General features: G+C 47.5%; 3 long non-coding RNA genes and 2 pseudogenes across 3 annotated transcripts in view; 4 read left to right on the top strand and 1 right to left on the bottom strand.

Moving 5' to 3' along the window:
• The first annotated feature begins 2,842 nt into the window (after nt 1–2,842).
• LOC120692662 lies at nt 2,843–4,207 on the top strand. The gene is made up of 3 exons (XR_005682697.1): nt 2,843–3,040; nt 3,801–3,992; nt 4,080–4,207. It is a non-coding gene; the product is annotated as an uncharacterized LOC120692662 (long non-coding RNA).
• A 4,998-nt stretch (nt 4,208–9,205) lies between these two features.
• LOC120692661 lies at nt 9,206–15,762 on the bottom strand (annotated as a pseudogene).
• Nucleotides 15,763–31,094: 15,332 nt separating this feature from the next.
• LOC120692659 lies at nt 31,095–42,596 on the top strand (annotated as a pseudogene).
• Nucleotides 42,597–68,137: 25,541 nt separating this feature from the next.
• Nucleotides 68,138–68,940, top strand: LOC120692629. Its single transcript, XR_005682685.1, has 2 exons — nt 68,138–68,366; nt 68,438–68,940. It is a non-coding gene; the product is annotated as an uncharacterized LOC120692629 (long non-coding RNA).
• Nucleotides 68,941–69,612: 672 nt separating this feature from the next.
• LOC120693017 overlaps nt 69,613–69,671 on the top strand; it is an 842-nt gene continuing 783 nt past the window's right edge. The window contains exon 1 of the long non-coding RNA XR_005682820.1: nt 69,613–69,671. This exon is cut by the window's right edge and continues 317 nt beyond it. This is a non-coding gene — a long non-coding RNA (uncharacterized LOC120693017).

Raw genomic sequence — 69,671 nt, 5'->3', positions numbered from 1 at the left:
TTGTTGCGAATGGGTGGCTGGAGGAGGCGTAACGAAGGACCGGTATGGGATGACCATAGTCGATTTTAAAAAGATTGGATATAAAGATGAACCATTCGTTCTAGCCAAGGATGTGACACAAGTGTTCTATGTGAAGGACATGTCGAGCAAACCGAAGAGAAGAAGTCGGATAAGACACCTGAAGCAGACAAGGCTGGAAATGAGCCGAAATGGCACATAGTTCTTCCAGGAAAAAGAAATGTTGTTGGAGTTGAGGATATTTCGGACAATTCGGAAGATTATGACCAAATTGATGACCTTCCTCCATTCTCAGTTGACATTGACCCTAGCATCCTCTTATCCAAAGAGGACACACCTTACTTACGCCGTGATCACGCTCAAGGCACTTTCGTCAAAAGGAAGATTATCAATGTTCCAGTAGATAATGATAATGAGTAGTAGTTTTATATAAGTTATATATTAATTGAATTCTCTGAATCAGTGATGTAATGTAACGCAGCGCATCGTATTTATCTCAATTCTCGATACTATTTGTCCAATTATGACACAATATCATGTTCAGATAATATTATATTTTTGCATGGTATAAATATTTTTTACGCTCCCTGATTTTGCATTACTAGAAAAATTGAAACATAAAATTACAAACAAATAATCAAGTTTTTTGAATATTTTTGCATGGATCAAAATGAAACGTTTTCGATTTATTACGAATTAAAGAAACATATACACATATAAACCCTATAAGCTACACATAATTGATAATGGTTGCATATTCGTTAAATTACTTCGATTACTATTATTAGTGTGTAGATATAATTAACAATATGCTAAAAAAATTTAAGATATCAATTTTTGTTATAATATTCTAATTATTAAGCCTATTATGAATAAATTTTTGTTATATTATTGTAAATATAAAAAAATTAGGGTAAAATGGAATCGGCGCGGGCAATTTTGGTTTCGCGCCAGATGGGAACATGTTAGTGCCGGCTGGTAAATCTAGCCGGCACTAACTGTAGAACGTTAGTGCCGGCTGATTTTCCCAGCCGGCACTAACCTGCACCATCTAACGTCACGGGGTCAGGTTAGTGCCGGCTGGAAAGGTCAGCCGGCACTAACGTGCTGCTCTGCCCCCAAAATAGAGCCCGGGCACCAACACTTGGTTATTTCTTCAGATCGACGTGCCTAGCTAGCGCCGCCGGCACCCTCGGCTCGTCCTCGCCGCCGCCCCGGCCGCCACCCCGACCTCGCCTGCCGTTGTCCTCGTCCCTGCGCCGCCCGCCGCCGCCCCCGGTCGTCCGCCGCTTCCGGCGGCCTCGTCCCCGGCGGCCTCCCCGACATGACGCCTGCCCGCGCCGCCCCTGCTCCTCGAGCTAGGTCGTGCTCGCGTCCCCCTCCGCGCCGGCAGCCCCAACCTCGTTCGCCACCGTGCCGTCCGGCCTGCTGCCCCCGTGCCACCTCGACCTCCCGCGACGCCGCGCACCTTGTCGTCGTCCAGGCCCTGCGGCCGGCGCGCCTCCTCGCCTCGTCCAGTCCTGCGCTGCACCCCTCCGCGTCCCCATCGACGCCCAGGCCAAGGTTCATGTTCTTCCTGTCTTGGAATTTTCATATAATTGCTATGACCTTCCACCAACTGACAAGCAACAAGTCAAGTGATGTATGTTTCTTCTGACAGTTATGCAAGCAGTAGGCAGCCTTGATTTTGCTTTGGTTAAAAGGGTGATTGTTCTGAAATTCTTATCGTGCAATGCGGAAAAGGAGCATCCTGAAACTTTAGTACCTTTTTGAAATGGTTGCTCAGCCCCCAAAATAGAGCCCCGGCACCAACACTTGGTTATTCTTCAGATCGACGTGCCTAGCTCGTCCTCGCCGCCGCCCCGGCCACACCCGACCTCGCCGCCGTTGTCCTCGTCCTCGCGCGCCCGCGCCGCCCCGGTCGTCCGCCGTTCCGGCGCCTCGTCCCCGCGGCCTCCCGACATGACGCTGCCCGCGCCGCCCGGCTCCTCGAGCTAGGTCGTGCTCGCGTCCCCCTCCGCGCCGGCGCCCCAACTCGTCGCCACGTGCCGTCCGGCCTGCTGCCCCCGTGCCACCTCGACCTCCCGCGACGCCGCGCACCTTGTGCTAGGGATCATAATCAAGTTTGTTCACAAATACAAACTATTTTCCGTTGACATATTTGCTACTTTATGGCAGAACAATCATCAATTCTGATCGTGCTTGGCTGTTTATAGCTCTGACCTTCCACCAACTGACAAGCAACAAGTCAAGTGATGTATGTTTCTTCCTGACAGTTATGCAAGCAGTAGCAGCCTGATTTTGCTTTTGGTTAAAAGGGTGATGTTCTGAAATTCTGATCGTGCAATGCGGAAAAGGAGCATCCTGAAACTTTAGTACCTTTTTGAAATGGTTTGCTCATGAAACAACTTTAAACAAGGTTATTTGATGTGTTATGTTCCCTGGTTTTGCAGGTTTCTATTTCAATTTATCAACTGTCCAGAAGCTGAAATTTAAGTATTTGGAAAAACCTCAATATGGAGTTTTTAAATAGAACTAAGTAAATACTTTTACATCTTACCATAGTATTTCGTTGAAGTATAAGATAACTGAATAAGGCTACCAAAGTCCAGGAATACACAAATAATTTATTCTTGTGACTTGATATTTTATGGGAAAACTATATTTGGGCAATCATGTGCATAGTGCCATGTAGCAACTCAAGAATGACCAAGCCTTAGTTTACCAGGTTTAGCATTTGCTGGACTTATTCTCTTATCATCTACTACAGCTTCATGACGAAACAGGGGTATTTCAAATTTTCAGTCTATGTCAGAAAAAAAGGACTAAACCCTCAAGATATTCCATTTCTTTCCATGCAGCTGTTCCTGGTTTACCAATTGTTGGCAATCTTCTTCAGTTGAAAGAAAAGAAACCCCACCAAACCTTTACAAAATGGGCTGAAATTTATGGGCCAATTTACACTATAAAGACAGGTGCTTCTTCTGTAGTTGTGCTCAATTCAACTGAAGTAGCCAAGGAGGTTAGTTGGAAGTTGTGTGTTTTCATCTTTTTAGTTCTGTTACACACATCTTTGTGAGTTATTGCGATACATTATTTTCCTGAGATTCAGGGAATTCGTGGCAAATGGACCTTTTGTGGTGTTACCATGATCGTTGCATCAGAAACTCTACGTTTTCAATTCTTGCCCTTCTAGTGTTTTTCTTTTCAATTTGACTTTCTAATGGTGATCTTAAAGCAAATATTTATAAGAGTTCTGTTTGCATCCTAAGATCATAGTTTAAAATCTGAACTGATGTTATTCTTGCTACAATGTTTCTCATGATCCTGATTGCATCAATTACCCTACAACATGAACCAAGACATACATAATAATAGTCTGATCCCAATCAAGTGTTCAATGGCTCGATGTGTCACCTCCCTTTAAATTCAAAAGTGACATCTATAGCTTTCTGGAAACCAAATTCTGATCCTTTCCCAAAGCATAAGCATAGCTATGCACCGTTGCTACAAGCCAAATTTAAGGAAGTTTGGTCATAAAGAATCCAAGGCCACCGTAATTTTAATTTTTTTAAATAGTTAAATTTAGAAACTTTATAGTTTTTGCCCTGGTACTGAACAATTAACGCTAACACAAGTTAAGGCTATCATTGGAGTCTTTAGCAGAAGAAGGGAAAATACATTTTCTGCATATTATCAAATCATTCAAAAAAATCACTTCCATACGCCTAGAGTCAAAATAGAATCAGGGGATGCATCAAATATTTATTTTATTGTTTCAGGTAGTGGAAATGGATCGTACGGACTTCCAGGACGACTTAATGCACGAGCTCATTCGTGGTAATACCGAGTACATTGCTCCAGAGTTTGATGGGGCCGAGAATGATGGCACCCAATTTTTAAACTTGCATTATCATGGCGACGAGGGTGAAGATACTAATGGGGAGGAAGAAGAAAATCTCGACGAAGCCGAGGTATAAAAGTTTTGTCAATATATATGTGATTAGAATTTAAATATATACGCGTGGACAACTTGTATTAATTTTTAGATATTCTTTCAGGCATCAGGATCGACGAAGTCTAAACGGAAACATGGCTCCAAGAGGAAGATGGTAGGATGTACGACCATCACGGAGATCGACGAAGCAACCGGCGAGCCACTAGCCCCTGGTCAAATTAAGACGACATTTGTAAATCAATTGGGATATCTTGTTAGGGAAAGCGTCCCCATAAAGTACAAGCTTTGGAAGAGAAATAAAGTCTCTGATTGACTTGAAGATATCGTGCCAGATTCAGAGAAAGATTTGTTATGGAAAGAGGTGTCGTTGCACTTCAACTTTCCCCCAGGCAAAGCTGACAAAGTAAAGGGATGGGCATTTAAGAAGATGGCAATTCAGTTCGGCTCGTTCAAGAAAAAATTAGTGGCAAACTTTGTCAACAAGGGCCTCACACCAGATTTTGATAAAGTCTGGAAGAAGCAACGAGAGTGGTGGAATGAATTCGTGAATTACAAGCACAGTGCTGACAGCATGGCAGCCTCGATTCAAGGCAAAATGAATGCTAGCAAAAAGACAAACTTCCATAGACTTGGGCCTGGAGGTTATAAGGTTGCTGTTCCGAAATGGGAAAAGATGGAAAATAATTTAATTGTAAAAGGAATCGTACCGCAGACATTGAGTTGGCCCAAATGAGCAAGGTATTACTTCTATGCTCATGGAGGCACACTAGACCCCGACACTGGAATGTTTGTGACTAGCGACGTACTAAGAGAGGCTGCCCAAAGACTCGACGACGCAATGAGGCGTACGGAAGAAGGAACCTTCCAGCCCAACAGAGAGAATGACGAGCTGACTTACGCTCTTGGGAATGCGGAACACACTGGAAGGACCCGAGGCGTGGGCGTAGTTCCATGGAAATATGGTTTTTCCGGAGATCTCGAAACCTACCGAAGCCGATGCAGAAGCAAGGCAGTAGTGACAGAGAAGATCCGTAGCCTAGAAAATCGGATAATGTCACTTGAGGCAACGGTTGGGCAATGCTCGGACCAACCAGCTACCAATGTGGAGATCAGCCCCCCTTCTCAGAGTCGTAGCAGTGTTGCTTCTACAGAGCACCCTAATTTGGGTGCCGACAGGCTGAGGGGCCCCATTGACGACATCACCATTAGGACCCAATGTGAGCTTCTGGTTCTTTATGGGAAAAAGCTCAAAGTTTGTGCTGAGGGTTATGTGGAAGTCCAAGAAGAAGGCGGGACAATACATTGCCAGCCGATTCCTGAAGGATTCGCCAGAGTCTTTGTTGACCGAATTACTGAAGAACGCTGGGAAGACATGGACCTCCAGATCCCTATAGGTCCTGAAGAAACAGAACTACAACATGCCGTACACACATGGATCGAGTGGCCAAAGCGCGACATAAGATTGGTGCAAGCAGCCACAGATTCCGCTCGGTGCTCAAGGCAAAGATCACCAACGCCAGCTGACAGGAATCCTAGTGTTGGCCCACCTTCTCCACCGCCTGCACGGGACCCTAGCATGGATCCGCCATCACCAGCTGCACAGGATCCGCCATCACCAGCCGCACAAAGCGAGCCAATTCCGGCATCATCACCAGCCGCACAACAGAATCAGAGTCAGCGACAGAAGGCATACACGGTACCTTCGGTCCAGCCATCTCATAAGCAGCAAAGAAAGAAGAAAGCGAAGGCTCCAGAAGAGGAAGATGCAGAAGAATCGTTTCAAACCTTCTTGCTGAAGCGCAAGCTATTGAGGGAGGCTGCGAACAAGAAGCCAGAAATAGATCCGGTTGCAAAGGCACACTTCATTGAGTCCTTCATTAAAGAGCCCACCAAGGAGAAAGAAAAGGAGTCGGATTATGATCGGCAGATCAGAAAGTGCTACAGCAACCCCAAGAATCGACGGATTAATGCAAAGACCGTTCCCCAGCTCGGAGAGCAGTCCAAACAATCGATCCCTCCGTTGATAGTGCCGCGTGAAGAATGTCCCGATGAATCAAGAGATCCGTTGACCATGGCTGGGATGATATTGCAAACTGATCTAACAAGGGCTCAATTGCTTGGAGAGGCCCTACAGAATGCACGCGGCAAGAAAAAGTTTGTGCTTGGTGAACCTTTGATATGGCCAGAGTTGCTACCATTCCTACCAATGAGAATGGCCGAGTTACACAAATGGTATGCCGTGCAATCTAAAGCTAATGAATTAGAGATGTTCCCAGCTTGGATTAAAGATGAGCATTTCTTGCGGGGGGGGCAGATGATGTATATATCGAGTTTGCAGCACTTTACGATTTATACCATCAAGATGCCCTTCACAAGTCCCTCATGAGTGTATGGTGCATATAAGTATTGTCTCTCGTTTCATTATTTTAGCCTTGTGTGTTGACTAATCTCCGTTTTTCTTGTGTCCCGTAGGTCAAAAATTCAAATTTGCCGAAAGAAGAACTTCCATAACGTCGGGTTCTTCGACCCCGATATTATACACGAGAAATTGGTAGCGCAAAAGTCTGAAGAAATAGTCATAGTTATATACAGGGGGTTGCGTAAGAATAGTATGTGTCCCTTCATTCTCTTGCCATACAACCATCAGTGAGTCGTTCTTTGTTAGCCTCTTTTTTTCAATCCCTTCGTATTAATAATATTATTTAATAACTATTATAATAAACATTAATTGGTTATGCATATGTATATGCACAGCTTTCATTGGATATTGCTTTGTATTCGGATTGAGGAGCACAAGGTCTTGGTGTACGACTCGTTAAGGCAAGATAAATCAGAGAACCACGATCTCATCGAGGTGGTAAATACTGCATGGAGTCGCTACCTCCGCAAACACATAGGCTTGCCCATAAGTGAAATCGAACCTCTTAGTTGGGTGACTGATTTTCCGGTATGAATATACTCTCGCTATTAATGTCATTCGCAATAAACATCAGAAAAATTCTATATCGTACCCCACATTTGTCCATAGTGTTGGAGACAAGAACAAGGAAACAACTTATGTGGATACTACGTATGCGAGTGGATCAACTCTTTTGCAAGTGAAAAAGGGCAAATGACAGTGGAGGCATTCAATGTACGTGAGCACAATCACATCTGCTCATTATTTTAATTCATTATTTTTTATTGTCATGTTTTTATCGAAAAATGTGACAGCGTTGGTGGATGAAAGAAGAACTCATTGAAATGGCTCGGATCAGGGCAATTCAAGAAGCTATATGCGGATTCCTGCTCGATGAAGTCATAAATCCTAAGGGCGAATTTTATGGCGATCTCCGTACAAGCGTCGCCCAAGAAGATCCGACGACGGGGAAGCTGATAAATTACTATAGTTGATGTGCTTAATAATTTGTAATATCTCAAGAACTTTTGAACTCTTAAGTGTTCCATACATGACGAATATATATATATACATATATATACATATATATATACACATATATATACACATATATATATACACATATATATACATATATATACATATATATATATATAATATTAGTGTAATATGATGTCCTAATATTACTGTGCAATGCAAAGAGTACGACTATGTAGTCACATACGGTAGAAATACGCATAGCCATACGTATAAAAATGAAAAAGAAAAGAAACATAAAGAAGAAAAAACATATAGTGCCGGCTAGTTATACCAGTAGGCACTAACCTTGCTGCGGTGGGGGGGCGGGCGGGGTCGGGCACGTTAGTGCCGGCTGGAAATTTCGGACCGGCACTAACATGCACACGTTAGTACCGGTCAGAGTAGCTGGCACTAACGACTGTCACGTTAGTGCCGGCCATAGGGACCGGCACTAAGCCGTCCTGTGACCGGCACTGATGTGCCTTTCTCCAGCAGTAAGAGCACCAGGAGAACAACAAAAAGCAAAATTAGTCGTGATTATCCTCTTTGTTGGAATTTGGAAATGTCGCAATCGCACTCCACGACACACCTCAGCAATGTCCCTGTCGCGAGGGGAAACGAGGACAGCACTCGATTTATTGTCTCGTTTACCATGTGCATTGCTGTTTAGCTTTCAGATCTATGTTGTCAGTGTTGTCACTCGTAGTAGTGGAGCATCTTTGTTTAGCTTTCAGAGTAGACAAGTCAGAACTAATTTGGAGTGGAAGTAGCTGTCAGGCTGGTCATCAACTCATCATTAGGCTACCACAGTGGTCGTGCAGGAACTTGAATTTGCGTCTTTCAGGAAGATGGAGCTTCTCTTTCAAGAAATGGTTGCACTCAATTATTTTTTGTCCAATTTATAGTTTGCCACTATAAAACATATAAGTCACCGGTTGGTTATGTCTCCATTGTTCTTCCAAACCATGCACAAGTATTAAAGAGCCTAAACTCAGGCCAGCTAAAATGATGACAAAATTAAACTGAAAGTTCTGGTTGTTCTGAACACTAAAATAATATTCTAACCGACACATTCTACCTCCATCTCGGCAAATATGTTTTTTGTTTCACTGGACAAAGCAGTCCTTGCATTACCTAGAGAACAAAAAAAAAAGTTTCTAAATTGTGTATCATAGGAGACTGCCTTGTTATGTCCAAAACCACAAGTATGTCTGGATTAACAGATTAGATTGATTAGGATCATATCACTGTAACAATGTAATGCATCTTGTTAATAAGTGTAGTGTCTTGTCTTACCAGAACGAATCCCTTGACGCCATCCCTTGACCGCTGCAGATGGGCGCGGCGAGGCCCCGCGCAGATCCGGCCAAAGCTCGAGCCGGAGCTCAGCCTGCTGGTCGCGAGGAAGGAGGAGCGAGCTCCCTGGGAAGAGGAGCAAAGGCGGCGAGAGAGGGAGAGAGAATGGGAGGAGCGGTGTCGGTGAGGGAGGGGGAGGGAGTTCCACGAGGTGTTCGCCGGGAGAGAAAGGGGGCGGGGAAAGAAAGAAGAGAGAGAGGAGGTGGCGGAGGGAGAAAGTGGTTTTTGTTGGATAAAAAAAATCTGATTTGTGGGTCCTATGGGTGGGTAGTTGGTATAGAGGATATGATATAGAGGATGATGGGTGCAGCGAAACTAAGTGTATAGTATAGAATTTTGATGATCAGGACAGGATATTCCTTTTAGAGGATGGAAATAGAGTATGACGAGTGCGGATAGCCTAAAATATAGGGTAGAGAAATTTGAGTTGAAAAGTAAACCTACACACAATCAAGGACAAAACATCTTCTTTATTAAGGTAACACGCACATGTATGTCGCATACGCAGATGGAGGCAGCAACAAGACAGACTTGCCAGTTTTCTTTTTCCACCATACATCACGGCACGGGCTCACGGCCCAATAGTGTAGAGGTGCGCCGGGAGCCTAGGCTCAGCGACGGCCTCGAGAGGGACCTTGCGCGGCACGGCCAGCCCAAACTTCTCCTCCATGCTCAGCTCCTCGGCCGCCACGCCGTCGGGGAGCCTCCACGCAAAGGCGTGCAGCAGGTTCGCCAGGGTCACCTGCACCATCCTGAGCCCGAGGGTGCAGCCCGGGCACATCCGGCGGCCCGACCCGAACGGCCGCAGCTCCAGGTCCTGCCCCTTCACGTCCTCCCGACGAAGCGCTCCGGCCGGAACTCCGCTGCCGTGGGCCCCCACAAGGCGGGGTCGCGGCCGATGGCCCAGGCGTTGACGAACACGAGCGTGCCCGCGGGGACGTCGTAGGTGCCCGTGGACGCGTCCTCGCGGGCCAGCCGCGGTGCCAGCAGGGGCGAAACCGGGTGCAGGCAGAAGGTCTCGTTCACGACGGCCTCCAGGTAGGGGAGCTTCGGGACGTCCTGCTCCGTGACGAGACGGCCGTGGCCGACGACGGCGTCCAACTCGCCGGTGGCCTTGGCCAGGACGCCGGGGTTCCTCAGGAGCTCCGACATCGCCCACTCGACGGTCACCGCCGAGGTATCCGTGCCGCCGGCGATGAGGTCCTGTATTCGTGTGTCCATTGTTATTATTATCGTCCGTGCCAAGAGCACCAGGAGAACAGCAAAAAGCAAAATTCGTCGTGATTATCCTCTTTGTTGCAATTTGGAAATGTCGCAATCGCACTCCACGACACACCTCAGCAATGTCCCTGTCGCGAGGGGAAACGAGGACAGCACTCGATTTATTGTCTCGTTTACCATGTGCATTGTTGTTTGGCTTTCAGAACTATGTTGTCAGTGTTGTCACTCGTAGTAGTGGAGCATCTTTGTTTAGCTTTCAGAGTAGACAAGTCAGAACTAATTTGGAGTGGAAGTAGCTGTCAGGCTGGTCATCAACTCATCATTAGGCTACCACAGTGGTCGTGCACGAACTTGAATTTTCGTCTTTCAGGAAGATGGAGCTTCTCTTTCAAGAAATAGTTGCACTCAATTATTTTTTGTCCAATTTATAGTTTGCCACTATAAAACATATAAGTCACCGGTTGGTTATGTCTCCATTGTTCTTCCAAACCATGCACAAGTATTAAAGAACCTAAACTCAGGCCAGCTAAAATGATGACAAAATTAAACTGAAAGTTCTGGTTGTTCTGAACACTAAAATAATATTCTAACCGACACATTCTACCTGCATCTCGGCAAATATGTTTTTTGTTTCACTGGACAAAGCAGTCCTTGCATTACCTAGAGAACAAAAAAAAAGTTTCTAAATTGTGTATCATAGGAGACTGCCTTGTTATGTCCAAAACCACAAGTATGTCTGGATTAACAGATTAGATTGATTAGGATCACATCACTGTAACAATGTAATGCATCTTGTTAATAAGTGTAGTGTCTTGTCTTACCAGAACGAATCCCTTGACGCCATGCCGCTCGATCGGGACCTCGAGGGTGGGGTCGTCAGCGAGCTCCAGCAGCAGGTCCACCATGTCCGTGGCGACGAACTCCTCGCCCGCCTACCGCCGCTCGTAGTGCTCGTCCACCACGTGCTCTAGGAACCGGTCGAACATCTTGGCCAGCCTCTTCATCCTCCCGACGTACCCCTGCGGATCCAGCCCGCTGAGCCACGGGATGAAGTCCCCGATGCTGAGCACGCTGTTGAGGACGAACAGCTCGTCGACCATCCACCTGAACTCGCCCGGCGACACCGGCGAGCCGGTGGCGCCCTCCCCGTCCCCGACGTACTTCCTGCCCAGCGCCATGCGCTGTAGACTTCAACTCGCCGGCGCCCGTCGCCGGAGACGATGAACACACCCACTCAGAGAGCGCACGCACACACGCGAGATGGCAGTAGAAACATACGGTAGTTTTGGTGCCCAATTGACAGGCGTTTTTCATGTATTGATAACAGATTTATACTCCAAATTACAACTGAAAGCAAGTGGCTAAACTGTGCCACGACGCTGCGATTCCCACACCTCCGTTTTGATTGCGCCATCCCACGACCTGAAGACTAGCTCCTCGCCTCCACTACCCCTAGGACTCAACGGAAAGAAAGGAACATCACTGCATGTGTTCATGCAGATGCTCTGTACAACGACGCTCTCATCGTGGCCAATGATGAGCTCCTTTATTCTAGCTAGGCCATGCACACGACCGAGTCTAGATTATCCAACAATCTCCCCCTAATCCATACTCGGCTCACTTCAGCTTGACGACGCCAATCTTGTCGCGAAGTTCACAAAACCTCGCCCACCCTAATGACTTCGTCAGGACATCAGCAAGCTGCTCTTGAGTGCTCACATAGTCCAGGCATATCCTCCCTTCCTCCACAGACTTACGAATATAATGGAATTTTGTATCAATGTGCTTACTTCTGTCATGTAGGACGGGATTCTTGCTTAGGGCGATTGTGTTGGTGATATGCCCAAGAGCCCATCATCACAATACGGTTTAAAGGCCCAAGAGGATATTGATCCAAGAGGGATTAGGGTTATTAATGGACCTATGAGATAGAAGCTCATTAGTACGCCCTATATATACGAGGGAGGGGCTAGGGGGCGACAACCCTGTGAGCCGCGCCACCTCCTAGCCGCCGCCCCTCCCTCTCTCTCTCGCCCGCCGCCCATGCCGTGCGTGCGGTGCTAGCACACCGACGCCCGGCATTTCATCCCCGTACGTGTGGACTCCGTGGAGGCGCTGCTACGACTGCTGTGCTGATCGGCTGCTGGGATCAAGTACGAGGAGCTCGGTTCGTGGGACGTGATCGACTACTTCCTCTACATCGACGCGCGACTTCTTCCGTTGCGCTGCGCGTCTAGTGGTAACGATCTATGATCTTCTACTCGCAAGCATCTTGTGTATATGCGGTAGTGATGCTAGCGTAGCTTACCCGTTTACCTACAGATTGCTGATTGATTATCCATCTTCAGGACAGGCGGCTGAACCTTGACACCTACAATGTCACTCAGCAGCCTGGCAAGCCACACAGCCTGACATGCACCCACTGCACCAGCCATGTATTCAGCTTCACATGATGAAAGAGCCACCGCCTTCTGCTTGTGGGACTGCCAGGAGATCGGCATCTCACCCATGAAGAAGATCACCCCAGTAGTGCTCTTTCTATCATCAACATCTCCCCCCAAATCATTGTCACTGTAGCCCACTAACCTGTTGCAGCTATCTGAACATTTGGGGTAGACAATCCCATAATCTACTGTCCCTGCAATATATCTCAGCAAATGCTTAACTGCTGCAAAATGCTCCAGCCTAGGCTTCTCCATGAATCTGCTGACATACCCAACAGCAAAAGAGATATCTGGCCGAGTGTGAACCAAGTACCGCAGACTGCCCACCAAGCTGCGATACATTGTTGCATCAACTTTTGCTGTTGTGCCCCTATTGGACAGTTGGAGCCAAGCCTCCATTGGCGTATGACAGAGGTTGCAGCTTTGCATTCCAGCCTTCTCAAGCAGCTTCCTTGCATATGCTGCTTGCCCAAGAGTGATAGTCCTTCTACCCTGCTTCACCTCAATCCCAAGATAGAAAGAGAGGAGTCCCAGATCACTCATACGGAACACATTCCGCATCTCCTCCTTGAACCCTTCAACAATTACTGAGTCTGCACCCGTGATGATAAGGTCATCTACATAGACTCCAACTACCACATGTGAAGCCTCCATCCCCTTTGTGTACATGCCATGCTCACTGTCACATCGGGTGAATCCGAGATCACGGAGACTCTTGTCAAGCTTCACATTCCAGGCGCGAGGGCTTGACGCAGCCCGTACAGTGCCTTGTTCAGCTTCAGCACTTTCTCCTCATGTCCGGCAGTAATGAACCCCGACGGCTGCTGGACATACACCTCCTCCTCGAGCTCGCCATTGAGGAATGCTGACTTGACATCCATGTGATGCACAAGCCAACCCTCCTGCGCAGCAACAGCAAGCAGCATCCGAACTGATTCCATCCTTGCGATAGGGGCGAACACCTCACCGAAATCCATGCCTTGCTGCTGCACGTACCCCTTGGCGACGAGCCGAGCTTTGTGCTTGACAATGGTGCCCTGCTCATCGCGCTTGACCTTGAAAACCCACTTCAAGCCAATTGCCTTGTGACCCCGGGGCAGCTTCACTAGCTTCCATGTACTGTTCTGCTCAATGGACGCCATCTCCTCCTTCATGGCCTTGAGCCAGCACTGTTCCCCTTTAGCTTCCTCAAACATGGCCGGCTCCCCATCTCCAGCGGCCAACAGCAGCTCCCCTTCAGCTGTTCCTCCCCTGCATCCTCCAGAGGTTCTGCCCCTCTGGCATAAATGTCATCGAGCAGCATGAAACGTAGGGATCACCAACATCATTGTCGGCGTCGAGATCGAGCCCTTGGCTTGGTGGAGACACGAACTCCACCCCTCCTGGCTGCTGCGGTGGCGAGGCATCCCCACCAGACATGTTGGCTCCACCCGGCGTGCTCGGCGTCGCGCTTCGGATTGAGCCGACCGGCGCGCTCGGTGTCATGCCGCGGCCAGCATCTCCCGGCGCGCTCGATGTCGTACTTCGGCCCGTGCTCTGTGCAGCCGATGTCGAGCATGGCGTTGACTCGATGCTCGGTGGTGCCTCGCCCGCACCTGCAGCGCCCGGCACGTAGATGTACTCGACGATGAACGGGACGCCGCCGACGCTGTCGATGTTCGTCTTGGCGCCGCCCTGATTCCAGTTCCACGTGCGCCCTTCCTCGAACACCATGTCCCGAGACACGTGCACCCGATCAGTGACTGGGTTGTAGAGCCGGTAGGCTTTTGTGCCCGGCTCATACCCAATGAACACCATCGGCGTGCTCCTGTCGTCCAGCTTCCGCAGATGGCCTCCCGTGTTCTTGACATGTGCAACATAGCCAAAGGTACGAAGAAAGTGTACGGCAGGCTTGGAACCATACCAGGCTTCATACGGAGTCTTATCCTCCAAACTTCTTGTCGGCGCGCGGTTGAGGACGAAGACGGCCGTCATCACAGCTTTACCCCAGAAGCGGCCAGGGAAGCCCATCGCCTTGAGCATGCACAGTGACATCTCAGCACGGTTTGGTTGCGGCGTTCCACCACGCCATTTTGTTGCAGCGTGTACGACGCGGTGAGGTGTCGCTGGATCCCCTGACCGGTGCAGTACTCCCCGAACGCCCGCGCTGTGAACTCCCCGCCGCGGTCAGTATGCAGCGTTCCTAGCTTGTGGCCGACCTCCGCCTCAGCCCTCGCCGGCAGGCAGATGATTGCCGTTGCCGCCTTGTCCTTGGTGGCCAGCAGCACCAGCCATATGTACCTGCTCATGTCATCGACGGCGAGCAGGAACATCTTTTTGCCACCGGGCGTCTCCCACATGATCGGCCCACACAGATCGGCGTGGACCAGCTCCAGTTGCCGCCTCGCCCTGAACTTGCTTGCATACGTAGGGAACCAAAAAAAAAACTTTAACAGATTTTTTATTGATTAGGATCATAACAATGCATCTTGTTAATAAGTGTAGTCTCTTGTCTTACCAGAACGAATCCCTTGACGCCATGCCACTCGATCGGGACCTCGAGGGTGGGGTCGTCAGCGAGCTCCAGCAGCAGGTCCACCATGTCCGTGGCGACGAACTCCTCGCCCGTTGAGGACAAACAGCTCGTGGACCATCCACCTGAACTCGCCCGGCCACACCGGCGAGCCGACGGCGTTCTCCCCGTCCCCGACGTACTTCCTGCCCAGCGCCATGCGCGAGATCACGTTGAGGCTCAGCATGAGCAAGTGCTCCTTGATGAGCACGACAGCACCGCCGCGCCCCGACGATGTGAGCCCGTGCAGGTGGAGCAGCAGGCCGCGCAGCTCCTCGGCGCGGACGTGCTCCTGCGACCGGAGCTGCCTGGCGCTGAAGAGCTTGGTCTGCCACAGCTTGCGCACCTGGCGCCAGTAGGGGCCGTAGGGCGACCAGACGATGTCGGAGAAGTCGTAGGCGGTGTACCTCCCGGACGCCATCTTGGGGCGGTCGATGAACTCGGTGTCGTGGGTGCGGAGGACGAATCTGGCCGCGTCCACGGACGAGGCGACGACGACGGGGACGGAGCCGAATCGCAGCGACATGAGCGGGCCGTGCCGCGCGGCGAGCCCGTGGAGGGAGCGGTGCGGGAGGGAGCCGATCAGGTGGAGGTTCCCGATCACCGGCCAAGGCCGAGGACCCGGCGGGAGGTTGTACTTGCGGGTGGCGCCGCGCCTGCGGCGGAGGACGGTGACGAGGAGGAGCGCGGTGGCAAGCACGGCGCCGAGGGAAGAGGCCCATGGCGGCAGCAGCTCCATCTGAATGGTGTTTTCCGACAATGCTGTGCCAAATTTAGTAGGGTGCCATGCTACGATGGTCTGGTCACTGTTTGAATTGAGCCCTCTGTTCTCTCTCTCACAACGGACGGAGGTAGGAGAAGCTAAGAAGAACAGTAGAAGTTAAGATGAACAGTAGATGCAGCTTTGCATTGGCGACGAACGCCCCAGCCGCGCACACAGCCTATATGTTGGCTGTTCTATTGATCAAATGGACTCGACTCAACTCTGCACACAAGGATTACAAGACCACTTATAGGCCTTGGCGACACACAACGCCCACGCCACCACACTCAGCGAACTCGGCGCCCATGCACGTACGTCCTGGCAACCCGGCTTCTTCTCCTTCGTGAGCACCTAACTTCACGCAAGAACCGGTCACCGTCTTCATCCGCGAGCCCAAGTGGCGTCCCTTCCGCTGCTTCCGCAAGCCTCCGACTTGGTCATCCGAGCCGCACGCCCCGCACGTCGTGCTCACCATTCTGCTGGACCCGAACACGAGCACCTACTCGTGCACCAACAGACCCGGTACAGACTCGATCAAAAATCTAAACAAGCTAACTAACTCAAACGAGGAGAACGCACGCACACATGTGACCAGATCCTAACAACCTAAACAGAACGTAGCCATACCAACATTCTGGACTCGACATACTCGTCGCACACACGACGGACTTGACGCAACCTCTCAACCTAGACGAGGGACACAAACGCGAGCTGGAACACGCGCGCCATCGACAACTCGACCTGACACACGCCATGCATGGACATGACGTGGTTTATTCCTAACAAGCTCCCCCTAAACCACGACACCGCCGTGCATCCCGTCCTACAGGAGCACCGGCTCGTCGGCGGCGTTGGCGAGCAACGCCTCCTCCTTCCTTGGCTTGGGGCACTCCCTCGAGAAGTGGCCACGGACGCCACAGTTGAAGCACTTGCCCTTGTCGGACTTCGACTTGTGCCGCGCCTTCCACTCCTGCTCGGTGAGCAGGAGCCTGTCGCCGCCGCCTTGACCACCGATTGGCGCCTGCACGTCAGTGATCTGCACGCGTCGCCGCGAGCGCTCGTCGAACACCTTCAAACGCCCGAGCGCCTCCTCGAACGCCATCTTCTCGACGTCGCAGAACTGCTCGATGCCAGCCACGGCCGGGTACAGACGATCAGGGACCGTGTCCAGTAGCTTCTTCACCATGGCGACGTCGTCGAGCGTGGACCCGAGACAGGCGTACTTCGCGACCATGCCGCTGATCTTGCCGGCGTAGTCGTCCAGCGACTCCCCATCTGCCATGCATAGCTTGTCGAAGTCCCCCTTGAGCGTGGCGAGGCGCGCCGTCTTGACACGATCGGCGCCGACGAACCTCGTCTTGAGGCTCTCCCAAACCTCCTTCGCCATCTTCTTCGTGGACACCTGCATGAGGATGTCCTCGGGCAGCGCCTGCAGTAGCTGCGCCCGCGCCGTCTTGTTCTTGTGCGCGTCCACCACGCCATTGCCCGATGGTGACACAGCCTCCCAGAGGCCTTGCGCATCGAGGATCGCCTCCACCTTGATCGCCCACGCCGTATACCCTGCCGGCGACAGCACCGGGTACGCCATGGACACCGAGCTCCCTCCGGCGCCCTGCGGAACCAACGCCATGTCTTCTTGCTCGAGGTAGTAGCGCAGGATCTTGGGCATACAAGACTCTGATACCAATTGTTGGAATTGAGCCCTCTGTTCTCTCTCTCACACACACAACGGACGAAGGTAGGAGATAGTTACAGGCCGTGTGCGTGGCTGGGGCGTTCGTCTCCAATGCAAAGCTGCATTCTACTGTTCATCTTAGCTTCTACTGTTCTTCTTAGCTTCTCCTACCTCCGTCCGTTGTGAGAGAGAGAACAGAGGGCTCAATTCTAACAATTGGTATCAGGGCTGGGTCCGCAATCTCCTGTGCCCATTCACACTTGGGTGGTGTAGGCCCGAAGCCCAGTGAACCGCGGGTGTGAGGCCCGTGTGTGCTCGTGTGTCGAGCCGGTCAGTGGTGGACCGCGGGTGTGAGGCCCATATGTGCTCGTGTGTGGAGCCGGTCACTGGTGGACTATGGTGTGGGTCCGGTCAGTGCTAAGGGGCATCAATGTGTGATGGGGGAGATTGTTGGGATTAGTCCCACATTGGTTGTGGGGGGAGAGTTGAACCAACATAAAAGTGGGGGGAGTCTCTCACCTCTTGGGCTAGCTTTTGGAGTGTAGCAGGACTTTCTCCGGGTGTGCGCCCGGTTGGGTCAACTCTCCTGGTTCTGGACCCCCTATTGGGCTAGTTTTTTTGGGGGAGTGTCGGCCCAACAGACCTAAAACCCGCTGCCGTGTGTTCGGGCTCGTGTGTGGCGGCCCGACGGCCTGGGGTGTGTGGCGGGCACGCTGTGCGTCGGCGGCCCGGTTCCAACATTTGGTATCAGAGCTCAGGTCGGCCCAGTGCATTCTCAGACAAGTCTCGGCCCAATGTGTGAGGGGGAGATTGTTGGGAATAGTCCCACATTGTGAGTTGTGGGTGGGCAAGTATGGTTTATAAGGTTGAGGGTGCAACCTCCTAACGGGCTAGCTTTTTGGGGGGAGTGTCGGCCTAATAGACCTAAAACCCGCTGCTATGTGTTCGGGCTCGTGTGTGGCGGCCCGACGGCCTGGGGTGTGTGGCGGGCACGCTGTGCGTCGGCGGCCCGGTTCCAACAATTGGTATCAAGAGCCTTGTATGACCAAGATCCTGCGCTACTACCTCGAGCAAGAAGACATGGCGCTGGTTCCGCAGGGCGTCGGAGGGAGCTCGGTGTCCATGGCGTACAAGGTGCTGTCGCCGGCAGGGTACACAGCGTGGGCGATCAAGGTGGAGGCGATCCTCGACGCGCAAGGCCTCTGGGAGGCTGTGTCACCATCGGGCAATGGCGTGGTGGACGCGCACAAGAACAAGACGGCGCGGGCGCAGCTACTGCAGGCGCTGCCCGAGGACATCCTCATGCAGGTGTCCACGAAGAAGACGGCGAAGGAGGTTTGGGAGAGCCTCAAGAAGAACAGTAGAAGCTAAGATGAACAGTAGATGCAGCTTTGCATTGGCGACGAACGCCCCAACCGCGCACACGGCCTGTATGTTGGCTATTCTATTGATCAAATGGACTCAACTCAACTCTGCACACAATGATTACAAGACCACTTATAGGCCTTGGCGACACACAGCGCCCACGCCACCACACTCGAGCGAACTCGGCGCCCATGCACTCACGTCCTGGCGACCCGGCTTCTTCTCCTTCGTGAGCACCTAACTTCACGCAAGAACTGGTCGCCGTCTTCATCCGCGAGCCCAAGTGGCGTCCCTTCCGCTGCTTCCGACTTGGTCATCCGAGCCGCACGGCCCGCATGTCGTGCTCACCATTCTGCTGGACCCGAACACGAGCACCTACTCGTGCACCAACAGACCCGGTACAGACTCGATCAAAAATCTAAACAAGCTAACTAACTCAAACGAGGAGAACGCACGCACACACGTGACCAGATCCTAACAACCTAAACAGAATGTAGTCATACCAACATTCTGGACTCGACATACTCGTCGCACACACGACGGACTTGACGCAACCTCTCAACCTAGACGAGGGACACAAACGCGAGCTCGAACACGCGCGCCATCGACAACTCGTCCTGACACACGCCATGCACGGACATGATGTGGTTTATTCCTAACAGACACTATGGGTTCTCCGTTCTCGTGCATTTTTTCGTTCGAAACTTCGCATGTTGCGCAAAGGCATCTCGCCGGAAGCACGCGTAGCGAAGCTGACGCACGAGTGCGACGAAGAAGATTTTTTTTTTGAAAAGCTGATGAAGAAGATGATGTTAATATATATTACTAGTGCAGATAATAATTCTTTTTTTAGGCAAGTGCAGATAATAAATTGGCACAAATGATTAGTATGGTTTCGTAGCATCAGAGACTAAGCAGTTTAATAAGGACCTGTTTGTGAATGCTTTTATCTCCCGTAGTACTTGGGATAACTAATAAAATTCTATTATATGCTCGTGATGATGATTAGCAGAAAAGAAAGGAGAAAAGAGACAAAAGGGCAGGCAAGAAAGAGCATCTTCCAACGAATTCCTGTAAAAAACATATATATCAATCGCTCTCAAAGTTTGCATCATCTGAGCAAAAACTCGTCCTGTCATTTCCAAAACTGCAATCATTAGACCTTGTTTGGATAATAGTGGATTGAAATGGAATTGGAGGGATTGAAGGGAAAATTCGTTCATTTTAGACTCAATCCTCTTCATTCCCCTTCAATCCTGCTGTAATCAAGGTGGAAGGGGGATCTCTGACTGAGGAGGAGCTTAGAGGGCATTTGAAGAGCTGTTCTCTGCTAATTTTGATTGGGACTTACAAGCGCAAGCGCCAGATGTGTGGGTGGCTCCTTTTCCGTCGAAGGTTGAGTTTACGCGTGCCATCAATTTTGGATCAGCCAATCTCAAAAATGGCATGCGGCTGAATTTTGAATGCTTTGCGGAGGAGGAGAGTATTATATTTTGGCCATGAGCTTCCTATGGTATGGTTGAGGGTGCTCAACCTGCCAAAAGTGCTCGGAACATATGATGTGCTTTGGGCAGTGGGAACAATGTTCGGTGCTACACAAAAGGTTGATATGATAACGACAAGAAAAAACAAGTTTGGTAGATTCAAGGTTGCTGTCCTAAATCCAGCCATTGTGCCAACTAGAATGGATTGTGTCATTGGGACACAGTTTTTTGAGCTGCAGTTTGAAATTGAGCCATTTGTGCCATCGGGGGAAACGACGGAGTCTGGCACCAAAGAAGGCACAGAGGGAGATGGTAGTGGCAATCGTGATGGTGATACAGAGATGGAAGATGCCAACAAAAAACTTAAACAATCGGATCCCTCAGCATCAAAAGGAAGTAAACAACCGGAAAATTCAGCAGCAGGTCAGCCACATGATGTTGAAAGTTTTGTGGAAGATTTCGACGATGATGATCTTCTAGATGATGTTGGGGAGGTGTTGGCAGGTAACAAAATGGTGCAGCAGGCGGATGCAGGCTCAAACGCCCTTCATACGGAGGAGCTGGCTGCGATGGTGCAAGGGAAAACAACGGTGCAGGCGTCACATGCTGCGGGTGGTTTGGAGGTGGAGAAGGAGATGGCAGCTAGTGCGGACAGTCCGTCAAAGCCACCTTCGCTGGCCCTGGGATCCCTCTTGGAGAGGGCTATCATGGGGCTTAAGGAGGCAAATGGTGGCGTGGCTAGTGGTGGAGTGGATGGGCTGGCAACTGGTGATCTAGGAGAGGTTACCCCTCTTAAGACTGTGCTAGCAGGGTTTGTCCAGAGCCCACCACTTAGGAGGAGCAAGCGCCGGGAAGGAACTGCAGATGAGGATTCCACTGCGAGGGCAGCCAAGCTGGTCGCTAAGAGGAATTTGGAAGTGGATGAAGGTAAGCTTTATAATAATTCTTTTCTTTCTTTTCAGATGAGCACATTTCAGATAAGTAAAGAACATAGGCATCTCAATTGGTAAGGATGTTAATATTGTTCAATCTTCTGTTATGCTTATGAAGAAAGTTGAAAAAGATAGATTTAAGCTTCATTCTATTGTTCAAACCTGTTAGGATAGCCATTTACTCTTAGACGAGTCAGATTGTGAAATTGACCATTTGGCTCTTGGACACTTATGTGGTGACTTAACGGAGGAGCTAATGGATGATAATAATCTGTTCTATGATCTTTCTTCTAGACCTAGTAAGAAATATTCAGTAGCAAAGAAAAAGGTAGTGGATCGAAAGACGAAGATTAAAAATTTGCAGCCAACCCGTAAAGGACAGACAACCAAAAAACAAAATGTTCTTAGATGAAGGGTATTTTTTGGAATAACAGAGGTCTTCGGGACTTGGCTAAAATTAATTTTCTTCGTGGCATAGCTGTAGAAAAGGACCTTGATTTCATTGCCTTACTCGAAACCCACAAAAGAGATTTTACTGAGGACATGTTAGATGACTTTTGTGGGAGTAGGGAGTTTTAGGAGTAGGTTAGGAGTAGGTGCTGTTTTTATTTCCTCAATTTTGTTTCCCTTTCAGCAGCACCTTAGTTTGCTTTCAAAAAAAATTGAATAAAATAAAGTTCCTCATGTCAAGCTTGTGTGTGCCAACCACACCCCTGTTCTAACATTTCACGAAGTACCCAGAGAATGCTAGTACACAGAACAATGGGAGAACACCAGAAAAAGCTGAGCGCAGTTCGCCACAGGCAGATGCTGGGTGGCCTACTCCAGGCCCGCTAGCATAACAATTTCGCGATCTCCAGCAACACCCAGTGGAAATGTGACACACGTAGCGCAATGGACTCACTGCAACGGGAAACTTGCAAATCGGTGGAAGATTAGGCCGCCTGGCCCCACTGTCAGCGAAATACCGAGATCTTTCTCGTGGTGCAAGTTTGCGATCTCTGTAGCTCATATCTCTAGGAGTTCAGTTCAAATGATGCCTGAATTAATTCAACTAAAATTTTGAACCAGAAACTTAGAGAAAGATGAAATCCTTTCATGAAAATCGACTTGTGCCTAAATTTTATTTTTCATGCAAGTATTTACATGCCTTTGGAACTAACTTTGTTAGGATCATCAGATCTTTTGTTTATTGACCCTTATGATACTATGATCCAAAATCATACTCCCTCGAATTCAAGGACTTGGAGGAATTTATTTCGAAAACAAAACCATGGCAACTCTCATGCTCAAACACCACCAATGCCACATACATATATGAGAGTAGCACTTATGATTCCACATAGCTATCTTGTACATTTTGAGCTCGTTCAAACCTGGTGCCTCTTAAGTTAAGCTATGCACATTCTTTACTTTGATCATACATGTACACAACATCAAACACTGTCCGTCAGTCATGACTATCATACAAAAGCTCGTCATCCCCGTGAAAAAAAAGAAAATAGGAAGTAAGTCATCATGCTCATAGTTCCTAGTTTTAAAAAAAGAAGAAGAGAGGGGAAGATGACAAGAGCAAAAGTACAAGTGACAGACATGTGTCGCTGCTTACACCTACACATGATCAAAGTATTTGAATAGCAATTGTTACTTAAAGGCACATTGTTTGAATCTGCAAAATTAATGGAAAAAATGAGCACATACCTCTATTATCGTACAAGAGATAGGCTTTTCCTTGAGAGAATCATACACCATGAGTGCCCTAGTGAATTGAGCATTCAAGAGTTTGCCTTATTTTCAAAAGTCTAAAATTCTCCAAGCTCCAAGAATAAAGACTTGCATTGATTCTTGGTGACAAGTTCTGAGGATCAATAGATGAAAGTGACGACGTTAGCCACCCAGAATCCAAGGTAAGCAAAGAAAGATAAGAAATAATTCTTATAAATAGTTTGAGTTCATGAAACCAGTCTTCTCTCTTTTGTCGACTTTATTGCTCGGGGCGAGCAAAGTATGGCTGTGGGGGTGTGTTGGTGGTTGATATCAGTGATTTTCGCCGCCAATGCTCCGCTTGATTTTATGAAACCAAGGTCATAATCATGACATAACCATTATATCTAATGAGTTCCACAAGCTTTGGTGTTTATTTGATCTCAGGAACAACATATTCAAATTTGACCCAAAATGGACACGTTTGAATCAGAAGGCCCGAGTCCGGCCGACCGGCATACTTACTGTGGAATCTTGGCATGAAACTTTACCAAAGTCATCTAGAGGGAGAATTCAGGCCAATCCAATGGGTGGTTTCCCAGAACATACAAGTTGGAATCGAAAGGCTTGAACCCACATGCAAAGTGAAGAAACCCTGGTGCATGATCAGAGAGCAAGATAACTACCCATTAAGGAGTAATCTACGACCATTGAGGAGCGTGTTAGTGCAACGGAGGGCTGAGAAGCCTACAGAGCCAGGCCGTCCGGCCCAAGACGACGTCGGTTGAGCAAACCGCCAGAAGTACCGACCTCCAGAAGCAATCAGAGCCGTCCACGCGAAGTCGGTGGACAGGTGGCACAACCCCCAGGCCGGCCGGCCTATGGGAGACCGCCAGCCCCACTTGTCAGCCACTGACGACGCCCTTTCATGTGGAGTTGAAGCCAAGGCAGAGGTAGCGTAGGCTTGCAGAGGTTAACTGTTTCACCAACCTTGGCAGCTATAAATAGGACCCCTCACCTCACTTGTAAGACACACCACTTGGAGCTTGAGTGCCTCAAAATTAGTTCTTCATCTTAGTAGAATAGGGAGAGTGTGAGATGAGAACTTTGGCGAAAGCCGGGCTAAATGGGCGGAGTCGAGTTCTCTCGACCTTACCCCAACTTTGTACCCACCTTGGGCGAATTTATAATCAAGTAAGTTCCTCATTTATCTTCAGTTTCTCACTAGTTTTACTTTTTTTACTTAAGTTACTTGCTTAGTTACGTTTTCTGACCTGCGAGATCCTGAGTCTGTGTAAATAGTAAGTTCTACTTATCTGAGATTACTTTCTGCCTTAGTATACGGTAGGAGTAAGTAGCTTGATAGCTGTGGGTGTGGTGCCCAGGCTTGGTAGCTATCTCGGGTTGCGTTCCACCCCACGGTACTGCAGTGGTAGGCGGCAAGTGGTGACAGCCTTGTCTGTCCCTAGTAGTCCATCACGTTTGGGTGTTTTCATAGTAGTAGTTGCCGAAGGACGTCGGACTCCCTTCTCATCCCTTTCTGAGTCCTTCTCTTAGGCCGCCGAAGCAGATCAAGTTAGTAATCTATCAGGTTAGCTTAGTAATTAGGAATCTATCTGGAGATAAACCCACTACCCTCGTACCTCTTCTCTTTGGCGGGTCCGGCTAAATCACTCCAGACCACTAGTCGAAGCTTATCGTTCCTTGGATTCGATATCCCAAGTATACTCCCTGATGAAAGCTACAATCGGTCTCTATGCACTTGCGGAGTAATTCATTTAGGCTAAGGAGTGCCAACAGCCGGCCGCCCCTGCTTGGCTCGCCATCTGACCGTGGCGGGCTCGAGCAGCAGCAATTTGCTTGCCGCCGCGAGGGAGGGAGGAGGGGCACCGCGCCGCGAGGGAGGAGGGAGAAGGGAGGAGGGGCACTGTTGAGCTCAAGGGCCGCATGCACCCACACGCCTGCTGGAGAGGGAGATGAAGGGAACGCCACCGCGTCCGCACGGGCCTATGCTGCCGGAGCTCGAGGGGAGGGTATGTCTCGCGGAGGGAGGAGGGGCCGCAGGGGAGGAGAGCTGCGCTAGGGAGAGAAGGGGTGCGGGCGCCGCCGTCCCGCGCGCCCGCCGGCGTGCTGCGCGCCCAAGAGGGAGGAGGGCCGCCGCACCGTGTTGCCCACGAGGGAGGAGGGAGTGAGGTGCACTACGCTGCGAGGGAAGGAGGCGGGGCGCCGTGCTGCGCTGCCCATTGCGCCGGCGGCGGCAGCCAAGTTGGGTGGAGAAAGGGGGAGTGGAGATGGAGGCGTGGGGGGAGTGGGAGAGAAGACGAGGTTGGATGGGTCCCACTCGTCAGTCACAGTACGGAGGGTGGGTAGAGTAGATTTGAGTAGGAAATATAGATGACTGAGATATAGAGTACAACAAGTGCAGGAGAAATGAGGATAGAGGAAAGAATCTCGATGACCAGAATGAAATATTTGTTTTAGAGGATGAATTTATAGTACGACAAGTACGGATAGCCTATTGTCCAGAACGGGCACTACACCAAACAGTAGCTCCCAGGCCTTCTTCTCCGACGTGGCCACCATTCTCGTCATTCTATAGCCTTGTCGCGTACATGGAGGCTGTGTCCGTAGGCAGCTACAGTATCCCGGCCGGAAGGGGCGCGCGCTCTCGTCAACATCGGGGTGTGACCCGGCGGCGTGGGAGGCTCCCATGGAGTTCCAGCCGGAGCGTTTCGTCGGCGGTGTCATGGCCGTGAAAGGGTAGGATGTCGTCGAGCTGCTGCCGTACGTTCAGGTCCGCCCGCCGGCCGCCTGTGCCCTGGTCAGGTTTGAAAGCGGGGACGGTTGCTTGTGGACGGCCGCAGACTCACCAATCTTGCGGGCCGGTGGCTGACCGCGGGCTCTAACAATGCGGACAGCGGGTGTTTCATTTTGCAAAATTGTGTAAAGATGTAAAGAGGGTATTTGAAGTACTAAATGAAGTTTATTTGCAAAACTTTTTGCATAGATGGGTTGTAAATCGCGAGACGAATCTAATGATGCTAATTAATCCATGTTTAATCAATAATTAGTGGATGATTAATGTAGCATCACTGTTGCAAATCATGGATTAAGTAGGCTCATTAGAATCTTCTCGCGATTTACAGCCCATCCATGTAAAAAGTTTTATAAATAGACTTCATTTAGTACTTCAAATTAGCAAGATTCTGTTTCACTTTAATGCGTTTACGGCTTTTTTGCAAAAATCTGTAAAGATCTAAACAAAACCTAAATTGATGCTGTACTGGATATAATTCACAATATCCGTACCCGAATATTCAAGTAGGATACATGATACACGAATGAGGTAGATATCAATATCCGCCGTATTTAACACTACTCATGTCCGGATTGCAGGACAAAAATAAGCATCTATATTCGTACACGCGAATGAGACGCGGCAGCAGCTCGATCGTTGACGGCTCCAGCTCTCTAAAAGTGGACGATGCATCAGCTTCCGCGTGGAGCCGACGGTTGCTTTCTGTCCAGAACTGTGATACTGTGGCTTACGTGGGCAGCTGGCGACTGCCGACTGGCGAGTACAGGGATTGTTAACGACCATCACCCACAGGCCACGGCACCTCGCAATCACATCATCACTAGTTCATCTATTATTTTATTATTTATTTAACAAACGAAGCATCCACGTTCGCTCTTAAAATCTAAAAATTCTCACGTTAATCGGAGAAAATAAAAATAAAATTACCCATCACTGCTATTACGAAAAAATTAGCCCTCAAATCCTAGAAATTCTCACATTAATTGGAAAAAAAATTAAAATTACCCACCACTGCCATTATAAAAAAAAATTAGCCTAAAATATTCATATACATATTTATAAATTAACCACCAGTGCCATTAAAATATATTTTTATTCATAAATATAAATCTATCCATTATTTTTTATTACACAAACAATTAACATGATTTACCACACATATATCTTATTATTTTTACCTATTTGTTTCGGCGGTATTGTCGACTTTGGTCCGTTCGTTCCGTGTCAAAATCATGCTAGAACCCGTCGCTGAATCCAAATTCCACCGGGGCTGCGTTCTTGGAGCTCGCGTTCGTGTGTGTTGTGACGGGGAAGAGGATTTGAGTGCCCGGTGCTGGAACTACGGCGGGAGCGGTGGACATGCGGCTCGGTGCTGGAGATTCCCCACGCCGTAGCGCCCACACGCTAGCGGCGGCGGAGCACGCATGTCACGTCCACGCGCGGCTCCACTCAGTGTCACACCCGATTTTAAAAACAAAACCAAATGTATATCTATATGTATGTCAGAATCAAGTTTCATATATATAAAGACATCATAAATGAATAATCAGTAATAGTATCACGTAAAAAAGAATTACAACAAATAGAAGATTATCAGAGTTATACAGTTTATCCTGGAAACGAAGGCTCCAAACTTCACAAGCAATCGACTAGGGGCTGCGTACGTCTAGAACTCAGCAACATCTTCAAAAGACTTCACCACAATTTTCTCCTTCTGGGCAGCAATAAGCAAGGGTGAGTACACTTATGGTTGGTACTCAACAAGACCACAAGAAATAACCAGAATGTGATTTATATCCATCTTTAAGTTTATTAATCATGTGAGGGTCCAAGCCGCTCTTGACCGTGAGCACGGCTAACCGGTTAGTTTTAACTCTGCAGATGTTGTACACTTTCACCACAATTCGCGTAAAAGTTCCGAAGAACATTGAACCCAACCACGCAATGTGCTAGCTAGGCACAATACCACACTTTCGAAATGTGATTGCATAGGGACGCTACGAGCCATTTACAAAGAATCACTATATGTACGCACTGGTCCCTTGCTTTCTGCGGTACCTCAGAATACGAAGCTTCCTTCACCCGCTCCTCAAAGCTGGATAACCCAAAATCCACCAATTAAACGCCCCAGGCACGATATATAGATCATCTAATTACTTAGCCAATACCAGAGTCATATAGTATTGTGGTTGTATGGTTTTCTTGGGTGGTTCTCCATGTTCCAAATCAAGTACTCTTGTACATAAGCATAGATAAAAAGATGGTTAGGGTCACTTGCTTTTCTCCAACGAAAAGCTACTCTTACTGCTCTTCACTGCCCTTCAGCTTTTGCCCACTTGCGATTCTTGATCTTCAATCTTTGAATGGCGATCCTTCTACTCGAGGCGATCAACGAGCAACCATACAAAACAATCAAAAAGATACATCTAAGAACAATACACCAAAACAAAGAAAGACTTTAAAAGAACGCACTAAAGGATAGGGCGATTCTATAGGATAAACACAGAAAATGGAACTAAAACGGCGATTCTATAGGATAAACGATGCTTCAGGGATCTAGTCGCGATTAACTAAAGGGTTAAGGACTAACAGAAAAGATTTGTAAGACACAATAAAGTGTCCTCACAAAGGATAAAAAGGTGATAAAGCTATTGCACATGATGCAAGGATCACGTGAGCACAAGAATCGATGAAAACGAAGTTGAAACGTGAAAGATATGGCTAAAACAAGTCGAAGAGCTAAAACTTAATTAAACCTTATACTCAGGGGCTAAAACATAAAAAAAGGGCTTTATCGTAAATACTTTTCAACAGCGAAGGTCTTCGGGTTCTAATATATAAAAGCATAGGGGTTTATGTGAAAAAGACCACGGTTGACCGTTTCTGACTAGGTTGACTTGGATCCGATCTAATCTGGGCCGTTTGATTAGATCCGACGGCTAGGGTTCTTTGGGGCAGGCTGGCGGTGGCGTGAGCGGCCGGCGGTGAGCTTGGCGGCAGCGTGCGGCGGCGGGACGGCCGGAGTAGACCAAATTTGGTCCTCCAGTGCTCGATTCGAGCCGGGATTGGGTCAGGGAGCTAACGCGCGAGCACGCGAACCTAATGGCGGGGTTTGCGCGGGGTAAAGGCGAGCGGAGCGAGCTTGCGGCGACGCACGGCGGAGCGGCGGCGCCGGCGAATAGATGCTGCAAAACAGAGCGAGAGAGAGGGGGAAAACAAGCCCGCGTGCTTCACTACCTCGGCGCGGAGCTCCTGGAGGACTTGAAGACGGCGGAGATGTGACGAAACGGCGGCGCATCGGCGGAGTTCGAGCTCGGACGGAGCTCGACAATGGCGACGACTGCGTCTAGGGTTTTGTGAGGGCGAAGCGACGACTGCGGGTTTAGGGTTCCAGGGGGCGCGGCGTTGCTTTTATAGGGGCGGATGTCCCCTTGGCGTACGGGCCACGCCGAGGCCGTGGCGGCACGGGATCGGACTCGGGGAGAGTCCCGGCCCGTCCCGAGCTCGGGGACGACCCTGACAGGCAAGCCCCGCCTGTCGGTAGGCCGCAGGAGAGGGGCGCCAAGACGCGTTGGGCCGGGAGGAAAATGGGCCGGCGCAAGGAAATGGGCCGCGGAAAAAGGGTTTCTGGGCCGCGGGGTGAAAGAGAAAAAGAAACAGATGGGCTGGGCTGAAAGAGAGAAGGTTTTGCATTTTTCTGAAACGGTTCAAACACTTTCAATTTAAATTCCAACTCATATGAATTCAAATTTAAATTGAACAACAAGCAATAAAACAATGCAAAGGTGGCATGAATGCAACACAAAAAAACAACCTTATTTAATTTAGAAAACAACCAACATATATTTTATTTTACACTAAATTCCCTGTAAAGAAAATAAGTGTGGGATAAATTTTTAAATTTACAAGAAAATTGTTATTTTATTTTTAATTTTAATCACATCTTGAAATTTAAAATTTTCAAGGTGTGACACTCAGCACGCCGGTGGCGAAGCTCGCAGCTCCCCCTCGGAGCACCCGGCCAAGTGCCCGCACGCCGGCGCCGCCGGAGCCCGCGGCTCCCGCACGCACTGCCCGCGTCAGGCCGACAGCGGAGCGCCGCAACGCTCGTGGCGGAGCGCCGCCACGGTGCGCGGAGGAAGCTTGCAAAATTCCGGCTGGGCAGGGAAACATGCATTGATTTTAGTTTTCATATCCTGTTCGGTTTCATCCGTCACCCATTGACCCGATCCCAGCCGCGCATGCAGCGCCACGACCACTGGTGGCAACAGCCGGCACGGGCGCTCTTGGTCAGATTGGATGGAAGAGGAAGCATTATAAGCTCAGAGCTGAGGAAGATCGAGAGCATGTGCTGCTGTGGTCTGGAGCGGCAGTTGCTATGCTGTTAGGTGGAGAGGAAAGGGCGCTGGAGAAGAGGATCACGGCTTGCTTTGTGCTACTGTGCATCTTCGGGTGGAAGAAATAGCAGAGAAGGTCTAATATTTAGACCCAGATGAAACATTTGGGCCTAAATTTGATCTAAAAAATAAATTAAGCTCCTAAAATTTGGTGCAAATGATTTAGACTATATTTAGAATTCAATTAATAATAATTAGAAAGAAATTCATTGAAAGAGCCAACAAAATTATGTTCATTTACGCATTGTTTATATTTAATTTGTACAGATGGTTCAAAATTGAAATTGACGATTAGCTCAAATAGCAATGTCTAGGTCCCGGTAGTTGGCATTGAGTATTGACTTTCAACTCTACTTGAAAGTCAAAGAGCAAGTTTGGACTTTCGGACTTTGAGATGATAAGGGAAATTGACAAGGGACTCAATGTTTAATATTGGAAGGAAATTTATATTGAATGATTATATAGGAATGATAGTTTTGATTATTATGAACTAAGTTTGAGTTTAAACTGCACGCAAATAAAGTCCAAAAGATCTTGATTAAACCTAGAAAAAAACTTGAAGAAGGTGCTATGTAATTTATATCACATTTATATTTAAAACTAAACAACTAACAACTTTTCATTAGCTACAAAGGTTCACATTTAAATACTATAAATGGAATCTTAAAACGAATAGAAATCTTTGAGAATTTTCATTTCTTCATGGTTAATAGTTAATACAAGTAGTTTTTACCAGTAGCAATGCATGGGTATCTTTGCTATATTACCAAAATCTCAAATGCACCCTCACGATTATATTATTATTAGTCAAAATAAATAAGATAATTTTAGGCTTTGCACTATATTAGACTACTGTCTGACCTGAAGTGATCATGAGGAGAGGGTGACCAAAGTTGGACCAGCGATAACGATCACAAAGTTGAAGGCTAAGAGCAAGAGTAAGTGTCGCGCCGCAAGCTTCCTCATTCTTCATGGGGTCTGGAGACTGTTCATCACCTACTGCCTACTGGTGATGTCTGAACGTGCATGTCCGCAAACACAATGCAAGCATAAGGCTACTGCATGTCCAACTAACCCTTTTTCGCAATTCTCCTGCATCCCAGTCCTTGCCGAGGGATGATCCTTCTCATAACCATCCGCCGCCGCTGGAAGCCCAAGCGCAGGTACAACCTCCCGCCGGTCCCCCGGCCATGGCCGGTGATCGGCAACCTCAACCTGATGGGCAAGCTCCCGCACCGCTCCGTCCAAGCGCTCTCCAAGAGGTACGGCCCGCTCATGTCCCTCCGGTTCGGCTCCTTCCCCGTCATCGTCGGCTCGTCGGTGGACGCCGCCCGGTCCATCCTCAAGACCCACGACCTGGCGTTCTGCGACTGCCCGAGGATCGCGGCCGGCAGGTACACCGGCTACACCTACTCCGACGTGCTGTGGGCGCCCTACGGCGCGTACTGGCGCCAGGCGCGCAGGCTGTTCAAGACCGAGATCCTGAGCGCGCGGCGGCTCAGGTCGCACGAGCGCGTCCGCGACGAGGAGGTGCGCGCCATGCTCCGCGACGTCTACCAGCACGGGCCGGCGGCGGGCCGCGCGGTGGGTGTCTTGGACCACCTCCTCATGGTGAACTCGATCTCGCGCATGGTGCTGGGCAAGAAGTACGTCGTCCACGACGGTACTGGCGCTGGCGGAGGCGGTGCAGGGTCGGCGACGACGCCGGAGGAGTTCATGTGGATGGTCGACGAGTTAGTTCTTCTACCTCAGCGGCGCGCTCAACGTCGGGGACATGATCCCGTGGCTAGGCTAGCTGGACCCGAAGATCAAGAGGATCAAGTGGCTGGGCGAGATGCTCGATCGGTTCCTAGAGCAAGTCCTGGACGAGCACGACCGGCGGCGGCGGCGGGAGGGCGACGAGTTTGCTGCCATGGACATGGTTGACTTGATGCTGGAGCTCGCTAACGACCCAAACCTCGAGGTCCCGATCGGGCGGGATGGCGTCAAGGGATTCACGCTGGTAAGACTGGATATTCACTCATTAATTCGTCCAGTTGCTACTTCATTTCAGTAATCTAAGACCAATCTCATTAAAAGTATCGTAAAATAGATTATATATGGTGGAAACCGTAACTTTCGTGAAAATCCATGCAAACCACGCCAAAAATGCCGTCTAAATGCACAAAAAAATCACAACCTACGAAACTCTCACTCCCTCACCTTATAAATGACTCTTTTCATGTTAACAAATTTGCTGATGTGACATGATATTTAATGCTCATAACACTCCTTTTAAGACTAGTCAATGATTACACACCTACCAACTTGCTACATTACGTAAAAACAAATTTGAATTTGTTTTCCAGATATGTTAAAAGCAATCCAAAGTACAAGCATTTGAATTCTTTTACCTTTTATGAGGTATTTTTACTGGAAAATATTTCCATAAATATTTTAGTAAATATTATTACTTGGTTTAGATGTTTAGGACATCCATAAATATTATTAAAGTTGAATATTTTAGTAAATATTCAACTTGCCACGAGCATTGACCAGATTTTGGTTTTTAATTAAAATGTTGGCCCATCTTAAAACCCACACGAGACCTTATACATAAGGGAGAGACCTCATTACTAACGAGTGCCTTGCGCGCCAAGGCAGGCGCGCGTAATTTATTTACTTGTTTCCATTTGGCAACATAATTTTATATAGAGGTTTGTAGTAGATGTATAGACAAATGAATATATATAGATAGAAATAGGATATTTATTTTTAAAACAAAAAAGATAAAAAAAATAGTAGCTAAAATCCGACGTCTCAATCTCGCCATCGAAGGCGGCCGGGAGCGGTCCTTGGGCATCTCCTCACCATGCAATGCACGGCTATCATGCCCGACCTGCGGCACCGCGGCGTACCGAAGTGAGGCCGGGTCGCCCGCCGGTGATGGCATAAACTCGCCGCACACGTTGAGGGCGTGCCCAGCGGCCCGCCTAAACTTGCCGCGTGGCTCTCCGGCCTAGCTTCACTGTCATCATTGCAGTAGAACGCACACCCATTCGGAGGCCACCAAAATTACCAGTCGAAAGTTCTAGATTCAGATATTTTGCAGTGATCGAATGGAGAGCTGATGCGTGGACCATTCGTGTATAAAGGCTTCAAAGATAACGATGGCACGGCCGATCACATGCACCGTCAATTTAGGATCGAATGGTGAGAATCTTTTCTACTAACATGGCCGGTCTGCCCTTGCGCCGACCTTTCGGGGCTATCATATATAGAAATTAGGGCCGTGATTAGATTCAAAAATTTTATCCCAAAAACATCACATCAAATATTTGAGCACATGCATGGAATACTAAGTAAAACCTATTTACAAAACTTTTTACACGGGTAGGTTGTAAATCGCGAGACGAATCTAATGAGCCTACTTAATTTATGATTTGCAACAGTGATGCTACAGTAACCGTTCACTAATTATGAGTTAATCATGAATTAAGTATGCTCATTAGATTCGTCTCGTGATTTACAACCCATCCGTGCAAAAGGTTTTGTAAATAGATTTTATTTAGTACTCCGAAATAGCAAGATTCCCTTTCATCAGTAGCCATCGGATCGCGATCAGACGGCCCAATTTTTTTTGGCCGACGTGGACCTATGGGCAGGCCGTCGCCCTTCGGGGCTATCATATATAGAAATATATAGGTATATAACTAGAGCCGTGATTAGATTGGAAAATTTTACCAAAAAATGTCACATTGAATATCTGATCACATGCATGGAATACTAAATAAAATCTATTAACAAAACTTTTTACACGGATAGATTGTAAATCGCAAGACGAATTTAATGTGCCTACTTAATTTATGATTTGCAACAGTGATGCTACAGTAACTGCTCACTAATTATGAGTTAACCATGAATTAAGTATGCTCATTAGATTCGTCTCGTGATTTACAATCCGTAACCATGAATTAAGTATGCTCATTAGATTCGTCTCGTGATTTACAATCCGTCCGTGCAAAAAGTTTTGTAAATATATTTTAATGAGCCTACTTAATTCATGATTTGCAACAGTGATGCTACAGTAACAGTTCACTAATTATGAGTTAATCATGAATTAAGTATGCTCATTAGATTCGTCTCGTGATTTACAACCCGTCCGTGCAAAAAGTTTTGTAAATAGATTTTATTTAGTACTCCGAAATAACAAGATTCACTTCCATCCGTAGCCATCAGATGGCAATCAGACGGCCGAAATAATTGGGCCGACGTGGCCTGCCTGGGCGTGCGCGGAGCCTCGGGGCTTGAACATATAGAAATGTGTTCCACCTTATACACTTCAGATGGCCTATCTGTCATCTTTATATTTTTTTTTCCTTTATACTTAACTAGTGGAGATGTACCTGTCACGGGCACGTATTTAATTTTCCTTCCATCAAGCAACGATATTATTTATTTTCCTTCCAAAAATAATACATGTCATTCTTTTCCTTCCATAAAACAATGATATCAATTATTATCCTTCCAAAATAAATAATGGTGTGAATTATCGTGTGTGCAAAGGAAAGGAAAGTGTGTGCCAAAGGGAAGTAATACGCGGGTACAAGAGGTGGGTATTGAAAATTGCTGGTGTAAAAAATATTAGGCTTTCGGTAAAAACATTTCCCTTCTATCGAAAAATGGGTCTCTATCCCTTTCGTCGAACTTTTTGGCCTGACAAGTGGGACCTCCGTGAGAGGTACGGTAGGTTTAATCTTGATGAGAAAGGGTTTTAATTATTTCAACTTTTATAGTATAGATGTAGATAAAGAATAATATGTTTTGAGTCATTACAAACTTATCACATCAAATGCTCTATATATAATAGTTAATGTTGAAGTTACATCAATCACTAGATGCACAAAATTATCTGCATATAATTGTTAAGGTATGGAGGCTAGCTGGGATAATGTTTTCTTTTGTTTCGTTCATCTAAAAGAAGCTGCACAAATTCTCATATACAAGCAAGTCCCACACTAGCTCCATTATTGGAGAGGCTAGTACTTTCTGTTAGAAATTTAGGTAATTTTCGGTATATTTTAATTCCAAAATTAAATGTATAAACTAGCAATATTTCTATGACTTTAAGGAGTAAAATAAAACATGTGAACATGTTTATACTTATCACACATATAAGCATAAACAATATAAATAACCAAAGTTTCAGGGAGTACTCTAAAGCGGGGCCGTTGCCGGAGGCATTGGCTGCGCTGTTACCAACTGGAGTAGACATCTACTTGGTTGGCCTCAGTCGAAGTAGTCGAACTAAATCGGTGCAGGAAGAAGTTCGCAGTGCAGTCCCACGAACGGTCACCAAGATGTAGTCGACGTAGTCGTTCGGCCACCAGAATGTAGTCGACGTAGTCGTACGGCTCGTCCACCAGGAAGTAGTCGTACAATCGGGCAAAGCCTTAGTATTTTTGAGCAGTCACGCTAAAGCGTTACCCAAAAACCTGATTGCCCGCCTATCCCGTGCAGGATCTCAAGGCGAGCAAGGTTTCGGAGGCCTGCTCACGTTAATTCTGTGCGCGCAGAAATTAGCGTTGGGGAACTCAGTTGTTGCAACTGGAGAGGGAGAAGAGAGGAGCCGAGTTGCCTCAGTGCTCTGGTGCAGGATGGATGAGGGGAATGGCACTCCTTATATAGTGACTCAGGTGCTCAGGATCGTTGAACCTGGACACCATCAGAGTCATTTAGGTGATGCGGTTATGGCCATTAATTACAGATTTAATTGCATGTTTAATCGCACGATTAATTGCTGTCAACGGCAAAATAGCCATCACATCGCACCGCGCCACGCCGCACCGCACCGCACCGCACCGCCCCGCACCGCCCGTCCGGCCGCGGCCACGGCCACGGCCCGGCCCGGCCCGGCTCGGCGAGGCGAGCGAGCGCGCGCGCGCGCGTGTGGTTCACCGTCCTCCTCTTACCGGCTTCACAAGTGGTGTACAAGAAGTCCACCTTTTAAGTCGGTTGAGATCCTCCTCAATTCCCGGTACGGAATTAAACATTGATTCCCTAGCATTAATAGTGGGCTTTAAATTCTTTTAATGCTTTAGAATAAATGGGCCAAGCCCATTACTCCAACAATCCCCACCAAGAAATTCAAGCCACACTAGAAATACCCTCATTCTCTCATTGATATACCAGTATTCGACAGAGACTGTTAAGTTGAACTTCCATCTAGGACAAAGGCTACACTTATTCACAACTGTGCAATGGACTATGCCTTGAATTGCCAGTTTTGTGCAAACAAGTTTGACCAGAGCCCTACACTGGTACTAGGCTGCAAAAGCATCCCCGCGGTTTGGAGCTTATAAGTCATACTCCAGGCCCTTCATGAGTTTCTAGAGAATACCCAATTCTCATAGACCATGACCAGTGGTCAAACTCATATAGGTGTGTTCCTTTCAGATGTTCTGTAGGACAACATCTTTGTTTCAAGAAAACAACTCATTTGTTTAAAAGAAACCACCTGGCACACATTAAGGTATAGACCAACCTGCCATACAGATTAGAAGAGAAATGCACCTTATACACGGAATGAGCCCTTTTTGCAAAGGTTCTCTTCTCACAGTCAGACTTTAGTTTGTTTCACCATCCTAATTCACGGGATCTCCGATCACATAGGACAGGTTTCCACTATAGAATGACTCACGTGGGTCTCAAGCCCAATTCCATAGATGCATTGTCTATCACATTTCGTGAAAGATCCCTTTGTAAACTGATCTGCCAGATTTTTAGCCGTCTGAACATAGTCCAGGGCTATAACTCCGGAGTTTCTCAATTTTCTGACAGATTTCAACCGCCTTTTCACATGTCTAGATGACTTCATGTTATCCTTTGAACTATTCACCTTGACAATTACCGTTTGATTGTCACAGTTCATTAGGATTACCAGTAACGGTTTTTTCAACTATCGGCAAGTCCATAAGGAGCTCACGAAGCCACTCAGCCTCAACAGTGGCGGTATCTAATGCTGTGAGTTCTGCTTCCATAGTTGACCTCGTTAAGATGGTCTGCTTGCAAGACTTCCAGGAAACAGCTCCACCACCAAGTGTAAACACATATCCACTTGTGGTCTTTATCTCATCAGCATCAGAAATCCAATTTGAATCACTATACCCTTCTAGTACCCTTGGGTACCCGGTGTAGTGAATTCCATAGTTCATTGTCCCCTTCAGATAGCGCATTACTCTTTCAAGACCCTTCCAATGATCATCTCCCGGGTTTGAAACAAACCGGCTCAGTTTGCTTACAGCAAACGAGATGTCAGGTCTTGTAGCGCTCGCTAAATACATTAATGAACCAATGATCTGAGAATATCTCAGCTGATCTCGCATTATCCTTTTGTTCTTTCTAAGAATTAAACTGGCATCATATGGTGTTGAGACAGGTTTATAGTCACTATAACCAAAGCGACTTAACACCTTCTCCACATAGTGAGACTGTGTAAGAATCACCCCACCATTGATCTCTTTTACCAGCTTTATATTAAGGATAACATCAGCTTCTCCCAGATCCTTCATCTCAAAATTTTGAGATAAAAACTCTTTGACTTCCTTAATCACATTAAGGCTAGTGCCAAAGATCAGTATGTCATCCACATACAAGCACAAAATCACTCCTTCAGCCCCACCATAGCGATAGTACACACATCTGTCAGCTTCGTTCACAACAAAGCCGGCAGAGGTCAAAGTTCTATCAAACTTTTCATGCCACTGCTTAGGCGCTTGCTTGAGACCATATAAAGATTTTAACAACTTACAAACCATTCCTTCTTGACCCTTTGATACAAACCCATCCGGCTGATCCATATAGATCTCCTCTTCTAACTCTCCATTGAGGAAAGCCGTCTTAACGTCCATCTGATGAACGAGAAGACCATAAGAGGCTGCCAAGGAAAGTAACACTCGAATTGTGGTCAATCGGGCAACTGGTGAATAAGTGTCAAAGAAATCTTCTCCTTCTTTTTGTGTATAACCCTTGGCCACAAGCCTAGCCTTGTACTTTTCAATAGTACCATCTGGCCTAAGCTTTTTCTTGAACACCCACTTGCATCCAACCGGTTTACATGCATAAGGACGTTCAACGACCTCCCAGGTTCCATTAGACATAATAGAATCCATCTCACTCCTTACTGCTTCCTTCCAATAGTCAGCATCAGGAGATGAATATGCCTCTTCAATGGTTCTGGGTGTATCATCTATGAGGTATACAATGAAATCATCACCAAAAGACTTTACAGTCCTTTGTCTCTTGCTCTTTCTCGGAGCATCATTGTTATCCTCCTCAGGATTTTCTACAAGTGTATGTTCATTGTGTTCTATCGGCTCAGCAGAGCCATCATCCTTGATGAACTCTTGCCTAGATGAACTTGTTTCATCTCTCATGGGAAAAATGTTTTCAAAAAATGTAGCATCTCTGGACTCCATTATAGTACCAACATGCATGTCAGGTACTCCAGATTTCACTATTAAAAATCTATATCCAACGCTGTGAATAGCATAACCTAGAAAGATACAATCCACAGTTTTAGGTCCAAGCTTACGTTTCTTGGTTATTGGCACACTCACTTTTGCCAAACAACCCCATGTACGTAAGTATGACAGTGTTGGCCTTTTCTTCTCCCATTCCTCGAAAGGAGTTATCTCTTTATTCTTTGTAGGAACACGGTTTAGGACATGACATGCAGTCAATATAGCCTCACCCCACCATTCCTTGGAAAGTCCCGCTGTATCTAACATGGCGTTAACCAAATCCGTTAGAGTGCGGTTCTTTCTTTCGGCAACCCCATTTGACTGAGGTGAATAGGGAGGCGTCCTCTCATGAATAATACCATGTTCCTCGCAGAATAAAGTAAATAAATTTGAGAAATACTCGCCACCACGATCTGACCTAACTCTTTTGATCTTTCTCTCAAGTTGGTTTTCTACTTCAGCTTTATAGATTTTAAAGTAGTGTAAAGCTTCATCTTTTGACTTCAACAAATAGATGTAACAAAATCTAGTACTATCATCAATCAAAGTCATGAAATATTTTTTACCACCTTTTGTCAACACTCCATTCATTTCGCACAAATCGGAATGAATTAATTTCTAAGGGTGCCAAGCTCCTTGCCTCCGCGGTCTTATGAGGCTTACGAGTTTGTTTTGATTCAACACATACATGACACTTAGAATTTTTGACAAAAGTGAACTTTGGAATTAAGCTCAAATTAGCTAAGCGCATCATACAACCAAAATTAACGTGACAAAGCCTCGAATGGCAAACATTTGTTTCATCAACGTTAATAACATTGTATGCAATTTTATTACAAACATCTGACAAAGAAAGACGGAACAAACCTCCGCTTTCATAACCTTTTCCAACAAAAGTACCAAACTTAGACAAGATACATTTATTGGACTCAAAGACTAATTTGAAACCATCTCTACACAGTAGAGAGCCGCTGACTAAATTCTTCTTGATGGTGGGGACATGCTGCACGTTCTTCAGCTGCACGGTCTTCCCCGAAGTAAACTTCAGATTTACCGTACCAACACCAAGAACACGTGCATGTGATCCGTTCCCCATCAGCAAGGAGGAAGTCCCGCCGGTCTGGTAAGAGGAGAACAAAGAAGCATCAGCACAAACATGAATATTAGCACCAGTGTCAACCCACCACTCGGGTGAACCAAAGACTGAAAGAACAGTAGGTAATAAATTACCGTACCCCGAAGTTCCTCCAGGCTCGCTAATAACCATGTTGGCGGAGTCGTTGCCTTTGCGGTTCGGACACTTTGCAGCAAAGTGATCCGTACTAGCACACACATAGCAAGCTCCCGTCTTCTTCTTCTTCTTAAAAGTGGTTGTCTTCTTAGTCTTTGGTTGGTTCTGCGGTGGCTTTTTCTTGTTCTTATGGGAGTTGTTCTTCTGAACAAGATTGGCACTTGAAGCACCAACAACTCCTTTCCCACGTATGTCCTTTGCTCTCGCCTTCTCCTCAACATCAAGAGTCCCTATGAGTCCATCTATTGTGAACTCCTGTCTCTTATGTTTTAGAGAAGTAGCAAAGTCCCTCCAAGAAGGTGGCAGCTTAGAGATTATACCTCCAGCCACTAAACTTATTGGGTAACACACATGGGGACTCTTTGCTGCAATTTTTGAGATATTTTGCCAGAGTATGTATTTCATGAGCCTGTTCCACTACAGAACGGTCTTCGACCATCCTGTACTCAAGGAACTGCTCCATGATATACAACTCACTCCCGGCGTCAGATACTCCATATTGAGCCTCAAGAGCATCCCACAAAGCTTTGCCAGTTGGCAGCCGGATATAAGAATCCACCAGGTTATCACCGAGAACACTAATGATCAAGCCTCGAAAGAGGATATCAGCCTCATCGAACACACTCCCTTCCTCTGGAGAGAATTGTTCAGGCTTACCCTCTTTCACATGGATCACTCTCGATAGTGTTAATCCACAGTATAAGCCGCTCTTGCCAACGTTTGTAATTTGAACCATCAAAAGGTGATGGTTTGATTGATGCAGCAAAGCTAGATACCGAAAGCCTATTAACGCATTCAGGTTTTTGGATTGTTAGAAATTTAGGCAATTTTCGGTATATTTTAATTCCAAAATTAAATGTATAAACTAGCAATATTTCTATGACTTTAAGGAGTAAAATAAAACATGTGAACATGTTTATACTTATCACACATATAAGCATAAACAATATAAATAACCAAAGTTTCAGGGAATACCCTAAAGCGGGGCCGTTGCCGGAGGCATTGGCTGCGCTGTTACCAACTGGAGTAGACATCTACTTGGTTGGCCTCAGTCGAAGTAGTCGAACTAAATCGGTGCAGGAAGAAGTTCGCAGTGCAGTCCCACGAACAGTCACCAAGATGTAGTCGACGTAGTCGTTCGGCCACCAGAATGTAGTCGACGTAGTCGTTCGGCTCGTCCACCAGGAAGTAGTCGTACAATCGGGCAAAACCTTAGTATTTTTGAGCAGTCACGCTAAAGCGTTACCCAAAAACCTGATTGCCCGCCTATCCCGTGCAGGATCTCAAGGCGAGCAAGGTTTCGGAGGCCTGCTCACGTTAATTCTGTGCGCCTATCCTGTGCAGGATCTCAAGGCGAGCAAGGTTTCGGAGGCCTGCTCACGTTAATTCTGTGCGCGCAGAAATTAGCGTTGGGGAACTCAGTTGTTGCAACTGGAGAGGGAGAAGAGAGGAGCCGAGTTGCCTCAGTGCTCTGGTGCAGGATGGATGAGGGGAATGACACTCCTTATATAGTGACTCAGGTGCTCAGGATCGTTGAACCTGGACACCATCAGAGTCATTTAGGTGATGCGGTTATGGCCATTAATTACAGATTTAATTGCACGTTTAATCGCACGATTAATTGCTGTCAACGGCAAATACGCACCGCACCGCACCGGCCGCGCCTCGGCCACGGCCCGGCTCGGCGAGGCGAGCGAGCGCGCGCGCGCGTGTGGTTCACCGTCCTCCTCTTACCGGCTTCACAAGTGGTGTACAAGAAGTCCACCTTTTAAGTCGGTTGAGATCCTCCTCAATTCCCGGTACGGAATTAAACATTGATTCCCTAGCATTAATAGTGGGCTTTAAATTCTTTTAATGCTTTAGAATAAATGGGCCGAGCCCATTACTCCAACACTTTCTAAACCAGTATCAAAAGGAGTAGCGATTATTCTTCTAGAAACTAATCCTCTGCTGCGTTCTTGTAGGACCTCATCGTTGGCGGCACAGACACGGCGTCCGTGACCATCGAATGGGCCATGTCGGAGCTCCTCCGAGGTGGTCCCGATGCCCTCGTCAAGGCCACCGAGGAGCTGGACCGCGTCGTCGGCCGCGAACGCCTCGTCACGGAGGGGGACATCCCGAACCTCCCGTACATAGAGGCCATTGTCAAGGAGACCACGCGCCTGCACCCGGTGACGCCATTGCTGTCGCCGCGGATATCCCGAGAGGACGCATCCGTGGACAGCTACGACATTCCAGCCGGCACGCTCGTGTTCGCCAACGTCTGGGCCATCGGCCGCGACCCTGCCGTGTGGGGGCCGGGGACGATGCCGACGAGTTCCGGCCGGAGAGGTTCGTCGGGAGCAGCTTGGACGTGAAGGGGCAAGACTTCGAGCTGCTGCCGTTCGGCTCCGGCCGTCGGATGTGCCCCGGCATGGGGCTTGGGCTAAAGATGATGCAGCTGATCCTAGCAAACCTGCTGCACGGCTTTGCATGGAGGCTCCCCGATGGCATGGCAAAGGAGGACCTGAGCATGGAGGAGAGGTACGGGTTATCCATCCCGCGCGTGGTCCCTCTCCAAGCCGTCGCCGAGCCTAGGCTTCCAGCGCACCTATATGCAGGGCCATGAGCCCATGATGCATATGCTTGCGTCCCTCGCCTGCATTATTATCTCAATATCTCTGCATGTGTATGTGATGAACAGCAGGAATGTTGCATGTGTCTGAGACGAAAATAAAGACATCATGCTTATTGCTTATGGTTATCAACTACATTCTATTCTTTGTGGGGGAAAAAATCCTTGTTTGGATTTGTGGACTAAATTTTAGGTATAAAGCTTAGCCCAAGGTAATCCAATCTTTTTTTTAAGAAAGGGATCAGATTTCATTAAAATAGAACCACTTTTACAGACCTCAACATAAATAAAATTACATTGAAGCACGCCACTAGGTCCCTATCCTTATCTTCCTTGCATCCGGCGAAGTCCACTGCTTTAGAAAACTCCATCGCCATGGAACTTCACCCGATCCGGCCACGAGGATCGCAATTTCCACCAACAGAAAACTCCACAATCATGGAGACCGCAAAAGAGGCGCATTATGCTCAACCACTGTAGGGAGTAAACGATGCCGAAAACACATCGGCCATATCTTCTGAAGGTTGAACCGGCCATAAGATGCAACACCCGCATTAGCCATCACCAAGGGCGGCCGAAAGGACAAATCTGCCATCACCGGTGGTAACACCAGCGGCCAAAAAGATGATTCCACTGAAAGGGAAAATAGATCCAATCCCTCCTCAAAGAGGACTAGGCCAACATACCTCAATTTCTCTTCGAGGAACTCGCTGCCATCGAAGAATACGACGTATCCCATAGAGGAAATCAAGTACAAAATAGAAAGCCAGATCGAAAATATCGAAATGACTTCTCACCCACTTCCTTCTTAATATATTGATACGCAGATCTCCTGCGTGTTCGAAAAAAAAGAAAATATCGAAATGACAATCCAAATCGTAGCCTAATTATTTTGGAGAAAAGGAAAAAAAGAAAAAAAACCTAAAAAATAGATCATAATATCTGCTCAAGAGAGCTCCTCATTACCACCGGCTAGATGGCCGGAGGTGAAGAGAAGCGGGGGCAGAGGCGGTGGCGGTGGAGGCTTGCGCGGCACAAGGCGGAGGTCCGCCCAAGTCGCCCTTCCTCGGGCGACGCGAGCGGTTGGCAGATGTGTTTTTTCCTGTGACAAGTACAGCAAAAACTTGTTTTGTTAATGTGGCATAAGGTAATCCAATCTTGTGGACTAAATTTTAGACTAAAGTTTAATTTCACCTATTTATATTTTTCAAATGGTTTCTCACCTAGGCCAATTGTGTTTCTGCAGCACTAATTCTCATTCCAATTATTTCTTGTTCTGTACCTTGAGATGGATTTGTTGCTTGTTCAGACACTGAAGGTGCAGGAGGCTCGTCGACTTCATTCAGTTGTGTGGCATAAACACGAGGGAAATAAGATGCCAAAGTTCCTGTCCTCTTCATCTTTCAATCTAATATTCAATTAACGAAAATAAAAAGAAATTAGAACCGGTGAAGATAAACACCTAAGAATGGCACCTGCCGAGGAGGCGACAACGGACGAGCGGCGAGCTAGTGACAGGCCGACAGCTCCGTGGCCGGCAGTGCCAGATGCGGCGCAGGCAGCGGCGGGCGGCGGGCTGCGGCGGCCGGCCGGCCTAGGCCGCAACAGGGCTTGTCGTGCGCCCGTGCCCGTGCGGGTGCGGCTTTGCGCTGCTGGCTTCTCGGCTGCTGGACGCCTGCACGACTGCACTCTTGCCGCCTTGCGCAGTCGCGCTACGGGGAGAGCCGCGCCGGCGCCACCGCACGTGCTTGCCGAGTTGTCGTGCACTGCTTGGCTGCCTGCCCGTGCCCGTGCCCGTGCCCGCTTAGTGGATTTGAAACAAACTATGTTGGAGTTAATTTTATTCTAAAAAGTTGGCAGATGAATTTCTACTGGAGAGTAGAAAAATTCTACTACTGAGGACCAGATGTGTGGATGACGAGGCCACCTTCACAACCTTCTCTCTTCTATCTTTATCCAAAGTCAGGTAGAGCGGTTCGCTTAAGTTGCTCAACCATCCTTTGCCCGGTGCTCATGACGCGCTACGGAACCTCCACCGTGCTAGCCCCAGCTGCTTGCCTGATTGGCTTTTGCCCTACTAGCACATCATTTTGGGCCTGAAACTAAAGTGTTATTGGGCTTCTTACTGGGCCACGACTAGGGCCATGGCCCGGGTAGCCCTAGTCGCAGGTCCGCCCCTAACTCTATGCTCATGAAGTATATAATCTTTTAATTTTTTTAACATAATACATGTCGATGGGGTGCACGTCACACCTACCGTACTCAATCAGAGACTCAAACCTGTGACATCTCAGCCCAACAAGAATAAATTTGAACCCACTAGTGGTCCAAGTGTGAGTGGCATAGCATGAGTGTGGGGAGTTGTCCCACCTTGCTAGTTGAGGGTGAGTCTCACCAACATATAAATCTAAGTGCCAAGTGCATTTCAACCCCCGGGTTAACCCTTTTTACGCGAAGCGAGGACGAAAGCGTAAGTGAGATTGGTGCGAGTGCGTGTTTTACTCAATATGCAGGCTAGAACTTAGCCATATTTGGAACAAAGGCATTACAAAACCTACGGGCGCATACTGCTTATGTAGTTATGCGGTAAGAATTACTGCTTATGTAGTTAGACAGGTTTTCAAAAGTGCTTGTCAGTATGGTAGAGAGTAGGGATCATATAGTTTCCATCGGTTTCTTCATCCTCTCACAAAGAATCCAAAGTATTCCCTCTGTTATAAGTTATTCCAATATTTTTGAAGAATCAAAATATTTAAAATTTAACCAAATTTATACAACAAAGTATAAATATTTTTTTAGGAACATAACTTCTTCATTTATCACATGAACTAATTACAATCTGACTGAAGACAACGAAGTAAGAAGCTAGGGGGTTCAACAACCCAGCTAAGACTATCACTATCATGAGAGGCAAATCTAGCACACAAATGCACAGCAGTATTAGAAGCTCGTTAAATACTAATATTTATGATACCAAATGAGTATTATTAAATTTTTCATTAAATACTTCCTCAGTCCCACAAAGACCTTTAGTTTAGAAAGTTTCAGACATATTATTAGTAGTGGAAAATTACCATGTTATCTCTAATTAACTATAGCAGTTGTGATTGAAGACTACGTTGTTTATTTGGAAGAAAGGGTAAACTATATCTACTAGTAAGTGTGCCCGTGCTAACGCTACGGTGCATTTCGGACATAAAAAACAATACAAGATCCATAGTCCAAAATGAGAAATATTTGTTTCACACAAAAGAGATGTAATATAGAGTTATTATGTTGTTTATGCTGTTGCATTGGTTTTTAGTTGATTATGCTGTTTCACACGATCAATATTTATGCTGTTGCATTGGTTTTTAGTTGCTTATATTTTTATGTTTGTAAACAGAAATACCAAAACCCACCCCCAAAATCTTTGGGGCATCCTATCTATATTCCGGAAGATGCATAGCTATCCATCGCACGGCCCACGTACGGCCCATGTCTACAATGCGCCCGCAGCAAGCAGCATGCAGCATGTAACCGCCGTCCAAAAAATAAAAACAGCATGCAACCACCACGAACTGCACGTGGACACACACAACACAGGTCATATGTGCGCTTTCTTTTTTCTTTTAATCTGACATACTAAATTGTTTCCTCTTCTAAAGAATATACTTCAAGATGATACATCCAAAAGTGCCAAACTAGTCAACATTTTAAACTACTTCAATCAACATTTTAAAAACTCAGTACAACAATTCTAATAAACTGATTCAACATTTATGAGGACATGTTGAATCTGCACATATAAATTATTGAACATATATATTCAAATTGTTGAAACCATACATTAGGAATGTTGATTTTTTAAAACAATAAAAATATATTCATATTGTATCTTATTTTGTTGCATAAATTGTAAGTAACACCATGATCCAAACAGAATCATGAAAACATTTATGGTTCAAAAGAAAATTGAAAGCAAAGTGTACGATCCGAAATGAATCTATGGAACTTCTCTTTCCACCTTAGCCAGCTGTGCTTGGACAGCTGTCCAGCTCCCCCACGGCAAGTTGTGCATGTGCATACAATTTCTCCCACCAGATTTCATCGTGTCCATTTATTTTAGTCCGCACGAATCTCAAACAGTGGAAGATATCTAACAAAATTTCTTCCGAAAGATGTTTAGGTTTTCCAAAAATCTTTTTCCCTCTTTCTTCTCTACATATATCTGGCCCAGCCCAAATATCTCTTTCTCTCCTGAACCGAGCAGCTCAAATTCTACTATGCTCTTTTTAGCTCAGCCGGCGCTTCGCGCTTTTTTCTTTTTTATATTTTTAAAAAATAAAAATTTCAAAAATATATGTCCGTTTTGAAATATTTCAAAAATATCCCCCGGTCGCCCCCCCCATAGGGCGATAGGCCCTAAGTGTAATTTTTTTTCTTCAAATTCGCAACGAGGTCCCTGGCAAAGAAAAAGGGGCTTGTCGCCCCCCCCCCCCCACGGGCGACAGGGGCCTGTCGCCTGTTGGGGGGGGCGATAGGGTCCCATTCACCCTATATAAGCCCTGGCCGCCATCCCCTTTGTCATTTGAGCCTAAAAATTCAGGAAAAAAGAGAGGGGTGAGGAGAAGAAAAGCGGCGATGCTCTGCCGAATTGCGTGCTTGGGATCTACCGGTAACTTCCGTATGAATCTATTGATATTGTATAAAAATTTAATTTAATTAGCGGATTAGCTGAATTAGATTTGGTGCTTTAGAACACTCGTTTAGTATTACAATTTCAGTACTATTACAGACTTGTTTTTAAATTAATTATGAATTAGAATAGAATTATGAAAGTACCTTATTGATATTGCAGCATAAGGCAATGGCTGCCTCCAATTGTGGAGGATTTTCATGGACCGAAGAAAAATCTAGTATAATACTTGATATCATGACCCATCTTGTTATCAGTAAGAAGTTGGATCCGTTAGCGGATGGTACGATAGAGATGGTGTTGTCCAAAGTAGTAGAGTTTAAAGATTTCACATTATTTCGTGGTATTACGACGCAAGATGTAAAGGGACACCTGCTAGAACATCGGAAGATATACATGAGAGTATGTGAACTAGCGAATCATCCTAATATCATTGGATTCTTACAAAGTTCTTGTAAGATGTGGATGCGGCCAGAGGTGTATGAGATGCACATTAAGGTAACTCTCATTCAGTTGTAATCCCGTCCGTCATTTCGAATCCATATTTATAAAACAGTAACATTGTTTTTTAATTATATGCTAGGATTACCCCGAGGATATGGAGTTGATTAACAAAACGATACCAAATTTCCGTAAATTGGTATGTATCTTCGGTGGACTTATGCCGCAAACTAGACGAAGGAGGCGGATAAGATCTTCGGGTGATAGTACTTGGCCTGCGCAAGAACAGATGCCCGGAGGTTCGTCGAGTCATGCTTCAGCACCTCAACCACCAACTTGTGTTAACTGGGATGACGACATGGATGACTTCATGCCCCCCAAACCATGACCTCCAACACATGATGTTCCTCCCCCTGTACATCAACCTAGAATCAGAAAGGAGACAAAGGGAAAGGCAAGAGGTTCGTCAAGTCATGTTGCACCACCTGCAGCACAAACTTGTGTTAACTGGGATGACGACATGGATGACTTCATGCCCCCCCAAACTATGGCCTCCAACACATGATGTTCCTCCCCCTGTACATGAACGTAGATCCAGAAAATAGAGAAAGGGAAAGCCAAGAGGTTCGTCGAGCCATACTACACCACCTGCAGCACCACTATCTGTCAACTAGGATGACGACCTAGATGATTTCGTGCCATGATCTATAACATAAAATATATTCATCAGTTTAATATGTATTCGCATTTAGTATTGTTAATGTTGTATTATGCTTGTATGTATGTCTCGTACCTAACTTGCATTCATTGGACATGTACATAATGTCGAGTTTGAATCGTACTTAGTCGTAATAGAGCATCGAAGTATAAACATGTCACTAGAATACTAAAAAGCACATATTTAATTAATATAACGATAAGAATTAAGAATTAAGAAATGCATTACATAATGTGAACCATCAAATTTTACATCATAATACAACGATAATGAAACACACATCACACATGCAGTGGCATGGAAGAACCTGTTGCAAACTACGGTAAACAGATTCCGGACTAATCTAACATGCCTTAGGTAAATTTAAAAAAAAACAGAACAAACACAACGATGCAGCATGTCACTACCACTAGGGTAGTCCTAGTAGCCGTACCCCCACGTAGCAAACTGCGTTGAGCCTTCTCCGCAGTATCCACCCATTGCAGGTGGTGCAGGCGGTGGTGCCGGAGGCGCAGGGCCCTTCTTCTTGTGACAAGGGCAGTTGCAGTAAGGAATAGTGCATGGTTCATCCTGCTGAACCGGCAGCATTGCTGGTATCATCAACTTCGTCGTCTTTGTTACCCTCGCTCACTTCCTCATAATGGTTCACCTTGCATTCCAAATCAAAGATCTTTATCTGGAGGTACTCGATGAACTCCTGAACAGAATCAATTGGTGCAGGATCGACCCACCTAGTAAAACCACAGTTTTCTGGAGCATCGGAAGACTGCAAAATAAATTTCATGTAAGGTGGCTCATTGAAGATAAAGAAATGAAAGAACCGAGTATTACCCATGCGTGTGGATATTTAAAGAAACGCCGACCGCCATCCATCCCGTCGGTGCACATCTGCACTAAGCAGTCCTCACCATGTCTGCATTTTGGCCACGGTTCTCTACGGTTATCGTATTGTCGAAGAGGAGTTTCATTGGTAAATTCACTCTTGTGCTGTGGCGGAAACTCAAACACTGGTTCCGGAAAGGAATCAGGTCCAAGAGGACCCCTCCCATATTATGGGGTCTCCCTTTCTTCCACCTTTTCCTTTCCCAAAACCATAATAATTCTTCCCGCTAGACCCACCTCCAGACATTGGGCATACAATGAGCTTTGGTGTTTAAGTGCTGCTGGGAGTTCACAAACTTCGGAGTATTTATAGGCGCACAAAGGTCTGATACCCGGAGTGTGGAGTGTAAATGCACCTAAAAAGCCTACATGACAACACAGTGAAGAGGCTAGCTGACCTAACACTGAAAAGGCTAGATTCGATTCTCGAAATGACTACTCGATGCATCTCTGTGCATGCAGACTCACAGCGCTGCACTGATGCCGCTCGGTCGATCGCGCCAAGATGCCGCCTTCCCCACTACACGCCACAGACCTGCGCTGTAGAATGACAGGTTCGTCGTCCTCGCCAGAGAGACTGCTTTGAAGGTGAGCTGGAGTGGTTGCCGTGTTGTCACATCTTTTTGAAATGGTGGAAGGGCACTGCTAAACATGTCACGTATGTCTGGGCAAAGAATGCGACATTTGGGAAACCTGTGATCGCCGTGCTGAGCAGTGGCAACCTGTGATCTCGTACTCGCAGCTAGATACACTATGGTTCCTATTTTGAGCTATTCGAGCGTGTAGTCGTCAACATCGTCGGCAGGATCTCGGCCGTTAACTCCTACCGCACCTAACTTGTCCTTCATTAAATCACGGAAAAAAATCGCAAGAACTTCCCTTATTTCACGAGCATTATGGAACCCACAAACATAACAAGTTCACATCAATAGTATCTATAGAAACAAATGACAAGTAAACTAGCACAATCATAAACATCGGATACAAATAAGCGGTCCACAGCTATCTCATTACAAATAAACATCAGAGATACAAACATCAGATATATCTAACCACCCTAGGGCGTCAGACCCTCTTAGCCCTTTGTTGGGCACGGACATGGCCCTCGGAGTAGGTGAGAACATCCGGAGACCTCACCTGTCGCTCAGGACGCGCAAGGGGCTGCGGTGTCTGCTGCTGAGAGATCCCAAGTGGTGCTCCTCCTAGCTGTGAATACCCCAAGACATCGGGGTCACCTTGCGCGGCAGGCTCTTCTGGAGTCAAGCTGTCGAAGTCGTCTAAGGTGAAGGTCTCGTTATCTGGTCGAAAGGAGGAAGAAGAAGGTCCGGCGCCCGCATCGGGGTAGAATCCTACGCAAAAAATGTGGATGTTAGCGTACGCTCGTATATTTCGTAATGACATGTAGAAACCGAAATACGAAACATAAACTAACCTGTGTAGACCGGTATATGTGGCCCCGGTACCATCCCTGGATACGGTCCGCCAACTGGTGCTATCCCTCTAAACATTCCAGTATGGCCGAACGCAGTAGCTGGATCGTATCCTATAGGCTTCATGCAGGAGCAGAAGGCTTTGCCATCTACTGTAATCAAACTCTCATGTACCACCCTATCTCTACGGATACCACGGCCACTTCTATCCTTGCATCGAACCTCAAATCTATGCTCCATTGTACCTGTTGATATGACGCGGTGCAGTTTGGCCTTTTCAATCTTCTCTTGCATATATTGTGTCACTCTTTTGCAAAACTAAATTTGGGGGTTGCTGATGTTTATGCTTGCAGCCGTGTAACGCTCTCTGAAATACTTCATGCACCCATACATGATAAACTCAACAATTCCCACAAGAGGAAAGGCACGACAAGAACGCATAACCATATTGAAACACTCTGCATGGTTCGTTGTCTGAATACCATATCGTATTCCGTTGGTATCATAAAGGAATGACCATTTCTCCTTAGGTGCACCTCGAATCCAGTGTGAAAATGGCTTCTCAATTGAATCCCTAGCCTCTGCAGCCTGGCTCGTGCCTGCTCCTGATGCCCTTACCTTCACTAGCTCTGCAGTCAACTGATCAAGCATCTGCCATAATGCATTGAATTTTCTCTGTTGATTTTAGGTGCACAACCTCTTAAACAGGTTCTTAAGATCCTTGTTCTTGAAGTGGTCATAGAAGTTTGCACACATATGCCTAATGCACCACCTGTTTTGGACATCGGGCCACAATGGAGGCGTTGTCGCAGTTCCACGTTGCAATTTCAGTATTGATTGCAGCAGACCTGCATGCCTATCACTAATAAGGCACACATCTGGACGTGCAGCAACAACATGAATCTTCACTCGTTCAAGGAACCAATACCAACTGTCTATGTTCTCATTCTCAACAAATGCAAATGCGAGCGGAACTATTTGGTTGTTGCAATCTACACCGATTGCGGTGAGCATCTGACCTTTATATATTCCAGTCAAAAATGTGCCATCAATGCAAATCACCGGAAGACAAAACTGAAATGCTCTAACACAAGCACCTATGCAAAAGAAGGCTCGTTGCATAATTCTTTGTCCCCTAGTCACGGCTGGTACAAGGTATGTGTCATAAAAGCTTCCAGGATTTCTAGCAGCAACCTGGGATAACATACGAGGTAGGTTATCATATGATTCCTCGTATGTGCCGAACCGCATCTCGAACACCCTTTGTTTAGCCCGCCATGCCTTCAAATAACTGATGGTGTACTGGTAAGTCTGCTCAATGTGTCGAACAATCATTTTTTGCTCATAATTTAGGTTGTCCATAATAAACTCATACATTTTCTTTGCAACAAAGTCGCAAGATATATTGCGATGCGAGGAAAGAACTTCTGATAGCAAACAAGTGTGCTCTGTCACAATGGAACATTTCCAGTTTGACTTCCATTTTCCCTTGAATGCATGTACTCGCCATGGACATCCATCATTCACACACTTCACCTCATATTCTTTACTGCCAGACTTTACGACTCTGAATTCTCAGTTTCAATGATATTGCCCATAGTCTCACAGCATCTTTTACAGCTTCAATGTTTGGATATGTTGCACCTTGCACTACCTCATTCCCTCTGTACTCCCACTCCTGATTTCGTACATCTTCTGCGACTTGACTGCCAAAACCATGCTCCTTCTACTCTTTTGGCAATGAGTACTGCTCGTCATCAGATGAGCCCTTATATTCTTCCATCTCTATTGCGGTTTGGTCTTCTGCCTCCATCTCGTCCACAATGCTATGTATCCTCTCTCCCTCATCAGCAAGGCCCTGTGGTCCCATGTTTTGGTTCTCTATCTCTTCTGACTCATTGTAACACCCCTGTGTTAATCGTCTCGTTAATCATGAGTTAATTCGCTAATCGCGGACTCGAGTTCGTCGTTAGCGTTAATCGGGTTCGCATAGTAATCTTTGCTTTAGCGATGTTCGATCTCGTTTTTGTCCTTGATCTGAGCTCCAAATCAACTTCCGCCCAAAACGAAAGTTGTAGATCTTTTAATCCTCTACAACTTTTATTTTGGCCAAATTTCAAGTTCCTATATGAAAATTTGAGTTTCAACTGGTCAAATTCGAGTTAAAATCATTTAAACGAGCAAACAGTGCCCCTCCTGTGCTCGACACTGTGCCCCGACGCCCATACCGCCGCCGTGGTCGCCGGCGAGCGCGTCCACGCGTCGGCAATCGCGCCCGACGCTGCTCTTCTCCTCTCACGGACGCCTCAAAGCTTCCCGTGCCGTCCCAATCCTCCTTCCTCCTTCCTCTGAGCTAGGTCGAGCTCGAGCGAGCAGAACCGAGCGAAATCGCCGTCGCTCGTCGCTCCGGCCAACCCTCGCCGCCCCACCTCAATCCGTCGCACTCCGAGCTGTGCGACCTCACCCCGAAGCTCCTCCATCCCTCCACGAGCGCGGTCGTGCCCTACCCCAGCCGAAGTCGAGCCCCAGACGTCGTCCGCCATTGCTGTCTTCGTCAAGCTCTACCCGAGCTCCGCCCCTCCCGTCGATGACCCCCTTCCGGCCTTCCTTCGCGCAAAACGAATCCTCGGTGAGCTTCCCCGCAACCTGCTCTCGCTCCCCGACCCTCTCCCCACCCGAATCGGCGCCGCCGTCGTCGAATCGCAGCCGCGCCGCCGCGGAACGCGCCGCCGTCTCCGCGCGCACGCCGCCGGACCTCCCTGGGCGCCACCCCTCGCCGCTGCCGCGCTGCCCTAGGGCCGCCTAGCCTCCCCGTAGCTCAAGCCGCCCCACCCCGCGGCCGCCGCAAGCCGCCGCCAACGGAACGCCGCACGCCGCCGCCGCCAGTCGCCGCCGCCCCTGGACTGGAGTGCCGCCGCCGCGTCGCCCCGCCTCGCGCCGCCTCTGCGCGGGCCCCTGTGCGCGGGCCCCTGCGCGCGGGCCCGCCAGCGCTGCACCGCCGGCCGGCCGGCCAGCAGCCGCCGCGCGCGCGCGCCAGGGCGCCCCGGTGTGCGCCGGCCCGCACGGGGCAGAACAGAGGAGGGGGACGAGCTGGGCCGGCGCCCACTGTCCAGTGGGGCCCGGCTGTCAGTCCCCCCCCCTTTTATCTTTTTAGTATTTTCATTTTAGTTTTGGCTGAAAACTTCTAGAGTTTGTAGAAAAATGAAGAAAAATCCTAAAAATGCAAGGTAAATTTTGTTAGCTTTCTAAAATCATGATCTTCTGAGAAAAAATGCTTAAGCATGCATTTTATCACTTTTGCTCTGGTGAAAATTCATTTTGTGTTTAACCTAGTTTATTTTGTACCACTTGTTCTATAACTCTAAAAATTATGAAAAATTTGCAGTGGCTTTATCCTTGCATGTGTAATCCACTGTAAAATTTTCAGATGCTTAGCCTATGTGCTTGGTTGTGCACCTGTTAGTGTTTGTTTTCCTTTTCTAGGGCTAAAGGAAATGTGTTTCTATATCTTTAAACGTTAGAAAAATTTTGGGTGGCATGCTTACTGCTTTCAAGTTAAGCTGGTAATTCTTGTTGCTAGAGCTTGTATGCAAGTTAGGTTTTGCTTTTATTTTTGCCCTAGCTATGCTTTTTCCTTTTATGAGTTAGTTAATTGTTTCTTGCTTGAAACTTTAGCAAAGCTAGTTCTGTCTCCCTCCTTGCTGCTCTAAGCATGTTAGTAGTAGTTGTTTTCGTTGGAAACACTTCAGGCTAAATGTTTGAACTTTGGTTTTCGCATCGTAAGCACGTATGCATTGCTCTGTGTCCTAACGGTTGCATGGCATATTTTATTCGTGTAGACGCCGCGAACGCAGCTGTCCACGAGCTAGTTGCTGAGCCGGTCCAGGAGCCACGAGCAGAGGAGCAGCAGCAGGTCGCCGTTGAGCACGCTCCAGAAGGTTTCGTTAACCCCGCTGACCTGCAAGGCAAGCCCCGGAGCATAACCATAATTTAAATTATTCAATGTTTATTTAAGTATTGTGCATTTATGTTCTAGGAGTTGGATGGAACCATAGTATGCATGTTTTCCCTAAGTACCGTGGGCCTATACTAGTATGCAGGTGTCGATAGAAATGCTTTGCTAAATAGGATTTCGGTAGAAGTCGAGTGATTGCTGTCACTCGCGAGTTTAGGATCTTGATCCCTTAGCTTTGGCTTGGAATTTCGTTGATGAGTAAAAAGAATTGGACACCGGGCGGGAATGAGTTGGAATAGATGAGAAAATGAACTCCCGCCTGTGTCGATTGAGGACCGTACCGTTGTTGGCCCTGATGACCGAGTTTGAATAGTACTAACCACATACCGGAAGTAGGAGGTAGTCGAAACCGGTAAGCTGTGTACCATGTTACAGCGGTGATTTGAATTCGTCATGCTACGCTGGGCGTGGGAGTTGGCGGGTGTTGGATAGGATGCCGCCTCCGGGTTCTCCGGGAGTTCACTGCGAGGGGCCCATCACCTGGGTTTTAGCAGGCGTAGTTCAGATGCCGTGGTAATGTGGAAACAGTTGACGCGCATGGCCCGACGGGGCTTACATGTGTCCTGTGAGTTAGGTCCACCTTGCAAGGTTAAATCGGATCGATTCGCCGTCTCTCTCGGTTAAGAGAACCTTGGTCACTGCGTCACATCGTAGTAAGAAGTAAAATAAGTATTGAAAGGTAGCGATGGAATGTTGTATCTGTTGTTCTGAAGAATAATCTTCTCCACCATGTGTGCTCTAGATGTTTAGGCGAATTTAGTTAATACTCACTGTACTAAATGGAGCTAAAATATTGAAAGTAAGGATTCACTCCTAGTAGCATTTCAGCAAAAGAACTCCAGAGCCAAAAAGCTTTGCATGTCTAGGTAATGGGCTAAGTATACCCAGAGTCGGGTAAGCCTTGCTGAGTATTAGTATACTCAGGGTTGTTGTTGTAACCCCTCTGAGCAGGTTGTGTCCCGGCGGACTTCGAGGAGATCTGTGCGTCCTGGATTGGACAGCCGCTTCCTCCAGGTTGGACCGTCGAGTGGGTCCCGTCTTCCCCGTGAAAATTGGGCAGGTTGGCGTCACATCGGTGGGCAGGATGTGGAGCTCACCTTTTATCATCGTCGTAGCTATCGTATTGTATTTCAACTCAGTTTTAAACTTCCGCTGTGCGTTTGAACTCTGTTGTTTGTATTTTAAGACTTTTATATAAAACCGGTGTTGTAAATTAATTTGAAGACTTCTGTGTGCTGGTATCACCTGTGCTCGTCTTCGTACGGGTCTAAGTGCAATTGTGATCCTGGAGTACAGTAGTTTAATCGGGATTTTACCCGACAGCCTGTCAGGTTACACCGTTTTAAGTGCACAGTAACTGGATTAAGTATTAAGATGATGGTTAGTGCATTTAAGCCGGTTTAATTTGGACGGTGCTGCTAAAGCTGGCATCAGAGCTTTAAATTGCACTGGGGTGATTACCTTGCAACGATTTCGGGTTTTCGAAAAGTTGACGCTAGATGCGCTAAGGAATAGAATAGATAGTTCGTATGCCCTAATTATGTTATATAAGTTAGGTGGCAACTAAGTATCTATTTTATTCCAGCACTTTCAGCTTTTACTTTTTGTTAAACCTTACTTCTGTAACGACGCACCTACGTTGAGGTAAGCAAGGTAAGCATTCTGGTAGTCCTTAGAATAGCCCACGTGTTTCATACGTGCGCGGGTCCCGTATGATGAGCATACGAGGAGGTGATAAGACTCAATTCAAATGAGCCTGTCGCTATCTGCCGCCTGATATGGAGTGCGGATTTCATGCCGTGTGATTGTGATCACGGCCATTTCGTAAGGCAATGTTACGAGATGTAAACCTGTCATGCGGTTGGTCATGACCGTGACCCTTGGGACACGTCTACCCTTGGATGTCCCGTAAGGCGAGTGTACGGGAAGTGAATACGTTGTTATGACGTATGCAGCGCTGCCCATTCAGCGTCGAATCGTCTGGGTGCCATCTCTATAGTGGATGGTAATGTATGTGTGAATATGTGGGAAACTGCATATGCGTTACCCGTGTGGCGTAGGACACATGGGGGCCGTTCGTGTGTGCTGGCACGAAGGGTCCAGAAATGGATATTTATATCTATCTCTGTGTTCTTCTGCAGGAAACTAACTCCGTAAGCGCGTTATAAAATCCTTGATCGTAGGAACGACTAGTCTATATATAGGGAGAGAACGTAATTGTGCCACCGATTGCTCTCGTATACCATATTTTGGTACTTGTTTGAGTGAGAAACGCTAGAACGTGGCATGCATCTTGCATCTTGTATTCCTGAGTTGTTGCTTGTTTTGTCACTTTTGGTTACGCTTCGCAAAAATTTATTTGGATCACCATGTTTTTACTATGTGTTCTTAAAAATTTATTTGTGTTGCGTTACCAAGTTTAAATCTGTTCTTTTAAAAATCTGTGACTTACGTTAGCGCTATGTGTTCTTACAGATGGCTAGCTTCACGCACGTGATCGTGGACGCTGAGGGTTGGGCGCACTCCAATGCCCTCCACACTGGCCACTTTCCTCATCTGCTGTGGCAGATGCTCAGGGCGTTTGACTACACTGAGCCCCCACAGTACTCCGGACACGAGTCTAGCTTGCTGGGCACCGAGCGCTGTCAGATGATCGTGAAGATTCCTGCTTGCCCCGCTCGCTTGGAATGGGACTCGTGGCAGCTCACTGTCTATGGTAGGAAGCTGGCTGACTCCTGGGAGATTGCAGCTAGGAGGACCATTGAGGAGTTCTCAGAGAAGCATAATGCAGAGGTGATAGATACTCCTTACAGTGTGTTTCCTCTGAGGGATGAGACTACTCATGCCTATACAGATCGGGTGAACCGCAACCTGAACTACATGATGCCCAACTACAATGTCAGGACAGCACTCTCGTTCAGCTACTCCTCAGCTTTGAGCAACATGTATGAGCAGCTGCGCGAGGAAAATGCGATATGCAGGAGCAAGGCTCGAGATGCTCACCTCCATGAGCAGCACATGATCGGTACTCAAGACAAGATCAAGGCCCTGAAGGCCAAGTCTAGAGCAAGGAAGATCAGGATTCAGGAGTTGCAGGAGGAGCTGGAGAACAGGACTCAAATGGTGCAGCACCTTGAGGGGCAGCTTCAGCAGGCCCAGGAGTGGATTGAGGATGCTCAGGCTCAGGTGCAGGCAGCAGCAGAGATGGAGGCCGAGGCAGCATAGGAGGAGCCAGAAGAAGAAGAAGAGGAAGAGGACCCTGAGGAGATCGAGGGAGTGTCTGGAGTCGAGTCGGGACCTGGGACTCCGTGAGGACGCAGCGGGATAGTGTTGATTCTCCCCTTGCAGTGTAGCCTAACTGTAGGATAGTTGGGTAGGATGACCAACATAGTGCTCTAGGCTAACCTTGGGTTGAGAATTCTTTTGTGGCTCGGTAGTTCGAGTCATGTAGGATAACCCCTCGCTAGTGTGGTGTGTAGCCGGGTCGTGTAAGACCCCGTAGTGGTGTGTTGTAGGGTCGTTTGTGAACCCTTCTCTCATGTTAGTTTGATGCTATAGCACGGCTTAGTTTGTACTGAACCTTGTTCTAGCTGAAGCAGCGTGGCTGCTTAATGTAAATTTTTACTCCCGTGATGATCTTTTCTGTCACTGTGTGAAATTTTCAGCCATGAGTTGCGCTTCGACCGTCTTCAAATCTGAAATTTTTTATGAGCGATGTTTAGTATTGCATACGTTAGAGCTACTCTGAATGAAACTTGTTGGTTGATGCGCTTTCAACCAAAGCAAGTTAGTTATATTCCCTTGGTGAACCATATCGTGAGGGGAAAGATTCATGCCGTGTGTTCATATTATATATGCACATTCTTTATTTGCATGAATTAGTCCTGATAACAAAATGGCTAACCAAGGGAATGATTATTTTTGCAGATGGGTGATAATCATGACAATGAGAATCATGAGGCACTGCCCCAACAACCTCCCTCTTTGGCTCAAGCTGTTGCAGCTCTTATCGCTGACCGCAACGAGCAGACGGAGTTGATAAGGCAACTGGTGCAAGCCCAGGTCAATGCCGGCAGAGGTCGACATGCTCCCCCGCTAGCACCAGCAGAAACTGACTATGTCGGATTTCTGGCCACCCAGCCACCTTTGTTCCATTAAGGCCGATGATCCCCTTGAGGCTGATGCCTGGATTCGCACCATTGAGGACAAGTTCAGCATCCTCAATTGCACAGAGATGGACAAAGCCGCCTTTGCAGCGCAACAGCTGCGAGGACCTGCGAAAATATGGTGGGTCAATCACAAGGCTCTACTTCCCGCTGGTACACGTCTCACCTGGGATGAGTTTGTGGCAGCTTTTAAAGCCCACCACATCCCAACAAGCTTGATGAGGAGAAAGATGGCAGAGTTCCTAGCCCTGAAGCAAGGGACCAACACTGTGCTCCAGTATGCTCAGAATTTTAATCAGTTATCTCAGTATGGCGGTTTTCATGTGGATACTGATGAGAAGAAACAGGATTGCTTCAGAAGGGGACTCAGCACAAAGCTTCAGGACAAGCTAGCTCTCACCACATGCAACAACTTTACTGATCTGGTTAATAAAGCTATCACTCAGGAAGATGCCACACTGGCACACAAAGCTGATAAGAAGAGAAAAGCACCTGCTGGATCCTCCAGCAATGCACCCCAGAGATACAAGCTGGTTCAGACAGGGAATCAGCAGGCTTCAAACCGTCCTCCACAGCAGGGCCGTTGGGTCGCTAGACCACCCCAGCAACAGCAGCAGTGGGCACCTCGTTTTCCGACACAGCAGCAGAGGCCCCTAATGCTACAAGCTCCACGCCCCAACAACTACCCCTGTTACAATTGTGGTAACCTGGGGCACTTTGCACGTGACTGCCGTCTGCCACCTCGGCAGAATAACTACAAGACTCCCGCGCTGAGTCAAGGTTCCAGCCAGAAAGATCAGAAAAAGAAGGTTGTACCTGCCAAGACTGGTCGTGTGAACTACACCACTCTGGAGGAAGTTCCGGAGGGCACCCAAGTGATGGCGGGTACGTTCTCCGTTAATCACTGCCCTGTTACTGTGTTATTTGATTCGGGAGCATCTCATAACTTTATCAGTGAAGCATGTGTGGCACGACTTCACTTACAAGTAACATGCCTAGAGAAACCCTACATTATTCAGACACCTGGCAACCGATTAAATGTTGGCCAAGTAGTTCGAAATGTTCCCCTTACCTTCGGTGGGAAAAATTTTCCACTCACTCCCATTGTCCTTCCAAGCCAGGGGATAGATATCATACTTGGAATGAATTGGATGAAGAAGCATGGCGTTATCATCAATACCTCTTCTCGTGTTCTTCAGTTCAACTCTTCCATGTATGGTTCTATGGATATTCATCTTTCCCAGCATGCAATTCCAGCCACTGTCATATACCATCTTGAGGGAAAAATCCTAGAGATAATTCCGGTGGTTTGTGAATACCCCGATGTGTTTCCGGAGGACTTACCTGGCATGCCTCCCGATCGGGATATTGAGTTTGTCATTGAGTTACAGCCTGGCACAGCGCCCATATCTCGAAGACCACATAGAATGACTCCCAGTGAGTTAGCTGAATTAAAAATCCAGTTACAAGAGTTGCTAGATAAAGGCTTTATTCGACCGAGCACCTCACCTTGGGGTTGCCCGGCTCTGTTCGTGAAGAAGAAAGATCACGGACTGAGGCTATGTGTGGATTATCGACCGCTGAATGCAGTCACCATCAAAAACAAATATCCACTTCCCCATATTGATATTCTTTTTGATCAACTAGCCGGAGCTAAGGTATTCTCAAAAATAGATCTACGCTCTGGTTATCATCAAATCAAAATCAGACCGGTGGATATACCAAAAACAGCTTTCTCTACTCGTTATGGTCTTTACGAGTATTTGGTAATGTCTTTCGGATTAACCAATGCTCCAGCGTATTTCATGTACCTCATGAATTCGGTATTCATGCCGGAGTCAGACAAGTTCGTCGTGGTCTTCATTGATGATATTTTGATCTACTCCAAGAATGAGGAAGAACACGCTCATCATCTTCACATAGTACTTCAGCGTCTGAGAGAGCACCAGCTTTATGCCAAATTCAGCAAGTGTGACTTCTGGCTGAAGGAAGTGCCATTCCTCGGTCATGTCATATCTGCTGAGGGCATCTCTGTGGATCCCAGTAAAATACAAGATGTACTCGATTGGGAAGCCCCCACTTCAGTCCCTGAAATTCGCAGTTTCTTGGGCTTAGCTGGGTATTATCGAAGATTCATTCCAGAATTCTCCAGAATTGCGAAGCCAATGACTGAACTTCTGAAAAAGGGTGTTAAATTCTATTGGAGTATTCAATGTGAGGAAGCTTTCCAGAAATTGAAGACACTTCTCACTTCTGCTCCAATCTTGGCCCAGCCGGACACTACAAAACCTTTTGATGTCTACTGTGATGCCTCAGGCACAGGACTTGGCTGTGTTCTGATGCAAGAGAACCGGGTGATTGCTTATGCATCTCGATCGCTCAAGCGTCACGAAGAAAACTATCCCACTCATGATCTTGAATTAGCAGCTGTCGTCCATACTCTGAAGATCTGGCGACACTATCTTTTAGGTTCATTGTGCAATATCTATACCGATCACAAGAGTTTCAAATATCTTTTCACGCAAGCTGATTTGAACATGCGTCAAAGAAGATGGCTTGAGTTGATTAAAGATTACGAGCTCGAAGTGCATTATCATCCAGGCAAGGCAAATGTGGTTGCCGATGCGCTAAGTCGCAAAGCTCACTGTCATTGCATTTCAGCTATACCATTAAGCGAGTCTCTTTGCTATGAAATGGAAAAGCTGAATTTGAGTATTGTACCACATGGCACATTGGCTCATCTAGAGCTTACTCCTACTCTTCGCGATCTTATCATAGCGGCACAAAAGCAAGATAAAGGGGTGAAGGAAATTCAGAGAAGACTATCAGAAGGAGACCCTAAAGTGAATTGCTTCCACCACGATAATGAGAATGTGTTATGGTTCAAAGACCGACTAGTGGTGCCTAAGAATTTTGAGCTCAGAAAACAGATCCTTGATGAAGCCCATACTTCACGACTATCAATTCATCCGGGTAGCAACAAAATGTACCAAGACCTGAAGCAACGATTTTGGTGGACTCGGATGAAAAGGGAAATAGCCAAGTATGTATCAGAGTGTGATATCTGTCGAAGGGTTAAAGCCAGTCATCTCAGACCCGCTGGGACTCTTCAACCCTTGAGTATACCTGAATGGAAATGGGAAGACATTAGTATGGACTTTATAGTTGGCCTGCCTCGAACTCAAAAGGGTTACGATTCTATTTGGGTTGTGGTCGACAGGCTAACCAAGTCAGCACATTTTCTTCCAGTCAGTACTCGTTATTCCACAAAAAGATATGCTGAGTTATATGTTGAGCGTATTTTATGCCTGCATGGTATACCCAAGACTATCATCTCTGATCGTGGTAGCCAATTCACTGCTCGCTTTTGGGAACAATTACATACTTGCTTAGGAACTCGTGTGATTCGCAGTTCTGCTTACCACCCTCAAACAGATGGCCAAACCGAGAGGATAAATCAAATTTTGGAAGATATGCTCCGTGCTTGCATCTTGACCTATCCACAGAAATGGGATCAATGCTTGCCGTTAGCTGAATTCTCTTATAATAATAGTTATCAAGATAGCATCAAAATGGCACCGTTCGAAGCGTTGTACGGTCGTCGATGCCGTACACCTCTCAATTGGTCTGAAACCGGAGAAAGAACAATCTTTGGGCCCGACATGGTTCAAGAGGCCGAAGAACAAGTCCGCCTTATCCAAGCCAACTTAAAGATTGCACAGTCCCGACAGAAGAGCTATGCGGATAAAAGAAGAGATCCACTCGTCTTTAAAGTCGGTGACCATGTCTATTTAAAAGTATCACCTTGGAAAGGTGTGCAACGATTCGGAATGAAAGGGAAGTTAGCTCCCCGCTACATCGGTCCATATCCAATTGTGGAACGATGCGGTCCTGCGGCTTATCGGTTGGATCTTCCGGCAAACCTTTCTGCAGTTCATAACATCTTCCATGTATCGCAACTCAGAATGTGCCTTAGAGTTCCGACTGAAGCTGTGGCAAGTGACTCGATTCAATTAGAGTCTGATCTCACTTATTCTGAGCATCCTATCAAGATTATTGATCGCAAGGATCGAGTTACTCGTCGCACCACCAACCGATTCTACAAAGTTCAGTGGAGTAATCACTCCGAAGATGAAGCTACTTGGGAGAAGGAGGAATTCCTGAGATCCAAGTATCCGGAGTTTTTGAACGCTCATCCAGGTACTACAACCTCGAACCCTTTCCGCCTGTCTTTATTCCTTTGTGCCTGAATCTCGGGACGAGATTCTTTTAAGGGGGGAAGGCTGTAACACCCCTGTGTTAATCGTCTCGTTAATCATGAGTTAATTCGCTAATCGCGGACTCGAGTTCGTCGTTAGCGTTAATCGGGTTCGCATAGTAATCTTTGCTTTAGCGATGTTCGATCTCGTTTTTGTCCTTGATCTGAGCTCCAAATCAACTTCCGCCCAAAACGAAAGTTGTAGATCTTTTAATCCTCTACAACTTTTATTTTGGCCAAATTTCAAGTTCCTATATGAAAATTTGAGTTTCAACTGGTCAAATTCGAGTTAAAATCATTTAAACGAGCAAACAGTGCCCCTCCTGTGCTCGACACTGTGCCCCGACGCCCATACCACCGCCGTGGTCGCCGGCGAGCGCGTCCACGCGTCGGCAATCGCGCCCGACGCCGCTCTTCTCCTCCCACGGACGCTTCGAAGCTTCATGTGCCGTCCCAATCCTCCTTCCTCCTTCCTCTGAGCTAGGTCGAGCTCGAGCGAGCAGAACCGAGCGAAATCGCTGTCGCTCGTCGCTCCGGCCAACCCTCGCCGCCCCACCTCAATCCGTCGCACTCCGAGCTGCGCGACCTCACCCCGAAGCTCCTCCATCCCTCCACGAGCGCGACCGTGCCCTACCCCAGCCGAAGTCGAGCCCCAGACGTCGTCCGCCATTGCTGTCTTCGTCAAGCTCCGCCCGAGCTCCGCCCCTCCCGTCGACGACCCCCTTCCGGCCTTCCTTCACGCAAAACGAATCCTCGGTGAGCTTCCCCGCAACCTGCTCTCGCTCCCCGACCCTCTCCCCACCCGAATCGGCGCCGCCGTCGTCGAATCGCAGCCGCGCCGCCGCGGAACGCGCCGCCGCCTCCGCGCGCACGCCGCCGGACCTCCCTGGGCGCCGCCCCTCGCCGCTGCCGCGCGCCCTAGGGCCGCCTAGCCTCCCCGTAGCTCAAGCCGCCCCACCCCGCGGCCGCCGCAAGCCGCCGCCAACGGAACGCCGCACGCCGCCGCCGCCAGTCGCTGCCGCCCCTGGACTGGAGTGCCGCCGCCGCGTCGCCCCGCCTCGCGCCACCTCTGCGCGGGCCCCTGTGCGTGGGCCCCTACGCGCGGGCCCGCCAGCGTTGCACCGCCGGCCGGCCGGCCAGCAGCCGCCGCGCGCGCGCGCCAGGGCGCCCCGGTGTGCGCCGGCCCGCACGGGGCAGAACAGAGGAGGGGGACGAGCTGGGCCGGCGCCCACTGTCCAGTGGGGCCCGGCTGTCAGTCCCCCCCCCCCCTTTTATCTTTTTAGTATTTTCATTTTAGTTTTGGCTGAAAACTTCTAGAGTTTGTAGAAAAATGAAGAAAAATCCTAAAAATGCAAGGTAAATTTTGTTAGCTTTCTAAAATCATGATCTTCTGAGGAAAAATGCTTAAGCATGCATTTTATCACTTTTGCTCTGGTGAAAATTCATTTTGTGTTTAACCTAGTTTATTTTGTACCACTTGTTCTATAACTCTAAAAATTATGAAAAATTTGCAGTGGCTTTATCCTTGCATGTGTAATCCACTGTAAATGGAATGGTATTTTGTGTAATCCTAGTATTGAAAGGTAGCGATGGAATTTTGTATCTGTTGTTCTGAAGAATAATCTTCTCCACCATGTGTGCTCTAGATGTTTAGGCGAATTTAGTTAATACTCACTGTACTAAATGGAGCTAAAATATTGAAAGTAAGGATTCACTCCTAGTAGCATTTCAGCAAAAGAACTCCAGAGCCAAAAAGCTTTGCATGTCTAGGTAATGGGCTAAGTATACCCAGAGTCGGGTAAGCCTTGCTGAGTATTAGTATACTCAGGGTTGTTGTTGTAACCCCTCTGAGCAGGTTGTGTCCCGGCGGACTTCGAGGAGATCTGTGCGTCCTGGATTGGACAGCCGCTTCCTCCAGGTTGGACCGTCGAGTGGGCCCCGTCTTCCCCGTGAAGATTGGGCAGGTTGGCGTCACATCGGTGGGCAGGATGTGGAGCTCACCTTTTATCATCGTCGTGGCTATCGTATTGTATTTCAACTCAGTTTTAAACTTCCGCTGTGCGTTTGAACTCTGTTGTTTGTATTTTAAGACTTTTATGTAAAACCGGTGTTGTAAATTAATTTGAAGACTTCTGTCAACGGGTCATCGTGGCCGTCGTTTGAACAACGATGGCCTTGTGTGCTGGACGATTGTCATGTATGTCATCCGCTATCGAATTATGTCTTATGTTAAAATATATAATTTTAAGAACTACTAAGTGATGAATTAATTTCGTGTTGTACGAAAATGTGTTGTAAGTTGTGGCACCATGTTATGTTCAACTATGTTGTTGTAATTGACAATTGAAGTTCTATGTTATTTAATTTCTTGTGTGTCATTTATTAGTCTATTATGTTCAACTTCTTGCTCCGTTATGATATTTTAATTACTTAATATTTTAATGCACTAAATTATTACTTTTGTTATGATTTTTTCTAATAAATCTTATTTTGCAGCTATGGAGCACGAGGAAGGTGCCACCCTTGAGTTGCTTGATGCTCTCGTCGACAAGCGCCACCGGTCGTATATGTCTGCGGTGCGTGGAATAAGCTTGGGGACTTTTCGGGCATGCGTGCCCATGTCGACGATGTCGATACACCGTCGCTGGGTTCCTAGGTGCGGGTTATATTTGTCACATATTTTTATTGTTTCGGTAATCGTTTGTTATAATCTGATATTTAATTTTCGTGCTGCAGCCTACGCGCTTCGGGTCTTCTCCCGATTGCGCAACTTGTCGAGGGAGATTTGGCAGACAATACACGTCGACCAAGAGACAAGGCTGCATGGTTTCAGTTCGACATGTCCCTCCTCGCAGCACTTCTCGACCGTTGACGTCTGGAGACGCACACGTTTCACCTTCCAGTCAGTGAGACAACCCCTACTCTTCAGAACGTGGCGATGCTTCTGGGCTTGCCGTGTGCTGGACGAGCTGTAGGTGCCGAGGATGTGCCACTCTCGTGGCGTGAGGACCTTTTGGCTCGGTTCACGGGGGTTCAGCGCAACGACCGAGCGTTGCCTTACCGACCCTTCTCATCGAACCATGGACCAACAAAGAGGTGGCTCCTCCAGTTCAATGTGAGTACCTAAATCTTTAACCATTCCGTACTAATGTTGGTACATACTTGCATTGAACGACTACTACCATTTTGTAGGCGGACTACATGAGGGATGACGCTGATGACGCTACCGTTGTCAGGCACTTGGAGGCCTACATACTGTGGCTATTCGGTTGGATCATGTTCTGCAGCTCCCAGGGTGACTCGTGCCCCAAGCAGCTCGTTCCAGTGGTGATGGCGATAGCTGACGCTCCACTTGATGACGTCCCACAGTTCAGCTAGGCTTCTGTCGTGTTGGCTGCGACGTACAGGGGCCTTTGCACGGGAGTGATGAAGGTCTCAGCAGAGGAGCCCATCTTTGTTGGGTGCCCTCTACTAATACAGCTCAAGTCGTATGACCGCTTCCCAGTGGGTAGACCAGAGATGAACTTCGAGCCGTACGCCGAGCTGTCCCCAGACCATGACGACGTCGACAGACCGACGATGGGTTCGCTGTGGTGCTTTAGAAGGGTACATTAAATCTTTTTTGTTACTTATTATTACCTGCCTTCAAAATGCTACAATTTAGTTGTTTTAATTTTTTATGTTATGCAGCCATCGTGGGTCGACATGCAGACGAGAAAGTCGTACCCCGACTTCGTGGGATAGTTCGACACTCTTGTGGACGCGGACGTGAGGTGTTCTCCGTTCACTGCAGCCGACATTTACACCCGGGCACCGAGCGGTATTGCTTCCTTGTGCCTGCGAGACCAGGAGTACTAAATGACGAGAAAGCCGATCCTTTACGACATCCACATCGAGGAGTACCACGTGAACCGGGTCATGAGGCAGTTCGGTCACTATCAGCAGACCCCGGTCCCGATTGTGCACTCAGTGGAGCCCCACGTGCACAAGTATGGAATACATAGTTATATTAGAAATTAATTTTATTTTTACATGGTAGAATTAAATGTGGATCCACTCTATTTTTGTATTGTAGGTGGACATGTCAGGGGCAGCCACCAAGGACTGTTTAGTGCAGATGATGACCGAGGGAGAGGATGGAGGCCGTCGTTTCTTGAAATGCCCACGAGCATGGGTAACTTTAACTAATCTTCATTTGTAACATGTGTCGCATCTCGTTGCTATTACTTACCCCAGGTTACATGTTTCAATCTTTCGCAGGTGAGGATGGGTGCGGGTTTGTTAGGTGGGTGGATCCAACTCGTATTAATCCATATCAAGAATACATTGAGTACCTGCAGAATTGTATCTTCGATCTAGAAATGAATATTGGTGACAACGGCACGAAAGATGATGACAACAATAATATTGCCATTTCACAAGAGACAATCTGTAGTGATCCATACTGCAACTGTCCGTGTCACAAGAAGGATGGGGATCTGCCACCGCCGCCGCCGCCACCAACAACGGACGGTTACTATGGCAAAGGAACCACACAATATGCAAGGTGGGCGCACTATTAGGTGTAACCTTTGTTATATTCGATTAAAAGCTGCCTATCTAAAATACCTATGGCATGCTAGGTTTACAAACGACCCTCGTTTATGATAGCGTGGTGTCTGTATGCCGCTTGAAGTATCCTAGAGGTACAAATGCCGGGGAACATTCTGTATGTTTTTGTATTGTCTTCACTTGTTCAATGATGTTTACATGCCGGAAAACCATTTCTGACTAATAGGACGCGTCCAGGCTAAAGGACACAGCTGTGTGGAGTGTGCAATGCTTTTATCATGAATAGACTGGTGTAGTGCTATGCATAGGACGAGTTGCTCGCTGCAGGTATAGTGCGCACAACACTGTGGAGCTCGCACGCGAACCAGTGACATGACAGCTCACTGAATTCTTTTCGGAATGTTTGTGAACATAGCCCATGGACCTTCTAATTTGGTCCATAAATAAGGCCACCAGACAGACCATGGAACCATACAATTGCACACTGCAAGCACTAAACAGCTCAAAAACATGTCATCCTCAGGATCCACCTATATTCCATGGAGTAAGCGTTGAGCAAATGTACCCCAAGGAATCCAGGTGCCTATGTGCTTTTGTTGTTCGTTGTGCAAGCTCATGAAGTCGTCAGTCTTGGGAGACAACTTCGAGGTGAGGTTCTTCATGTGCGACAACTATGAGTATGATCCACCTAAGCGTTATGGCAACGACTGAGCTAAGGTACTAAAATATACTACCAGAGCTTCGCAATTGTTGACCAGTTATTGATTACTAACATGATTTGGAGAAAGTCTCCACCGCCTCTATGTGATTTCGTGCAGTGGTTAGACAACGAGCAATCTCAGGAGGCTAAGGATTACGTTGAACACGAAGCAAGGTGGGCTGCGGAAAGGTGGCAACGAATGCTGCACGAGGAACAGATGAAGGAAAAGCGCAAGCAAGACCAGGAAGATATTCGGAAGAGGATTGCAGAAGTGGAACGTCAAGAGGCGGAGGCACGTGAAGCTGACATGGAGAAGAAGCGAGAGAGGGCCCGTCGTGCTAAGGAAGCAGGGCCCGAAGCTATTAGGAAGGGGAAATATCCCTGGTGCACTCAGTAAAGCACCACCATGTAATCTCTGCAATTTAAATTCCCTAAGGCATGTTATTGTGTTGCACGTGCCACTGTAGTTCGTTCTTTTAGTTCCCTGTTTAGAGCAAAGGTCTCACACGTCATTTACCGTAGTAGTACAGACGCAATGACCCGTTGCTATGTTATCATTATCTTAATGAAATCCAGGACTTTATGGCTCCAGCCTAATTTGCCATACTAATTGCATTGGAGGTGCACATGGTTCGGTCGGCCTCATTTAATCGTGCATTGGATTCGAGTATAAAGTAAAGTGACATGAGTTGACGTTGAAAGGACACTAATTGAATGGCTTGTCTGTCCTGTGCAGTGAACGGTGATCGCTTTTGCTGGCGTGCGAGCGCAGCAGGCTGGAGCAGTGACGGGTCATTTCTGTGTTTAAAGTGAGAGGGCAGCAGTGTGGACCAGTGAGTAGTCATGTCCGTCATTAAAGTGTGAAGGGAAGCAGTGTGGAGCAGTGAGGGCATCTCGTGACTCCGTCGCCGTTTCAAAGGACGATGCTGCCAGCCCTTCATGTACAAATTGCAAGGTCAGCAGGGTGGAGCAGCGACCGGTCATTTTTGTGTTTAAAGTGAGAGGGCAGTATTGAGCAGTGAGTGGTCATGTCCACCCTTAAAGTGCAAAGGGCAGCAGTGTGGACCAGTGAGGGCATCTCGTGACTCCGTTGCTATTTCAAAGGACGATGTTGGCAGCCCTTCGTTTATAAATTGCGAGGTCAGCAGGGTGGAGCAGCGACTGGTCATTTCCGTGTTTAAAGTGAGAGGGCAGCAGTGTTGAGCAGTGAGTGGTCATGTCCATCCTTAAAGTGCGAAGGGCAGCAGTGTGGACCAGTGAGGGCATCTCGTGACTCCGTCGTTGTTTCAAAGGACGATGCTGGCAGCCCTTCGTGTATAAAT

Source organism: Panicum virgatum, chromosome 9N (genome assembly GCF_016808335.1).
Source record: "Panicum virgatum strain AP13 chromosome 9N, P.virgatum_v5, whole genome shotgun sequence".
NCBI lineage: Eukaryota > Viridiplantae > Streptophyta > Magnoliopsida > Poales > Poaceae > Panicum > Panicum virgatum.
Note: the sequence above shows the minus strand (reverse complement) of the source record. Positions and strands in the feature narration are given on the sequence as shown.